The sequence below is a fragment of the Trichomycterus rosablanca genome, chromosome 14 (genome assembly GCF_030014385.1).
Source record: "Trichomycterus rosablanca isolate fTriRos1 chromosome 14, fTriRos1.hap1, whole genome shotgun sequence".
NCBI lineage: Eukaryota > Metazoa > Chordata > Actinopteri > Siluriformes > Trichomycteridae > Trichomycterus > Trichomycterus rosablanca.
Genome location: NC_086001.1, coordinates 26,971,142 through 27,043,230, shown reverse-complemented (window position 1 = coordinate 27,043,230; position 72,089 = coordinate 26,971,142). Strand labels below are relative to the sequence as shown.

At 38.8% G+C, this 72,089-nt stretch overlaps 2 protein-coding genes, 1 long non-coding RNA gene and 1 other non-coding gene across 4 annotated transcripts in view; 2 read left to right on the top strand and 2 right to left on the bottom strand.

Annotated features, from left to right (window-relative positions):
* Positions 1-8,032, bottom strand: part of LOC134326407 (tripartite motif-containing protein 16-like) — an 11,746-nt gene extending 3,714 nt beyond the window's left edge. The window contains exons 1-2 of the mRNA XM_063008561.1: positions 7,454-8,032; positions 7,242-7,337 (exon numbers count right to left, since the gene is read on the bottom strand). Coding sequence (XP_062864631.1) covers positions 7,242-7,337; positions 7,454-8,032 — 675 coding nt within the window. The remainder of the gene's footprint in view (positions 1-7,241; positions 7,338-7,453) is intronic.
* An 8,498-nt stretch (positions 8,033-16,530) lies between these two features.
* LOC134326261 (zinc finger protein 850-like) lies at positions 16,531-41,419 on the top strand (the record flags this gene model as incomplete). Its single annotated transcript, XM_063008430.1, has 3 exons — positions 16,531-17,524; positions 19,672-19,676; positions 40,243-41,419. Coding segments are annotated over 3 exons (2,004 nt in total), but the record flags the coding sequence as incomplete, so codon positions are not given.
* Positions 41,420-48,233: 6,814 nt separating this feature from the next.
* LOC134326843 (uncharacterized) lies at positions 48,234-48,700 on the bottom strand. The gene is made up of 2 exons (XR_010014605.1): positions 48,655-48,700; positions 48,234-48,539 (listed from the first exon to the last, which is right to left on the bottom strand). It is a non-coding gene; the product is annotated as an uncharacterized LOC134326843 (long non-coding RNA).
* Positions 48,701-65,387: 16,687 nt separating this feature from the next.
* Positions 65,388-65,461, top strand: trnan-guu (transfer RNA asparagine (anticodon GUU)). Its single transcript has one exon. It is a non-coding gene; the product is annotated as a tRNA-Asn (tRNA).
* Positions 65,462-72,089: the final 6,628 nt, after the last annotated feature.

Sequence of the window (72,089 nt, the reverse complement as noted above, 5' to 3'; positions counted from 1 at the left end):
CTAATCCTATACGTCACTGTGTAACTATTACAACATTTAGTGCATTTTAATCAGTGTTCTGTTTCATGCAAATTATTATTATTTAACAGCTTTATTTGTTGTTTATTTGCTGTTTGCTCCTTGTTTACTGCAGAGTTAGTTCGTGCAATTTTGTTAATTTTTGGATGTTTATTGGCTGAGAACAAGAAATACTATAATACACGATAAATAAATAAATGACGTGTCGGACGTCGGGCGATCCAGTTTAAAACTAACATGACCACGTACAACATCCAGTACAGAAATCCCTTCCCCATAATGTTTGTTTTTGCAGATTGAGCAAATGTATGTACGTCAAATATACAAACACAAAAGTCAGAATAACAGGGGACGCGTATTTGCGTTATTATTACTGTTTCAACACTTGTGCTTGATTTACACTCTACGTATATATGAAGTAAATACGTGCATGTCAGCGCGTGCACGTGCTTGTATGTTTATTTCCATTTTCCGCTTTTCAATATTGGTTTTTGAAATGAAGACGACCCGTTTTCTTGTTTTTCAAACGCAACATAGTCTATATCAATATAAACTATATTGTCTTATCTTATATCTCGTATGAAAATATATCAATATTTCTTTAAATCTCGATATATCGCCCAGCCCTAATCATCATCATGTCCACTGTCACGATTTGAGCCTCTGTGTGTGCTCCTGAGGTGCCACGCCCCCCTCTCCATGAGCACACTCTGTCTCCAGCCAGCCTCCCTCTCCTGATTGGTTAGCTGGGGCTAATTAGCCCCAGCTGCTACTATTTAGGAGAGGCTCAGAGAAAGGCTGGTTGGAGACTATTTTCATTGTAACTCTGTTTGCTCTGGTGACTCCTTGCTCCTTGCTCCTTGCTCCTTGCTCCTTGCTCCTTGCTCCTTGCTGTTTCATCCGGTCTGTTTAGTCCTGTCCAGTCAGTTTAGCCCTGTTAGTCTGTTTAGTCTTTGTTTAGCCTGTCCGTTAGCCTGTCCGTTAGCCCTGTTAGTCTGTTTAGTCCTGTTTAGTCTTTGTTTAGCCTGTCCGTTAGCCTGTCCGTTAGCCCTGTTAGTCTGTTTAGTCTGTTTAGTCCTGTTTAGCCTGTCCGTTAGCCTGTCCGTTAGCCCTGTTTAGTCCTGTTTAGCCTGTCCGTTAGCCTGTTTAGTCTGTTTAGTCTGTTTAGTCCTGTTTAGTCTTTGTTTAGCCTGTCCGTTAGCCCTGTTAGTCTGTTTAGCCTGTTTAGTCTTGGTTTAGCCTGTCCGTTAGCCTGTTTAGTCTGTGTAGCCTGTTTAGTCTTGGTTTAGCCCGTCCATTAGCCTTTTGTTTGTTTAACCTCCATGTGTTAGCTCTGTGTTATCTTGTCTTGGTGTGCCTGTCTTTTGTTTATTAATAAATATAGTTTAGTTTATTACATCTCTGCGTGTGTGTCCGCCCCTCCTGTCCGTCTAGCCCACATAACCGTTACAGAATAGTCTCCCTAAGAGGACACAGCGAGATGTTTTTTGTCCATGTTTTTCCGGACTTCGGCTCCATGAGGTTTCCTCAAACCTTCCCGCTTAGTAGGCCAGCTCCATATGATGGAAGCGACTCAGGCGTCGAAGGCTTCCTTCTACAGAGCCAGCTCTACCTGCAGAACCTTCTGGACCCCCAGCCAGCTGAAATCGACAGGGTGCGATTTATGATGTCTCGGCTGAGGGGTGCTGCTCGTGAGTGGGCTAAGCAGCTTTGGTCTGACAGGGGAGTTGAGCTGAACTCGGTTAAGGTGTTTAAGGGCCTCATGAGAGCAAAATTTTCCTGCAGCAAAGCGCCCACTGCTAATGTGGTCCGGACTCCAGTGTTTTCGCAGCTGAGTCCAGTTTCTCCAGGGTCCAAACAGCTGACTTCTGACGCATATCCAGGGTCCAAGCAGCTGATTTTGGACGCCTCTCCAGTGTTTTCGCAGCTGAGTCCAGTTTCTCCAGGGTCCAAACAGCTGACTTTTGACGCATATCCAGGGTCCAAGCAGCTGATTTCGGACGCCTCTCCAGTGTTTTCGCAGCTGAGTGACTTTTCTCCAGTGTTTTCGCAGCTGAGTCCAGTTTCTCCAGGGTCCAAACAGCTGACTTTTGACGCCTCTCCAGGGTCCAAGCAGCTGATTTCGGATGCCTCTCCAGTGTTTTCACAGCTGAGTCCGGTCTTTCCAGGGTCCAAACAGCTGACTTTTGACGCATATCCAGGGTCCAAGCAGCTGATTTCGGACGCCTCTCCAGTGTTTTCGCAGCTGAGTGACTTTTCTCCAGTGTTTTCGCAGCTGACTTTGGACGCCTCTCCAGGGTCCACGCAGCTGAATGACGTTGCTCCAGTGTTTTCGCAGCTGAGTGATGTTTCTCCAGTGTTTTCGCAGCTGACTTCGGGTGCCTCTCCAGGGTCTTCGCAGCTGAATCAAGGAGTTTCTCAAGGATTTTCGCAGCTGACTTCGGACGCCTCTCCAGGGTCCTCGCAACTGAGTGACGTTTCTCTAGTGTTTTCGCAGTTAACTTTGGACGCCTCTCCAGGGTCCTCGCAGCTGAATGACGTTTCTCCAGTGTTTTCGCAGCTAACTTCGGACGCCTCTCCAGGGTCCACGCAGCTGAATGTTTCTCCAGTGTTTCCCCAAGTGACTTCGGACGCCTCTCCAGGGTCCTCGCAGCTGAATGATGTTTCTCCAGTGTTTTCGCAAGTGACTTTGGATACCTCCCCAGGGTTCTCACAGCTGAATCAAGGAGATTCTCAAGGATTTGTGCAGCTGATTAATGACGTTTCTCCAGTGTTTTCGCAAGTGACTTTGGACACCTCTCCAGGGTTCTCACAGCTGTTTCAAGAAGTTTCTCAAGGGTTTTTGCAGCTGATTCCGGACGCCTCTCCAGGGTCCTCACAGCTGAATCAAGTAGATTCTCAAGGATTTGTGCAGCTGATTAATGACGTTTCTCAAGTGTTTTTGCAGCTGACTCCGGACGCCTCTTCTCAAGGGTCCACGCAGCTGACTCCGGACGCCTCTTCTCAAGGGTCCACGCAGCTGACTCCGGATGCTTCTTCTCAAGGGTCCTCGCAGCTGGCTCCCGAAGCCTCTTGGCCAGGCTCACCGCAGCTGACTCCCGAAGCCTCTTCGCCAGGCTCACCGCAGCTGACTCCCGAAGCCTCTTCGCCAGGCTCACCGCAGCTGACTCCCGAAGCCTCTTCGCCAGGCTCATCGCAGCTGACTCCCGAAGCCTCTTCGCCAGGCTCACCGCAGTTGATTTCTGTTCCCGAATTGGCGTCCCTCGGCGACGCTTCTGTTCCCGAGTTGGCGCATCCCGATGGCGCTCCTGTTCCTGAGTTGGCGCATCCCGATGGCGCTCCTGTTCCTGAGTTGGCGCATCCCGACGGCACTTCTGTTCCTGAGTTGGTGTCCTCCGTCGGCACTTCTGTTCCTGAGTTGGTGTCCTCCGACGGCACTTCTGTTCCCGAGTTGGTGTCCTCCGACGGCACTTCTGTTCCCGAGTTGGTGTCCTCCGACGGCACTTCTGTTCCCGAGTTGGTGTCCTCCGACGGCACTTCTGTTCCCGAGTTGGTGTCCTCCGACGGCACTTCTGTTCCCGAGTTGGTGTCCTCCGACGGCACTTCTGTTCCCGAGTTGGTGTCTTCCGACGGCACTTCTGTTCCCGAGTTGGTGTCCTCCGACGGCACTTCTGTTCCTGAGTGGGTGTCCTCCGACGGCACTTCTGTTCCTGAGTGGGTGTCCTCCGACGGCACTTCTGTTCCGGAGATGGCGCCCCCTGATGGCGCTCCTGTTCCAGAGTTGGTGTCCTTCGAAGGTGCTTCTGTTTCCTCATCGGCACCCACCGACGGCGCTCCTGTTTCCTCGTCGGCACTCCCAGATGGCGCTCCTGTTTCCGAGATGACGCCCCCAGATGGCGCTTCTGTTTCCGTGTTGGCGCCCCCCGATGGTGCTTCTGTTCCCACATTGGCGCCCCCCGACGGCGCTTTTGAACTCTCGTCGGCGCTCCCCGACTGCGCCTCTGGATTTCTGTCGGCAGCCTGCGTCCCACCATTTTTATCACGCCTGCCTGAGGACATTTTTAATGATTTCAAATTTACCCCGCAGGGCCCTGGACCTCCTTGTTTTTGTTTTTTAAGGCACTCCGGGAGTAGTGCCTTTGGGGGGGGCATCTGTCACGATTTGAGCCTCTGTGTGTGCTCCTGAGGTGCCACGCCCCCCTCTCCATGAGCACACTCTGTCTCCAGCCAGCCTCCCTCTCCTGATTGGTTAGCTGGGGCTAATTAGCCCCAGCTGCTACTATTTAGGAGAGGCTCAGAGAAAGGCTGGTTGGAGACTATTTTCATTGTAACTCTGTTTGCTCTGGTGACTGTTTGCTCCTTGCTCCTTGCTCCTTGCTCCTTGCTCCTTGCTGTTTCATCCGGTCTGTTTAGTCCTGTCCAGTCAGTTTAGCCCTGTTAGTCTGTTTAGTCTTTGTTTAGCCTGTCCGTTAGCCTGTCCGTTAGCCCTGTTAGTCTGTTTAGTCCTGTTTAGTCTTTGTTTAGCCTGTCCGTTAGCCCTGTTAGTCTGTTAGTCTGTTTAGTCCTGTTTAGTCTTTGTTTAGCCTGTCCGTTAGCCTGTCCGTTAGCCCTGTTAGTCTGTTTAGTCCTGTTTAGCCTGTCCGTTAGCCTGTCCGTTAGCCCTGTTAGTCTGTTTAGTCCTGTTTAGCCTGTCCGTTAGCCTGTTTAGTCTGTTTAGTCTGTTTAGTCCTGTTTAGTCTTTGTTTAGCCTGTCCGTTAGCCCTGTTAGTCTGTTTAGCCTGTTTAGTCTTGTTTAGCCTGTTTAGTCTTGGTTTAGCCTGTCCGTTAGCCTGTTTAGTCTGTGTAGCCTGTTTAGTCTTGGTTTAGCCCGTCCATTAGCCTTTTGTTTGTTTAACCTCCATGTGTTAGCTCTGTGTTATCTTGTCTTGGTGTGCCTGTCTTTTGTTTATTAATAAATATAGTTTAGTTTATTACATCTCTGCGTGTGTGTCCGCCCCTCCTGTCCGTCTAGCCCACATAACCGTTACATCCACTTACTTCAGTTCACTTTTGTTGTTACTGCATTTATCAGCATGTTATATTTCCTCACAGGGTAAAAATAAGCTGTATTTAAAGAATGTTTCTGTATCTACTCCCTGATTGGCATGTGTTAAACTAAAAAAAATATTGGTATTCTTATTTAAGAAAACATCATTTCTAACTTATATGTCAACTTGAAGTCAGCAGCTGAATGGATAAGTTGAGTTCTTTTTGAGAGCATTAAAGGGTTAAAGACATGCTGCATTTTCCTCAGCACCATGAATCTCTCCTCTACTGGTCTAATACAGAAGCTATCTGAGGACATATTTGTCTGTAGGTGAGTTTTTAAGTTTTCATGTCTGCACTGAATTAATTCCAAACAAATTTAGTGAAGTGTTATATTTGTGGTTCGAATGTAATCGAAAATGTTAGCTAGATATCTGATCAATGTATATGACATAAAGCAATGATTCTGCAGTTAGTACTTTGTTAATCATTCTTAACTTACATCAGTGTGTTGGACGGGGAGGTTCTAAAATGCCGATATTTCCATATCTTTGAGTCAACGATGCGCTTCCCTCCGATCGCTTTTAAAAAACATGTTTGCACCTGCGCTTTAATGTGTTTAACCACCGATTACTTACAAGCGCAGATATGCCAAATTTACATCATTAAACTAAAAAAAAGATTCTTGTTGTTTTATTTTGTAGTAACGAATTTACATATGGTAAATATATCAGAGTAAAAGTACACAGTTTCTTTAGGAAATGTAGTGAAGTAAAATTGAAAAAAAATTTATACTCCAGTAAAGTACATATACTCCAAAAAACTACTGTACTTAAGTACTGTAACGAAGTATTATTACTTTGTTACTATACACCACTGATTACTTGCAAAGTTACCTGAGATATAAAATTTTTAATGCAGATTGGTTTAATGCAGTGGTTCTCAAACTTTTTCTGTCACGCCCCCCTTTGGTAGATGAAAAATTTTCATGCCCCCCGCAACAAAATGCTGACAAAAATAGGTCAAGTTTAACTTTGTTAAAATAACTTCAAAGATCATGAATGTTTCTTTCACCTTTATTCCAGTCATTTCTGTTGTACTTTATCAAACCACTTTTTGACATATCACTAAACTGCTCCTTCAATCAGTCTGCTATTTCAAATATAAAAAAATTAAATAAATTTTTTAAAAATAGTCGCTGTTTTTCTTTTCATCCCTGTCTAACACCTCTGTATCCACATTCACATTTACCTTCTGTAAATCTAGACCAGGGGTTTACACACTTTCATGGCTTGAGATCTACTGTTTCAGTCTACAGGTCATCTACTTTTTCTACTTTTCTATCTACTTTTCATAATTTTTCAAAAAAGCTTTAAAGCTTTTTAAATGCGCTTCAGTTCCTGTATTGATGTTCAGCTTTACAGGGCAAGTGACTGAATAATCACACTGACCTTATTCTGATAATTTACTCTAACTGCTATCAGTCAGGTTTATGTGGTTTGGACAGGAGCTGCTGATACTGATTCTCAAGCAGTTTTTCAGGTGTTCATCAGTAAGGGTGGACCAATATTTACACTTCATCATTTTTATGTGGGAAAAGGTCGATTTACACAAGTAGGTTGATCCAAAAAAGCTGTCAAATATTTGGCAGTCAAATATGTGGAAGTTCCAAAATTGATGCTTACTAATTATTTTATGGTTACAGCACCTTTTCATGTAGATTTGTAGAAACTTAGTTTTTACAGGTCCAGTAAAAATTTTTTATATTTGTAATTTAAGTGGCTTGTTTCACCTAAGTGCAGCGTTTCATATGAATGTCGGATAACAAACCTCAGATTAAACAAACAGTGGCCACATTTCATGTCAGTCATGTTGACCTGTTTGAATGAGGCGCGATGTACCAGCGTGCACAGTGCAATCGACTGGTTGATCGTGATCGACATATTGGGCACCCCTGATCTAGACTCTGTCAGAATGAATACTTCTAACCTGAAAGCACGGTTTGTTTATTGTACACCGTGAAAAGATTCAGACGTTAAAACTTTGGTTCTGCGCTTCATCTCTCCGCCCGTCAGACGTGCCCCTCCTGTTATGCCTTTGCGCCCCCCAGGGGGGGGTGCACCCCACACTTTGAGAAGCGCTGGTTTAATGGAAGAGAGTTGGACTGATCCTGAGAGCTTTTTGTTTATAAAACTTACCTTGTGAGACTCCACAGCGTTTATCAGCTCACAAAGTTCCTTCTCTCTGTTCTGGATTTTCTCCTGGAATTTTCTCTGGATCTCCAGCAGTTGCTTCTACACAAAATAACAATTCAGAATTTACTTGTATTGTGTACGAGCACCACAAAAACAATGTCAGTGTAAATGCTAATGAGTAGTTACTTGTTAAAGAGAGCTGTATAATATTTTACCTGTTTCTCAGTTCTTTCTGCTGCAGCTGATATTGTATCATGTCCTTTATGATTGTCTAGCATACACAACGTGCAGATACACTGCTGATCAGTACGACAGTAAACCTCCAACAGTTTATCATGCTGAGAGCAGATCTGATCCTGGAGTCGTCTGGAAGCTTCAACCAGCTTGTGATTCTTATAAGCAGGAATTCGATAATGAGGCTGAAGGTGAGTTTCACAAAAAGAGGCAAAACACACCAGACAGGATTTTACTGCTTTGGATTTTCTCTCTGTACAGTAATCACACTCCACATCTTCAGGTCCAGAAGAAAGTGGAACTTGGGCTTCTTTCTTGTTCAGGTTCTCTACAACATTTGCCAGAATAATGTTTTTACTCACAACAGGTCTTGGAGTGAAGGTTTTTCTACACTGTGGACAGCTGTATGTTCCCTTATTATCCTCCTGATCCCAGCAGTTATTAATACACACCATACAGAAACTGTGTCCACAAAGAATAGTTACTGGATCCTTCAGTGTTTCCAGACAGACTGAACAGCTGAACTCGTCCTGAGTTACTGAAATTTTAGACTCAGCCATTTTTCTACAAATAAACAGAAACACCAGTAAACACAGCAAGTTATTTACAGCAGCTCAGACTTCCTGGTTTAATTCATGAGTGTTATGTTCATGTTTACATTTCTCGGTTTTTGTTCATTTTCAGTTTTTGAAGAACTACTGTACCCATACTGTAGGACTTTTAATTTGAAATGGGCCTGTGGTATTTAGTACAAGTCAGTAGTTAACTATTACAACCTTTGTCTTATGAAAATTTGCGTTTCTTAATTGTTGTTAATCTTTTATATTTTATTATTGCTGTACCTTTACTGTAGTACATTTTATGATTCGTTACTGTACCCATGCTGTATGACTTTTATAATGTGGTTGTAGTAACTACTACAAGGGACTAGTTAACTACTACATCCTTTGTTATATGAAATAATTATGTTATTTATTTTACTTTTAATTCTTTATTACTGTACCCATACTGTACGGTTTGTTTCTGTAATTTAAGTGTAGTGGGTGGTACATGTCACTAGGTAACTACTGCATCGTTTATTATATTAAAATGATTGATTTTAGAATTGTTGACACTATATATTTTGACTGTACCCATACTGTGGTACTTTATACAGTTGTATTGAATGGTACATGCCACTGGGTAATAACTACACCTCGGCTTCATGCACTTTGTAGACGCTCCCTTAGCACTTCCTTAGCATTTCAACACAGATGAATCTCACATTTACAAAATAACAGAAAATAAAAATGTACAGAAATAACGTTTTAAACATATTTGATTGTAGTTTGTTCCTTGTTTACTGCAGAATCAGTTAATGCAGTTTCACTCATTTTTGGATGATTATTAGCCGAGAACGAGCCGAAAGAAACTCGAATGTCAGGCGAATGTCCAAGACTTCCTGGTTTAGTTCGTGAGTGTTCTGTTCAAAACAAGTGTGTTTAAATCAAATCAACAATCTGAACTACATAAAGTAACAATACACAGTAATGTACAGAAGTGTGGAAATGTATCAACTCACCTGCGTTCATCAACTTCAATTATCAACAAAACTACAAACACAGACACGGAACAGATCCGCACTCGAACAGAACAGGAAGAGAGAGAGAGAGAGAGAGAGAGAGAGAGAGAGAGTGTGTGTTACAATTACCGGGGCATCTGTGTGAACAGTAATCTGGGGAAGTTATTCTGTAGTATAATTAACTCAAGGTTTTCAAGCTTCCTTATTGAGCACAATGTCCTGAGTAAAAGTCAAATTGGATTTTTACCAAATTACCGCACAACTGATCATATTTACACCCTACACACCCTCATTGAAAAATATGTAGTTCAAAACCATGTAAAAATATTTGCCTGCTTTATTGACTTTAAAAAGGCTTTTGACTCAATTTGGCATCAAGGATTGTTTTACAAACTATTAGAAAGTGGTGTAGGGGGTAAAACATATGATCTTATCAAATCTATGTACACAGAAAACCAGTGCGGAATAAGAATTGGCAATAAACAAACAAATTTTATCTCTCAGGAGCGTGGAGTGAGACAGGGCTGCTGTCTGAGCCCAACTCTATTTAACATCTATATTAATGAATTGGCCTTCACGTTAGAGCACTCAGCCACGCCCGGTCTCACTCTACACGACTCAGAGATTAAACTCCTGCTGTATGCAGATGATCTGGTCCTGCTGTCCCCCAGCGCTCAGGGTCTCCAGCACAAACTGGACCTGCTGCAGCAATACTGTCAGACCTGGGCCCTGACAGTCAACCTCAAAAAGACTAAAATTATGACCTTCCAGAAAACATCCAGATCTCAGGGAACCAAACACACATTTAAATTAGGACATCATGAAATTGAACACTCTAAAAACTATACCTACCTTGGACTAAACATTAGTTCATTAGGAAACTACAACCTGGCAGTGAATGAACTGAGAGAAAAAGCACGCAGAGCTTTCTATGCCATAAAAAAACAAACTTCTGTAGAAATCCCAATCAAAATTTGGCTCAAAATATTTGGCGCAATAATTGAACCAATTGCCCTGTATGGCAGTGAAGTGTGGGGCCCACTTACACACCAACAATTTAACAAATGGGAACAACATCCAATTGAGACCCTGCACACAGAATTTTGTAAAACAATATTAAAGTTGCACAGACACACCACCAACAATGTGTGCAGGGCAGAATTAGGCCGATACCCACTTATTATTAATATACAAAAAAGGGCAATAAAATTCTGGAATCATCTAAAAGAGAGCGACCCACACTCGTATCATTACAAAGCTCTGCAATACCAAGAGCTGAGCAAAGATACCAGCCCCCTCATCCAACTGGTCCTGAGTCACTGCACCAACACACCATTAACACATATTAACACACCACTAACACAGACTAACACTATTAAGACTCAAGACCAGAACCTAATCAGAACTGATCAAATTACACATGAATTAAAGATAAACTATTTGGCCTATTGGGAAACACAAACTAAACTCCAAAGTAAACTACAATGTTATTTGGCTCTAAATAGACAGTATAGTGTGGCAGATTATCTCAGCACTATAACTGATCCAAAACTCAGAAACACCTTGACAAGGTACAGACTCAGCGAACACAGCCTGGCCATCGAGACGGGACGACACAGACAGTCCTGGATGCCCAGAGAGGAGAGAGTGTGTCAACACTGCTCTTCAAACCAGATAGAGACAGAGCTGCACTTCCTCACTGAATGTACAAAATACACACACATTCGAAAACAATTTTTTACCAAAATCAACAAAATTATCCCCAATTTTAATTCTCTCTCAAACCCTGACAAGCTGCCCTACCTATTGGGGGAGCACAGAGCGAGCTGCACACTCGCAGCTCTCTACCTACACACCTGCCACCAGGTGAGGGACAGTAAGTGACCTTATACTGTATCCCATACACACTCACACATACTCGCACACACACACCATCATACACACACACCATCATACACACACACACAAACACACACACACTTACAAATACTTTTTCCACACATACATATACACACTTTATATACTTGTTGTTCTAATTTGTTTCTGTTATTTTTTAAGGCTAATTACTAATGTTATTGAACATTCTTTAAATTAATATAAATGTTTATGTATGCAATTTTTTTTTTTTTTCCATTTATTATCTAGTTTGTAAATGCGCTTTGGCAATACAAATGTGAATATTTGTCATGCTAATAAAGCACTTTTGAATTGAATTGAATTGAATTGAGAGAGAGAGAGAGAGAGAGAGAGAGAGAGAGAGAGAGAGAGAGAGATGGAACCACAGTGTAAGGTTTTTTTATTTTTAGCACCTGGTCAGGGTCACGGTGGGTCCTTCTTTACTTGTTAACACTGAATGTAAATCAGGAACACATGCTGCACAATTATTTGAAGGTAACCAATTATTTGTTGATGCATGCTCAATAATCCAGGTACACAAATCCACAAAGTTGAATCAGTTCATCTGGACACAAGTGGTCATGTGAATTTCATATGGTCCTGATCACCAGTTCCATTGTTATGCAATGGGTGGTGATCGGTCGTTATGCAAATCAACTGCATATAAGGTTGGGGTATTCAACACCAGCTCAGACTGAAGAAGTCATTCGGATTGAGTGACGAAACGTATCTTTACAACAAACTTGTGTCCAGATGAACTGATTCAACTTTGTGGTAACCAATTATTATTCACATGTCTTTTCATTTAAAGAATTTTTTTTATAGGAGAGATGCTACACTTACCCGTCCCATTCGTACTACAGGACATTATAATGTAAATATTACAAAAAAAATAAAAATAAATAACTTTGTTTAACTGCTTTATTTGGACATTAGCTTTGATGAGGAAAAAGCCGCTGGGTCAGTGTGTAACAGGAGGTTTGGAGTGAAGGTGGGTGTGTGTGGATAAAAGCTTCCAGCACCTGGTATTCCCAGGCGGTCTCCCATCCCTCTCTCTTACTTTTATTTTTCTTGCCAGCTTCGTGTTGTATTGAAACTAAAATAAATAAATAAGTAATTAAAAGCTTAAAATTGTTTAGGTTAGGTTTTTGTATGTATGATTTGTGTACATTTTATTCATTTAAATTCTCCTCTAGGCCACTCAAGGAGGATGCTGGGTCCTCTCAAGGTTTTTTCCTGTAATTTTAAGGGAGTTTTTTTTTCTCACTGTTGCCCTCGGTTTGCTCTACAGGGGTTTTTGGTCTGTTGGTCCTGGATACTGTAAAGATGCTTTGTTCAGTGTAGAAAGCGCTATATAAATAAATGTGACTTGACTTGTATTATTGTTTGGCGCCTCTTGTGGCACTATTGGATAATTGTTAAAAAATATGATATGGAGATCTTGTGACCATTGTTCACACCGGCACTAACTTAATTAAAGTGTAAAAGCATAAACAGCACCGTCTATAAATAAATGAATCGCCTTGTGCTTATAGACTAGTTGGTTTGTAGTGTTAGTTTTAAGCTTCTACTGGTGTGAATGTGTGAGTTGGAAAACAAAACATGACATTAGAGAAACTGCTTGGAAGAACGTCTAGGACTGACTGTAGTCCTCTCTAAAGCTACCTGAGCAGTGTTGGGGTAGTTACTCAAAAAAGTAATCCATTACTGATTACTCATTACTTAACTAAAATTGTAATGGGATTACTTTACTCATTACATCCTGGAACATGTAATCTCGTTCCTCATTACTTTACTTTCACGTTACATTCTAAACCCAAACAAATACTGTATACTGGAATCACATCTACAAACAAATTCCATTTATTTACTTTATTTATTTAGTTTCAGAAAAATCCTCTCTTGTGCAGAGATGTGCCTGTGTTTGTTTCTGCTTTAAAACATAAACGCCATGAACCAATCAGATTTAACATCATTAAACAAGTTTATTCCTTAATTATTTGTCCTTATACTAGAGGAGCGACTCGGTTCCTTTAGTTCATTTCAAAAAGTCGTTCAATAGAATCGGTTCGTTCGGGAAAGACTCATCCCTCATCACAGTAACTGTAATGTTATTACAAATATGTAACTGTAACGCGTTACATGACTTCGTTACAGATAAAAAGTAATCACGTGACTGTACCGCGTTCCCCCCAACACTGTAGCTGAGAGATCCAGGGCTAATGGAGATGTTTTACTGCTAAGCTGCTGTTCAACTCCAGTCCAGTTGGTGGCGCTGGTGCGTCTTAAGTTGTTCTGCCAACCGCCATTAAACATCATAAGAAGAACAAGAAGCTGCTGTGTTTGTACTGTAGAGCCTCATCTGTAAGTTAAATATGTATTTAATTATAACCCTTATATTTAATTATAACCACATTCTAATTAATAATAAAACTAGAGTTCATAATAAAACATCACTGTGAGGATTTGAGGAGCTTTAACTCCAGTTTCATTTAAACAAACAAACTATTAGCTGCTCCGCTAACTGTTAGCATCACACATGATTCAGTACTGATGAACCGATTCATTGAACCGATGAATCAGTCGATTGTAACGGATTCAGAGTTTATTCATTATTAAATGTAACATTTTGATATAAACGCGTCACATTTTCAGCTTTGTTTACAGTTTGTAATGTTTGATAGAAACAGCGAGTTCTTGTAGCTTTGTTTACAGGTTGTTTTACAGGTTTATAGTAAAAGTTAAAAGTATTAGTACAGCACTGTTATTGGGAGTGGATGAGAAACTAGATGTAAAGAACATCAGACTTAATCATTTCACTTTGGGCCACAAAACCACTTCCACCAAACTCAAAGGGTTGTTTCCCAGACAGGGATTAAGGCTTATAGTCCAGGACTACATTTAGCTTTAAATAGAGAATCTCCATTCAAAATGCTGTGTAGTCTAGGACTAGGCTTAATCCCTGTCTGTGAAACCAACCCAAAAAGTTCTATTAGAAGTCTTTTCTGTCTGATGCTGCTCAGTCCCACAATAGTTTCAACATTTTCACCCTGTTTACAGCCTCACAGCATTAAAAATAAACAGTTAAAACAGTCTGAAAGAGTATTCCTGGATTTCTCTTTAATAGGGAATGAAGTACATTTGTCTATCTGTCCGTCTGCCTGTCAGATCTTTTAATAATGCAGTCAGCAGAAGAGGGAGACGTCACCCCCATAGATCTACAAAATGAAGGATTCCAAGAGAAACTAATAAAAAAGGAGGAGGAAGAAGATGGAAGTTACTTCTGTAAGTAAATGTGGAGCAATTTGCCATGTTAGTACAGTACAGTGTGGTTAGTATAGTAGAAATAATAAGAGAATGTGGATAGTGGGATTAGAACCTGTACTGTACCGTACTGTCCTGTGTAGAAGTGCTGATACTTCCAGTCTGGATTAAATCTAAGTAGTATTTATTTGTGGTAACTAAACCCACAACCTTCAGTTTCCTCCAGTTGTTGAGTTTCTTCTTCACATATTGATGAATTTCAGGTGAAGGATCTTTAATCCCTGTGGAACACGTCACCTCTGAGGAACACCTCACCCCAGAGGACCAACAGTGTGGAGGTTTCCAGATGAAGCCTGTGAAGAAGGAAGAACCTGAAGATAAAGATGAACTCAGTAAGATATTTTTTATCTTGAGTAAAATAAGATTTGGATTGAATAGAATCAGAGGAACCTGGGATGAAGCATCATACAGTGAAAGCTTGTATTGTGCTCATGCAGATCAGTGTGAGCAGGAAATGATGAATGCAGGATGAATCACGTTACAGGACTTTAGCATCAGATCTCAGTTTAACAATTACTAACAGTATTTATTATTTGTAATGTTATGAATGTATTTGATTATTTATAATGTTATAAATGTATTTTATTATTTATAATGTTATAAATGTATTTGATTATTTATAATGTTATAAATGTATTTGATTATTTATAATGTTATAAATGTATTTGATTATTTATAATGTTATAAATGTATTTGATTATTTATAATGTTATAAATGTATTTGATTATTTATAATGTTATAAATGTATTTGATTATTTATAATGTTATAAATGTATTTGATTATTTATAATGTTATAAATGTATTTGATTATTTATAATGTTATAAATGTATTTGATTATTTATAATGTTATGAATGTATTTGATTATTTATAATGTTATAAATGTATGTGATTATTTATAATGTTATAAATGTATTTGATTATTTATAATGTTATAAATGTATTTGATTATTTATAATGTTATAAATGTATGTGATTATTTATAATGTTATAAATGTATTTGATTATTTATAATGTTATAAATGTATTTGATTATTTATAATGTTATAAATGTATTAGATTATTTATAATGTTATAAATGTATTTATTATTTATAATGTTATGAATGTATTTGATTATTTATAATGTTATAAATGTATTTATTATTTATATTGTTATAAATGTATTTGATTATTTATAATGTTATAAATGTATTTGTTTATAATGTTATAAATGTATTTGATTATTTATAATGTTATAAATGTATTTGATTATTTATAATGTTATAAATGTATTTGATTATTTATAATGTTATAAATGTATTTGATTATTTATAATGTTATAAATGTATTTATTATTTATAATGTTATGAATGTATTTGATTATTTATAATGTTATAAATGTATTTATTATTTATATTGTTATAAATGTATTTGATTATTTATAATGTTATAAATGTATTTGTTTATAATGTTATAAATGTATTTGATTATTTATAATGTTATAAATGTATTTGATTATTTATAATGTTATAAATGTGTTTGATTATTTATAATTTTATAAATGTATTTGATTATTTATAATGTTATAAATGGATTTATTATTTATAATGTTATAAATGTATTTATTATTTATAATGTTATAAATGTATTTATTTTTTATAATGTTATAAATGTATTTATTATTTATAATGTTATAAATGTATGTGATTATTTATAATGTTATAAATGTATTTGATTATTTATAATGTTATAAATATATGTGATTATTTATAATGTTATAAATGTATTTGATTATTTATAATGTTATAAATGTATTTATTATTTATAATGTTATAAATGTATTTATTATTTATAATGTTATAAATGTATGTGATTATTTATAATGTTATAAATGTATGTGATTATTTATAATGTTATAAATGTATGTGATTATTTATAATGTTATAAATGTATTTTATTATTTATAATGTTATAAATGTATTTTATTATTTATAATGTTATAAATGTATTTATTATTTATAATGTTATAAATGTATTTGATTATTTTCTGCTTCAGAACTGAACAAGGATTTCTGCTGCTCCTCGTGTCCACGTTCCTCTACAACCCAAAATCAGCTCCACAATCACATCAAGAGCTGCAACCATGATAAATATGAGACTCTGGTGAAGATTAAGACTGAACATGAGGATCTGACGCCCACCAGAAGCTCCAGTAATCAGCAAACGTCCTCTGGTACTGTCAGCATTCACACCTCTCTCAGTCCCACACAGGAAGAAGGAAACGTCTGCTCACAGTGTGGGAAGAGCTTCAAGTTCCAGAGTGTGCTCAAAAGACACCAGCGCATTCACACAGTAGAGAAACCGTATCAGTGCGCACAGTGTGTGAAGAGTTTTAATACACAGAGTAATCTTGAAGTACACCAGCACATGCACACTGGAGAGAAACCGTATCAGTGCTCACAGTGTGGAAAGCATTTTAATAGACAGAGTCATCTCAAAAGACACCAGCGCATTCACACTGGGGAGAAACCATATCAGTGTTCACAGTGTGGAAAGAGTTTTAATATACAGAGTAATCTCAAAACACACCAGCACATTCACACTGGAGAGAAACCGTATCAGTGCTCACAGTGTGGAAAGCATTTTAATAGACAGAGTCATCTCAAAAGACACCAGCGCATTCACACAGGAGAGAAACCATATCAGTGCTCACAGTGTGGAAAGAGTTTTAATGGACAGAGTTGTCTCAAAAGACACCAGCGCATTCACACTGGAGAGAAACCGTATCAGTGCTCACAGTGTGGAAAGAGTTTTAATGGACAGAGTCATCTCAAAAGACACCAGCGCATTCACACTGGAGAAAAACTGTATCAGTGCTCACAGTGTGGAAAGAGTTTTAATGGACAGAGTGCTCTGAAGAGACACCAGCACATTCACACTGGAGAGAATCCATATCAGTGCTCACAGTGTGGAAAGAGTTTTAATAGACAGACTAATCTCAAAATACACCAGCGCATTCACACTGGAGTAAAACCATATCAGTGCTCACAGTGTGGAAAGAGTTTTAATCGAAAGAGTGCTCTCAATACACACAAGCGCATTCACACTGGAGAGAAACCGTATCAGTGCTCACAGTGTGGAAAGAGTTTTAATGGACAGAGTGATCTAAAAAGACACCAGAACACTCACACGGGAGAGAAACCGTATCAGTGCTCACAGTGTGGAAAGAGTTTTAATATACCGAGTCATCTCAAAATACATCAGCGCATTCACACTGGAGAGAAACCGTGTCAGTGCTCACAGTGTGGAAAGAGTTTTATTACACAGAGTAATCTCAAAAAACACCAGCGCATTCACATTTTACAGAAATGATGCTCACAGTGTTGGGGAGAAATGTTTAGCAGTGAATGAATTATACTGTGTAATTAATAGGTCATTAATTACACAGTAAACATTAATAAGTAAATAGTAATAATAAAAGTATACATCTTTAGGTTAAACTATTACTGGGAAATAATGTGATTATCTATAGTGGAGTGAATGGTGGGTAGAACCAGGAGGTTTAGAGCCTGATGTAAGTGAATGCTATCAGTTAATAGTGAAAGTTAATTTAAAATAAAAGGTATTGGATCGGCTAGCATATATTGGTCTTAGTGATACTGTGCTTGATTGGTTTTCTTCATACATTTCTAGACGTGTACAGTAGACGTATTCACAGTAACTCTTGTTATTAGTGGTGTCCCTCAGGGCTCTGTCTTGAGGCCTATACTATTTATAATTTACCTGCTTCCCATTGGATGTATCTTTAGGAAATACAACATTCAATTTTGTTGTTATGCAGACGACACAGAGCTATACCTGTCCACTGTGCTCACGGCTACTCTTCCTCCTCCATCTCTCTCTCTGATTGTCTAATAGAATTAAGAACATGGTTCTCTTACAATTTTCTCACATTAAATGCTGATAAAACTGAAATTCTTCTTATAGGTAGAAAATCTCCTCTCTCTAAATCTAACAAATTCTCAGTGATGATGAAGAACTCAGTCGTCTCTCCTTCCACTCACAATCTTTCATTTCATGCACATATTAACAATATCACACGAGGTATGTGAATGAAGGGTGTAAGTGTATGTGTGTAGAGGTGGGCGGATCGATCCAAATATCGATAATATCGATACCAACGCTGGTATTGATATTGAGCAATACTCGTGTAAAAAGATCGATACTCAAGCTTTTTTTCTCTCCCGCACGCACTGACTGCTGCGCACACGGATTCATCACAGTCTCCCTGTCTGTCTGTAAGAGTAGCGCTGCGCTGTGTCACAGGCGCACCCCCCGTCTTTTGTTGTTGCACCGTCACGTGGTTCAGCGGCGCCAGCCAAACAGCCATGCAGGTAGGCTCAGCCTGGCCCGCCCACTCAGCGCTCTCCTCAGAAAAAACAGAATAAGTTTGAAACTGTTTACAGTATTTGTTGTGGTGTGTTAATTTTGTTGTATTGTGGTTTGTCAGCCCTCTACCTCAGGAGATTTTGTTTTAAGTTGTGTTGAGTGATATTTTTTTTAAAAACAGAATTGCACTGAAAGGAAGAAAATTCCTTATTTTTTATTGTTTTTGCTAAGAACAATTCTATTTGAAAAAAGAAACAAAGAAAGAAAGAACTAGAAAAGATGTCTAGTGAGGGGAGAATTTTTATTTTATTTTTGTATTGTGGTTTCTCCTTTTCTACCTCAAAAAAGATTTATTTTCCTAATGTTAAGGGAAACTTTGTTTTGTTACTGTTCCATTGTTTCTAAACAAAAATGTTGATTGTGATAACAAAGTATTTTGTTGTCACGTACAATGTTTGGCGAAATTGTATCCTAGGTCTTTTGGATCCTTTGGATCTATGAAGCTTAAATAATAAAAAGTATCGGTATCGGTATTGGCGATACCGGCCCTGCATTTACTTGGTATCGGATCGATACCAAAATTCCCGGTATCGCCCACCTCTAATGTGTGGGGGAGTAAGTTAATTACATGACATGAAAAACATGTCAAAAAGACATTGTTTACATCTAAAAAAAATTAGATGATTAACAATACTCCAGTAAAAAAAGAATACAGCACAGATTTACATATTTATAATATTACAAAAATACAAATAACCTCATGCAGACAGGACAAATATTACATTACATCAATATTACATCAGACAGATGACTTTATAGCGCCTTTTATTACGCCTATTTTGCACAAAGCTCTCTTCTGCAGACATCATGTCAGTCTGGACATCTGGGCATGCGCACATGCGCACTTGATTTGAGACCGTTATCTCAACCAAGTGTCTCGAGTTTCGCGTCAGGTGAACCGCGCGAAATACAAATTTAGTGTCAGTTTTAGTGATTTAATTTTCAGAAACGAGTCTGTTAAAGTACGTGCTGTGTATCTGCTTAAAGATAAAGTTCCTGCCACATGTGTTATTGAGTCAGAACATATTCCAGTTTTTAACAAATAATTACACACATTTTCAAAATTCTGTGTCTATTTTTCAAAACTCTACACACAAAACCCACAATTGCTCACGCAAAATGCAAAATGCCTCAAATCTCAAGCAAAATGACACACAACATTCAAAATGTCATAAACACATCTCAAAAGCAAGCATTGACCTCACATTGCAAACACTTTTGTCATAATATGACATTTTGGATACATTATGTACACACTGATGTTTAAAACCTAAAGCTCTTCTGTCTTTCATGGGATTCTACGTTTATTTCCATACAAACGTGCAGAGAGAAGGTGGAATATACACACAGAAGCAGTATTGAAACCAAAAACATTTATTTTTTCCAAATCATTTGCTGCTCTAAATACAATGTTTGTACTACGGTGGCCGAGAAGTGCAAAACAAATTTACATTTCAGAAAACAAAATTACAAAAAAACTAAAACAAATTTACAACAAAAGCAAAAACAAATTTACAAGTGCTCGGGTACCCAGTGTTTGTAAATTTGTTTTGGCATATGTAAAAGTGTTTCAGCACTTGTAAATTTATTTTCGGCATATGTAATTTTGTTTTCTAAAATGTATATTTGTTTTGCACTTCCCGGCCGCACATTTCTGACGGAAAAGGCAGGGACAATAAACCGGAAGTGCGTGTTGCTTACCTGCTGTCAATCAAACTGTTTCTCAGCGATAAAGTGAACGGAGTTTGTGATGGTGACGATAAACAAGGTTTTGTCTAGTTTGTGGAAATCATTTTATCCAGTTGACCCGCTATTGTTTTTCTTGTGGAAAGTTTTGTGCAGATGTTTAGACGTGGCGTGTGCATCTCTATTTACCGTCCGCTCTTCTAAACATCTAAGGAATTCCCACAAGAACAACAAAAGCGAAATAATGAAAATAATTAACACAAAATGGACAAAACATTGTTTATTAGGGACGGAACATTTGATACCGAGGCTTGTTGAAGCTTGTTTCACTTTTGTAACACTGGACTCAGCATGTGCGGGACTGATGAAGCTTTGTGCTGAGTTTTATCTCACTCACTATATAAGAGACAATCAAACCAGGGTTACCCACCGTCCTGTAACATACACAATCCTGCTTTATCTGGAGACTAAACGCCGCGTTCAGTATTGAACTGATACAGGACGCTTTGTTCCGTATTTTTATCAATGGGAGACTGAGGGAATTATATTAAGTAGTGTTCACTTTTATTCTTAGTAACGGTGTGTGTGCGCTGGTTATAGCAGCAGGGGGGGACCTTACACAGTCATGAGAACAAAGGTTTTATTTATGGTGTTTAACATTTATTATTTTCATTCTTTATAATAAGTCAGAACCATATTTTAGGCAAAACAACGCACTCCGCCCACTGTGCTACACATACAGCGGTTTATTAAACAGGTTATGTCACGTTACTAAGAATAAAAGTGAACACTACTTAATATAATGAATTAAGCAGCAGTTTCCTTCTGTTTTATACACCACACCGTCTCCCATTGATAAAAATACGGAACAAAGCGTCCTGTATCAGTTCAATACAGAACGCGGCGTTTAGTCTCCAGATAAAGAAGGATTGTGTATGTTACAGGACGGTGGGTAACCCTGGTTTGATTGTCTCTTATATAATCAGTGAGATAAAACACAGCACAAAGCTTCATCAGTCCCGCACATGCTGCTTTAATATAAGTTCCGATACACTGAGTCCAGTGTTACAAAAGTGAAACAAGCTTTAAAGCCTCGGTATCAAATGTTCCGTCCCTAATAAACAATGTTTTGTCCATTTTGTGTTAATTATTTTCATTATTTCGCTTTTGTTGTTCTTGTGGGAATTCCTTAGATGTTTAGAAGAGCGGACGGTAAATAGAGATGCACACGCCACGTCTAAACATCTGCACAAAACTTTCCACAAGAAAAACAATAGCGGGTCAACTGGATAAAATGATTTCCACAAACTAGACAAAACCTTGTTTATCGTCACCATCACAAACTCCGTTCACTTTATCGCTGAGAAACAGTTTGATTGACAGCAGGTAAGCAACACGCACTTCCGGTTTATTGTCCCTGCCTTTTCCGTCAGAAATGTGCGGCCGGGAAGTGCAAAACAAATATACATTTTAGAAAACAAAATTACATATGCCGAAAATAAATTTACAAGTGCTGAAACACTTTTACATATGCCAAAACAAATTTACAAACACTGGGTACCCGAGCACTTGTAAATTTGTTTTAGTTTTTTTGTAATTTTGTTTTCTGAAATGTAAATTTGTTTTGCACTTCTCGGCCACCGTATTGTACAGCACATAAGAAGAAAAAAATCCAACCACCATATGTAGTTGGACAGAAACCAAACACATCTATGAAAAAGCTAATTTCAAACAAATAATTTTATTTTTTACCAAAAAATTAATTGTGTGTGTGTGTTGGTTGGGGGGAGGGTAGGGGTTGGGTCTGTGTCTAGGCTTCATCTCTCCTCCGGGCTGGGTCTGGCCACAGTACTTCATCCACGTCGCATGCTATGTCCTCTCTTGCTAAACACAGAGGAAAGAACCTTCTTGCATGGCGCATCCATCCTTGAATAGAGGCAGCGTCAATGTCGCCACATGCTTCCTCTATTGCTTGGAGAAGTGGAATGCGGGCACAGGGACGACGATCATATCACCAGCGCCATGTGGAGAAAAATTCCTCAATCGCTCTCTTTGCTTCCCTTCTTTGCCCTCGTCCTCTTCCCTGTCACTCTTGTCCTCTTCCTCCCCTTCCTCTCCTTCCAACTCCTTCTCCTCAAACCCGAACTCCTTGTGATCTGCCTCTACCTCCAACTCTCCTGGCTCTCTCTGCGTTGTCATTCATAGTTCAAAACAGACATCTTGACCTATGTCAATATGTGACCTATGCTAATGATTCTTTGGTGTTCAATAAAGTAATGAGTGTTAGCACATGTGAGGAGTGAGAGTGAAACACTGGTGATTTAGTGTGGCATTTTGATAGGTTGTGTTTGAAAAAAGAAATCAAGTTACTTCCTGTTTGATTTTTGTGTATTAGGTAGAAAATTGTGTGTGGAGTTTTGCAAAATGTGTTTTAAAAAATTGAAAACTGAGTCAGACACTGAGAATTAGTGTGTGGTTTTGCAGATTTGGTGTGGGGTTATGGTGTTTGAAGGACATGTTTAGAAAGTTGTGTGACAAGCAAATATTTAGTGTGTAAGCAGCAGTGTTGTGCGTGAACGAGTTCAAAAGAACGCGTTCATTGAACACGCTCATTTTTTCGTGAACGTTGAACTGAACGCAACACATTTTTAATAAAGAACTTGAACGTGAATTAGTTCACATTATGTGTCATGAACGGCAGACATCACTGTAAATGAACGTTGGAATTTGTTTTCCATTGAAAACTGAGTGACATCTGTTTTCTCTTTTGAAACGCAACGAGAGAAAGTTCCTCCCTCCTGTATTCTCGCTGGTGCCGCTTAAATCATGTATCACCAGACAGAAATGGTTTTGACATTGTGTGCGCAATGCATCGCAGTTTCCTTAAAAATAAAGTTTTTTGTGCCTTTGAGTTTTGCCTTCATTACCTTCATTCAATAGTTTCATTTCATACACACACATATGTATATATAATATCATATATATAAAATAATATATACATATTTCATATTATATATTCTTTTTTTAATTAAATGCTGGTAGATTTCATTGCACTAAGTATAGAACTGGTCTACCTTGTCTGTACTGCTGCAAGTTTCATCACCTGGTAAGAAACCCACAATTGCAGTGTCATGAGCAAATGTCTACAATGAGCAGTTTCAAAGAACGTATAGTGATTTCTAGCTTGTAGTGTGAAAAAAAGTATTTATTTGAATATCTCACGAAAAAAGTAAAATGAACTGAACTTTGAACTAGTTCAGAATTAAAATTGTGAACTTTGAACGTGAACTGTTCACTTTGAGCATGTATGAACTGAACTTGAACTAGTTCAGAAAAGCTGTGAACTGGCACAACACTGGTAAGCAGTTGAAAAAAACTGTAATAATAAGTCAGGAAAAAAACTCTGAAAAATATTTACAATAATTACAAATAATTGCACCTGGGACAAATATTGCACATTGTAATAATTTCACATGGGGAAAAAAGTCAAACATTGTTATGAATAATTTAAAGTGTGTGTGTGTGTGATCTGCTTGGAGCAGTGCTGGTTTTACAGTCTAACAGCAGCTGGAAGGAAGGACCTGCGGTACCGCTCCTTCCCACATTTGGGGTGAAGCAACCGGTCACTGAAGGAGCTGCCCAGTGCTGCCAGAGTCTCATGCATGGGGTGGGAGTCGTTGGAGCTTGGCTAGCATCCTCCTGTCTCCCACCACCTGCACTGGGTCTAAGGGGCTCCCCAGGACAGAGCCGGCCCTCTTAATGAGTTTGTCTAGTCTCTTCCTGTCCGCTGTAGAGATGCTGCTGCCCCAGCATACCACTCCATAAAAGATGGCTGATGCCACCACTGTGTCAAAGAAAGTCCTCAGGAGTGCCCCCCGCACTCCAAATGAACTCAGTCGCCTGAGTAGGTACAGTCTGCTCTGACCTTTTTTATAAAGTGCAGTAGTGTTAGCTGACCAGTCCAGTTTGTTATTTAGATGAACACCCAGGTACTTATAAGAGTCCACTCTCTCAATGTCCATTCTCTGGATGTTCACTGATGGTAAAGTGGGTCTGCACCTGCGGAAATCCACCACCAGCTCTTTGGTCTTCCCCACGTTTAACTGGAGGTGGTTCTGCAGACACCAGTCCATGAAGTCCTGAATCAGTCCTCTGTACGTGGATCCTCTTGTGGATCCTCTTGTGCTTATAGACTAGTTGGTTTGTAGTGTTATTTTTAAACTTCTACTGGTGTGAATGTGCGAGCTGGAAAACAAAACATGACATTAGAGAAACTACTTAGAAGAACGTCTAGGACTGACTGTAGTCCTCTCTAAAGCTACCTGAGTGGTGTTGGGGTAGTTACTCAAAAAAGTAATCCATTACTTATTACCCAGCTAGCCTTGTAATTGTGGCCCACTTCCGGCGCAGCTCCTGCCAGCCGAGCCTGCCGCATCTGGTTCAGTGCCGGCAGCCCGTGTCGGCTCTGACTCTTTTTGAATGACTGCCCAGAATCGGGCCAAATACACTGGCCCAAATCCGGATGCCAGATCTCCGCTTAATCTCCCATAACTGGGCCGGAATTGCCCCAAAACACTGCGATACCATTTATTTACCGTTTTCTTCTCCTTTCACATCCTCATAAATAAAATAGTACATTTATGCTACAGATTAACTACAGATTGTGCAGCAGAAAGTATTTTATTAAGATAATTGCAGCAAGTAGTATAATAATAATAATAATCAGAATATTAAAAAATAATCATCAGAATATTATAAAAGTGAACCAAAATGACAACTATATGAATATTATAAAGAAAATAACATATACACTGCCTGGCCAAAAAAAAGATCACACACTCCAATTGGTTGGACCGCCTTTAGCTTTGATTACGGCACACATTTGCTGTGGCATCGTTTCCACAAGCTTCTGCAATGTCACAACATTTATTTCTGTCCAGAGTTGCATTAATTTTTCCCCAAGATCTTGTATTGATGATGGGAGATTTGGACCACTGCGCAAAGTCTTCTCCAGCACATCCAAAAGATTCTCAATGGGGTTCAGGTCTGGACTCTGTGGTGGCCAATCCATGTGTGAAAATGATGTCTCATGCTCCCTGAACCACTCTTTCACAGTTTGAGCCCCGATGAATCCTGGCATTGTCATCTTGGAATATGCCCGTGCCATCAGGGAAAAAAAATCCATTGATGGAATAACCTGGTGGTTCAGTATATTCAGGTAGTCAGCTGACCTCATTCTTTGGGCACATAACGTTGCTGAACCTAGACCTGACTGACTGCAGCAACCCCAGATCATAGCACTGCCCCCACATGCTTGTACGGTAGGCACTAGGCATGATGGGTGCATCACTTCAGCCGCCTCTCTTCTTACCCTGATGCGCCCATCACTCTGAAACAGGGTAAATCTGGACTCATCAGACCACATGACCTTCTTCTATTGCTCCAGAGTCCAATCTTTATGCTCCCTAGCAAATTGAAGCCATTTTTGCTGGTTAGCCTCACTGACAAGTGGTTTTCTTAAGGCTACACAGCTGTTTAGTCCCAATCCCTTGAGTTCTCTTTGCATTGTGCGTGTGGAAATGCTCTTACTTTCACTATTAAACATCTCCCTACAAAACAGTTCTACTGGAGTTTTTCTACCATTTGATTTCACCAAATGTTTAAGTGATCGATCATTCAAGATTTTCCTTGAAGATGATGTTTCCCCACTGTCCTTCCACTTTTTAATAATGCGTTGGACAGTCCTTAACCCGATTTTAGTAGTTTCAGCAATCTCCTTAGATGTTTTCTCTGCTTGATGCATGCCAATAATTTGACCCCTCTGAAACAGATTAACATCTTTTCCACGACCACAGGATGTCTTTCCACATGGTTAACAAATGAGAAATGGGGTAAATAACGTGTTGCCAGCTGAAACATAATCACCCATGAAGTAATTATCCAATGGGAGGCTCATACCTATTTGCTTAGTTAAATCCAGGTGGTTGTCACGAAGCACTCACAGGCAGTATTAGGAATCAAGTGCAGGTTTTATTAAAGGCAATAAACAAGGTCAGAATCCAAAAACAGTCCAAGGTCATACACGGGTGATCAAAAATGTCCAAGCAAACAAATCCAAAGGGCAAAAGAGAATACTCACAATCCAGATACAGAAACAATCAAGGTCATACACTAATAAACAGATATACTCTAGAAAACGCTCAGAATTGCAAAACAAGACTTCGCAACAGGTGTTTCATTCTGTGGGGTATTTATACCCTCATAGAATGGCCGTCAAACAGGAAGTGGTTGCACGTTAGAAATCTGGAGACAGGGACCTCTGGTGGTGTGGAGGAGCAGCCACAGCCGGTGTGACATAACCCCCCTCCTGACGGGCGGCTCCCGACGCCGAGAACCCCTTCCTTTTGGGGCGTCCTCTGGGTTTAGGGGCTGGATGATCTGGAAAGTCCCTGTGAAAGTCCTCTATGAGTGAGGGATCTAAAATATCCCTTGCAGGGACCCAAGACCGCTCCTCTAGTCCATAGCCCTCCCAGTCGACCAGGTAGAACAATCTACCAGCACGGCGTGTTGAATCTAACAGCCGGCTTACACTGTAGGCGGGGGAACCATCCACGTCCAGCGGAGGAGGGGGTTCTGTCACAGCCAACTGCCTCTGGGAGGAAGAAGAAAACACTGGCTTCAGCAATGACACATGGAACGTAGGAGCGATACGATAAGAGGCAGGTAATTCCAATCTATATGATACCGGAGTAATTTGTTTCAATACCTTGAAAGGCCCCACAAATTTGGGGTTCAGCTTTTTACAAGGTAGTTTTAACTTTAGATCCCTTGTGGATAACCATACCCTCTGTCCTGGTCTGAAACCTGGTACTTCCCGTCTATGAAGGTCTGCTTTTACCTTTTGTCTACGAATCGCTCTCTGCAGCCTTACATGTGCCTCCTCCCATGTCTGCCTGCTCCTCCTCATCCAGTCGTCCACAGCTGGAACTATCGAAGGTTCTCCTGACCAGGGGAAGAGTGGTGGTTGATAGCCTAAAATACACTGAAAAGGAGTTATACCTGTCGACGAACTTCGCAGTGAATTTTGGGCATATTCCACCCAAGGCAAAAATCGGGCCCAATCCTGCTGGGAGCGGGAACAGTATGACCTAAGAAACCTGCCTATTTCTCCATTTAAACGCTCAGTTTGTCCGTTAGCTTGTGGATGGTACCCTGAGGTAAGGCTGATATTAATGTCAAGCAATCTACAGAACTCTTTCCAGACCTTGATGTAAACTGAGGTCCCCGATCTCATACAATGTCCTCTGGAATCCCATAAAACCGAAAAACATTGCTAAACAACTCTTCTGCCGTCTCTAGTGCGGAAGGTAGTTTTCTCATAGGGATAAGCCTACACGCCTTTGAAAACCGATCTATCATCACTAAGATAACCGTATTTCCTTGGGAAATAGGTAAATCTGTTATAAAATCCACTCCTAAATGCGACCACGGACGCTTAGGGATAAGGAGTGGTTCCAACAAACCTGCAGGTAACTGTCTAGAGGTCTTAGACTGAGTACACACTGGACATGCTTTTACAAATGTCTGAACGTCCTTCTCCAGTTCGTTCCACCAGAACTTGTTTTTCACTAAGTCCAGGGTTCTACTGATCCCTGGATGGCCTGAACTCGGGTTACTATGAATTCTCTCGATCAAATTTTGGCGTAATGTACTAGGAACAAACTCACGGTCTGGTGGACACGTCTCTGGAGAAGGTTCGTTCTCCTGTTCCCGGTGTATCTCGTCCATAAAATCCCATCTTATGGGTCCAATAATACATTCTGGTTTGATGATAGGATATGGCTGAATCTCCTCTCGTTCTCCGTCCCACAGGCGAGATAATGCATCCGCTTTGCTGTTCTTGGATGCTGGGCGATAAGACACGGTAAAATCAAATCTCGTAAAGAAGAGCGCCCATCTAGCCTGTCTGGTATTAAGCCTTTTAGCGGTCTTTAAATACTCCAGATTCTTATGATCTGTCAAAACCAAAAATGGATACCTAGCCCCCTCTAACCAGTGCCGCCATTCTTCCAATGCCAGTTTCATAGCCAGAAGCTCTCGATTGCCCACATCATAATTTCTTTCTGCATTACTCAACTTTCTTGAAAAGAAGGCGCATGGATGAAGTTTAGAAGGAGAACCACTTCTCTGAGACAATATGGCACCCACTCCTGAATCAGAAGCATCCACTTCAACAACGAAAGGATATTCTGGGTTAGGATGCTTTAAAATGGGAGCAACCACGAACCGATTCTTAATAGATTGGAAAGCTATTTCGGCTTTCTCGGTCCATTCTAGTTTTTTCTTTTTTCCCTTTAACAGGGAAGTGAGGGGAGCTGCTTCAATACTAAAGCCTCGAATGAATCGCCTATAAAAATTGCCAAACCCCAGAAATCTCTGCAGCTCCTTTATTGTGTTCGGTTGGGGCCATTGCACCACAGCATTCACCTTACCTTCATCCATGCGCACTCCTTCTTGGTCCACTACATAACCTAAAAACGAGACAGAGGATAAATGAAATTCGCACTTTTCCACCTTGACGAATAGCTTGTTTTCGAACAAACGAGCTAACACCCTCTTAACATGATCAATGTGTTTCTCCAGAGTTTTGGAATAAATTAAAATGTCATCGATGTACACTATGACCCACTGGTCAATCATGTCCCGCAAAACCTCATTTATGAAGGCCTGGAAAACAGAGGGCGCTATAGCCAAACCATAGGGCATCACCCTATACTCATAGTGCCCCCTGGTGGTTATAAATGCCGTTTTCCATTCATCACCTTTACGAATTCTAATGAGGTTATATGCACTCCTTAAGTCCAACTTAGTGAAAACCTTAGCACCACGAAGTTGTTCCAATGCTGCAGGGACTAAAGGCAGAGGATACTTGTATTTTACTGAAATGTCATTTAATCCTCTGTAGTCTATACAAGGACGCAGCCCCCCATCCTTCTTTTCCACAAAAAAGAAGCTGGCTGCAGCTGGAGAGGTGGATGGGCGAATATACCCCAGTTTTAGAGCCTCCTCCACATATTTCTCAAGTGCCTCAGTCTCTATCCGGGATAAGGGATAAATCCTGTTTCTAGGTGGTGTGCTGCCCTGCAACAGTTCTATAGCACAATCCCAAGGCCTATGTGGAGGTAGTTCACTAGCACCTTTTTTAGAAAACACCTCCCCCAGGGGTTTATAACAATCTGGAACATTGTCTGTTTCAACAGTATTGGGGCTTTCAACTGAAGTAGCCCTAATAGGCAAAGTCATACATGTTGTCCAACACTGCTTTCCCCATTTCTCTATTTCATTCCTTCCCCATGAAATGTGAGGCTGATGCCTAACTAGCCAAGGAAACCCCAGAATAATGTCATGTTGGGGAGCAGTAATGACAAAGAAGGAAATACTTTCCTCGTGAAGTGATCCAATTTTCATGGTAAGTTCCGTGGTGCGCTCTGTCACCGAGTTATTTCCCAGGATTCTACCATCCACAGCCTTTAGAACCATTGGAGAGGTGGTACTGGTTTGCGGGATCTGCAGCCTTTCAGCGATGGTGCGGTTTATGAAGTTCCCTGCGGCTCCCGAGTCAATGAGCGCTGAAACAAACGCAGACTCTGAACCCCAGAGCAACTGAACCTCTATGCTCATACACTTAACATTGATTTCAGGTTGAAGCATAAAACCTACCTCCAACACTTTTGCGGTCCTGGGGCGAGTTGGGCAGGATCTGCACAAATGATCATCTTTCCCACAGTAAAGACACCGTCTCTCTCGGAACCTCCTCTGTTTCTCCTCCTCGGAGAGGTGGGCTCTTCCCAACTCCATAGGTTCAGGATCCCGGTCCATTCTTTCTGTTGACTCGGTGGAGTTCATTACTCGCCTGATCATCCTACCGTCATACAGCAGATTGTCCAATGTAATGGTATGCCGAATATAATCATCCATGTTCATGGACGCACCTCGAACGGCCATTTCTGCCTGCAGTTCCGGTCTGAGACCTCGTTTAAACATTGTCAATAACGCTGGTTCATTCCAACCGCTCCCAGCCGCAATAGTTCGGAACTCCAGCGCATATTCTGATGCCTTCCTTCTTCCCTGCTTTAGTTCACAGAGTTTGGTGCCGCTATTACGCCCTGCTTGTGGATGATCAAACACTTCTTTAAAAACAGAATAAAACAGAACTTCCGACTTTAACACATCGCTACCTTGGGTCCATAATGCAGTAGCCCACTCCTTAGCTTTTCCGGTGAGTAATGACATGACAAAATGGATCTTGTCAGCTTCACCACGGAATTGTTCAGGATGGTGTTCTATAAAAATACTACACTGCATCAAAAAACTTTTGCACAAGTCCATTGACCCATCATACCTCTCCGGTAGGGCGATATGTACTCGAGAACTCACCATAGTGGATGGTACTGTACTCACATGCCCTTGGGCTATGGTTGAGTGTTCCGGTTCAACATGGTCTGGTAGTGGAGGTGCCGTCCTCAGCAACATTTCTTGCAAGAGACATGCAATCTCTTCCATTCGTTGTTCTTGCCGAGCCAATCGGTTATCAAAACCTGCTGATTCCATCTTAGGCGAAGTCTTCTGTCACGAAGCACTCACAGGCAGTATTAGGAATCAAGTGCAGGTTTTATTAAAGGCAATAAACAAGGTCAGAATCCAAAAACAGTCCAAGGTCATACACGGGTGATCAAAAATGTCCAAGCAAACAAATCCAAAGGGCAAAAGAGAATACTCACAATCCAGATACAGAAACAATCAAGGTCATACACTAATAAACAGATATACTCTAGAAAACGCTCAGAATTGCAAAACAAGACTTCGCAACAGGTGTTTCATTCTGTGGGGTATTTATACCCTCACAGAATGGCCGTCAAACAGGAAGTGGTTGCACGTTAGAAATCTGGAGACAGGGACCTCTGGTGGTGTGGAGGAGCAGCCACAGCCGGTGTGACAGTGGTGACCTTTTTTTTGGCCAGGCAGTGTAATTGCATATAAGAATAATAATTATAAAAGTGAACAATATTGTAAATATAAATACTATACTACGCATACACAATACTACTAAACATACTACTACTACTACATCTACTAATACATACCATAAATATTTATCACACACATATGTCACATATATATATACAGTGTATCACAAAAGTGAGTACACCCCTCACATTTCTGCAAATATTTCATTATATCTTTTCATGGGACAACACTATAGACATGAAACTTGGATATAACTTAGAGTAGTCAGTGTACAACTTGTATAGCAGTGTAGATTTACTGTCTTCTGAAAATAACTCAACACACAGCCATTAATGTCTAAATAGCTGGCAACATAAGTGAGTACACCCCACAGTGAACATGTCCAAATTGTGCCCAAATGTGTCGTTGTCCCTCCCTGGTGTCATGTGTCAAGGTCCCAGGTGTAAATGGGGAGCAGGGCTGTTAAATTTGGTGTTTTGGGTACAATTCTCTCATACTGGCCACTGGATATTCAACATGGCACCTCATGGCAAAGAACTCTCTGAGGATGTGAGAAATAGAATTGTTGCTCTCCACAAAGATGGCCTGGGCTATAAGAAGATTGCTAACACCCTGAAACTGAGCTACAGCATGGTGGCCAAGGTCATACAGCGGTTTTCCAGGACAGGTTCCACTCGGAACAGGCTTCGCCAGGGTCGACCGAAGAAGTTGAGTCCACGTGTTCGGCGTCATATCCAGAGGTTGGCTTTAAAAAATAGACACATGAGTGCTGCCAGCATTGCTGCAGAGGTTGAAGACGTGGGAGGTCAGCCTGTCAGTGCTCAGACCATACGCCGCACACTGCATCAACTCGGTCTGCATGGTCGTCATCCCAGAAGGAAGCTGACGCACAAGAAAGCCCGCAAACAGTTTGCTGAAAACAAGCAGTCCAAGAACATGGATTACTGGAATGCCCTGTGGTCTGACGAGACCAAGATAAACTTGTTTGGCTCAGATGGTGTCCAGCATGTGTGGCGGCGCCCTGGTGAGAAGTACCAAGACAACTGTATCTTGCCTACAGTCAAGCATGGTGGTGGTAGCATCATGGTCTTGGGCTGCATGAGTGTTGCTGGCACTGGGGAGCTGCAGTTCATTGAGGGAAACATGAATTCCAACATGTACTGTGACATTCTGAAACAAAGCATGATCCCCTCCCTTCGAAAACTGGGCCTCATGGCAGTTTTCCAACAGGATAACGACCCCAAACACAACCTCCAAGATGACAACTGCCTTGCTGAGGAAGCTGAAGGTAAAGGTGATGGACTAAACCCAATTGAGCACCTGTGGCGCATCCTCAAGTGGAAGGTGGAGGAGTTCAAGGTGTCTAACATCCACCAGCTCCGTGATGTCATCATGGAGGAGTGGAAGAGGATTCCAGTAGCAACCTGTGCAGCTCTGGTGAATTCCATGCCCAGGAGGGTTAAGGCAGTGCTGGATAATAATGGTGGTAACACAAAATATTGACACTTTGGGCACAATGTGGACATGTTCACTGTGGGGTGTACTCACTTATGTTGCCAGCCATTTAGACATTAATGGCTGTGTGTTGAGTTATTTTCAGAAGACAGTAAATCTACACTGCTATACAAGCTGTACACTGACTACTCTAAGTTATATCCAAGTTTCATGTCTATAGTGTTGTCCCATGAAAAGATATAATAAAATATTTGCAGAAATGTGAGGGGTATACTCACTTTTGTGATACACTGTATATATACAGTATATATATATAAATATAGCAAATATCAATACTATCCTATACATACATAATAGTACTATACATACTATGTACTACGATATATATAGGTAAAGTTCTTCACATTTCTTTTGGTCTTGCTTTTTCCAGTCTTTTTTTCTGCCGCCATCTTTTATATATTTTTCAATTTCCTCATCGACTGCTTTGCTGCATGAATTCTGTCTCACAGCACCTGCAGAAGTATAGGGGTTCGGATAGGGATTAACAGACTGAAAGCCTATTATTAAGTTTTAGTAAATCTGCTAGTTTATTGCAGTAAATAACCTGAAATAGAAAATCTGTGCAATTTAGATTCTGTACTTTTTGTTTAATAATTTAGCTATTTAGAGACAGGACTGTTTTCTGTTTATGTTGTACATCTAATAACCCCATCTACCATATGGAAGTCTACCATTTATTTCAGCTCAGAGTCTGTCTAATTTACATTCATGTCTGAGTTTATTAACATGTTGCATGGTGCTGATCTTTTACAGGCCAAGGAATGAGCAAAGTTCTACTTGCTGTCCATGTTTACTGCAATGTCAGAGAGAAAACTCAAGTATAACAAGTATAATAACAAGTATTTTAGTAAAAAGTAGTGAGAAAGAAAAAGTTTCTTATAACAGAAATAATATAAAGAAGTACAGACACTTCAGTTAAGTTAACTGTCATCTACAATTAACTTTTAAAATAACTTTCTATAAAAATAAGTTTTTGTTCGTTATTCAGTCACACAAAGAGAACAGTTGCAAAAGTCACTGAAAAGACTGCAACGGTCTTTTACAAATGTAACTATGTACAATACCAAATAATACACCAATCAGCCACAACATTAAAACCACCTCATTGTATGTATACTCTTTTTCTATCAGCTTCACTAACCATATAGGTGCACTTTGTAGCTCTACAGTTCCACTGTCGTCCATCAGTTCCTCTGCATACTTTGTTAGCCCCCTTTTACCTTATTCTTCAATGGTCAGGACCTCCACAGGACCACCTCAGAGCAAGTATTATGGGTGGCGGATCATTCTCAGCACTGCAGTGACACGGACATGGTGGTGGTGTGTTAGTGTGTATTGTGCTGGTTTAAAAGGATCACAAGCAGCAGTGTTGCTGGACTTTTTAAACAATGAGTCCACTTACTGTCCACACTATTATTGTACACACCTGCTTTGTTGGTCCACCTTGTGGATGTAGTCAGAGATGGTAGTTCGTCTGTTGTTTAATACTGTATTACTATTATTATTATTATTATTATTATAATTATCATTATTATTATTATTGTTGTTGTCTTGTTGTTATTATTATTATTGTCATTATTATTGTTGTTTTGTTGTTATTATTATTATTATTGTTATTATTATTATTGTTGTTTTGTTGTTATTATTATTATTGTTGTTTTGTTTTGAACGATTCCTCTTTTTCAACGGCTCGCATCGCACTGTTGCTATGGTGACGCTCGTCTGCCGGCGCTGAATCAGAGACTGGACGCTGGGCCACAGCTGGACAACCAGCGTCGGCGCGCACGCGTTTCTACGAGCACCAGCCAAACCCAGCTGTGGTAACAACTGGACCGGATCTGGCTACATTCATTCTGTCCGATTCTGACACTCGGCCGACGGTGCCGATAGAAAAGTGGGAACTGGGCCAGATGATTGTGCTAGCTGGGTACTTAACTAAAATTGTAATGGGATTACTTTACTCATTACATCCTGGAAAATATAATCTCGTTCCTCATTACTTTACTTTCACGTTACATTCTAAACCCAAACAAATTCTATTTATTTACTTTATTTATTTAGTTTCAGAAAAATCCTCTCTTGTGCAGAGATGTGCCTGTGTTTGTTTCTGCTTTAAAACATACACGCCATGAACCAATCAGATTTAACATCATTAAACGAGTTTATTCCTTAATTATTTGTCCTTATACTAGAGGAGCGACTCGGTTCTTTTAGTTCATTTCAAAAGAGTCATTCAATAGAATCGGTTCGTTCGCGAACGACTCATCCCTCATCACAGTAACTGTAACGTCATTACAAATATGTAACTGTAACGCGTTACATGACTTCGTTACAGATAAAAAGTCATCACGTGACTGTACCGCGTTCCCCCCAACACTGTAGCTGAGAGATCCAGGGCTAATGGAGATGTTTTACTGCTAAGCTGCTGTTCAACTCCAGTCCAGTTGGTGGCGCTGGTGCGTCTTAAGTTGTTCTGCCAACCGCCATTAAACATCATAAGAAGAACAAGAAGCTGCTGTGTTTGTACTGTAGAGCCTCATCTGTAAGTAAAATATGTATTTAATTATAACCACATTCTAATTAATAATAAAACTAGAGTTCATAATAAAACATCACTGTGAGGATTTGAGGAGCTTTAACTTCAGTTTTATTTAAACACACAAACTATTAGCTGCTCCGCTAACTGTTAGCATCACACATGATTCAGTACTGATGAACCGATTCATTGAACCGATGAATCAGTGGATTGTAACGGATTCAGAGTTTATTCATTATTAAATGTAACATTTTGATATAAACGCGTCACATTTTCAGCTTTGTTTACAGTTTGTAATGTTTGATAGAAACAGCGAGTTCTTGTAGCTTTGTTTACAGGTTGTTTTACAGGTTTATAGTAAAAGTTAACAGTATTAGTACAGCACTGTTATTGGGAGTGGATGAGAAACTAGATGTAAAGAACATCAGACTTAATCATTTCACTTTGGGCCACAAAACCACTTCCACCAAACTCAAAGGCTTGTTTCCCAGACAGGGATTAAGGCTTATAGTCCAGGACTACATTTAGCTTTAAATAGAGAATCTCCATTCAAAATGCTGTGTAGTCTAGGACTAGGCTTAATCCCTGTCTGTGAAACCAACCCAAAAAGTTCTATTAGAAGTCTTTTTTGTCTGATGCTGCTCAGTCCCACAATAGTTTCAACATTTTCACTCTGTTTACAGCCTCACAGCATTAAAAATAAACAGTTAAAGAGTCTGAAAGAATATTCCTGGATTTCTCTTTAATAAGGAATAAAGTGCATTTGTCTATCTGTCCGTCTGCCTGTCAGATCTTTTAATAATGCAGTCAGCAGAAGAGGGACACGTCACCCCCATAGATCTACAAAATGAAGGATTCCAAGAGAAACTAATAAAAAAGGAGGAGGAAGAAGATGGAAGTTACTTCTGTAAGTAAATGTGGAGCAATTTGCCATGTTAGTACAGTACAGTGTGGTTAGTATAGTAGAAATAATAAGAGAATGTGGATAGTGGGATTAGAACCTGTACTGTACCGTACTGTCCTGTGTAGAAGTGCTGATACTTCCAGTCTGGATTAAATCTAAGTAGTATTTATTTGTGGTAACTAAACCCACAACCTTCAGTTTCCTCCAGTTGTTGAGTTTCTTCTTCACATATTGATGAATTTCAGATGAAGGATCTTTAATCCCTGTGGAACACGTCACCTCTGAGGAACACCTCACCCCAGAGGAGCAACAGTGTGGAGGTTTCCAGATGAAGCCTGTGAAGAAGGAAGAACCTGAAGATAAAGATGAACTCAGTAAGATATTTTTTATCTTGAGTAAAATAAGATTTGGATGGAATAGAATCAGAGGAACCTGGGATGAAGCATCATACAGTGAAAGCTTGTATTGTGCTCATGCAGATCAGTGTGAGCAGGAAGTGATGAATGCAGGATGAATCACGTTACAGGACTTTAGCATCAGATCTCAGTTTAACAATTACTAACAGTATTTATTATTTATAATGTTATAAATGTATTTGATTATTTATAATGTTATAAATGTATTTGATTATTTATAATGTTATAAATGTAATTGATTATTTATAATGTTATAAATGTATTTATTATTTATAATGTTATAAATGTATTTGATGATTTATAATGTTATAAATGTATTTGATTATTTATAATATTATAAATGTATTTGATTATTTATAATATTATAAATGTATTTGATTATTTATAATGTTATAAATGTATTTAATTATTTATAATGTTATAAATGTATTTGATTATTTATAATGTTATAAATGTATATTATTATTTATAATGTTATAAATATATTTGATTATTTATAATGTTTTAAATGTATTTGATTATTTATAATGTTATAAATGTATTTGATTATTTATAATATTATAAATGTATTTGATTATTTATAATGTTTTAAATGTATTTGATTATTTATAATGTTATAAATGTATTTGATTATTTATAATGTTATAAATGTATTTGATTATTTATAATGTTATAAATGTATTTGATTATTTATAATATTATAAATGTATTTGATTATTTATAATGTTATAAACGTATTTGATTATTTATAATATTATAAATGTATTTGATTATTTATAATGTTATAAACGTATTTGATTATTTATAATATTATAAATGTATTTGATTATTTATAATATTATAAATGTATTTGATTATTTATAATATTATAAATGTATTTGATTATTTATAATGTTATAAACGTATTTGATTATTTATAATATTATAAATGTATTTGATTATTTATAATATTATAAATGTATTTGATTATTTATAATGTTATAAATGTATTTGATTATTTATAATGTTATAAACGTATTTGATTATTTATAATATTATAAATGTATTTGATTATTTATAATATTATAAATGTATTTGATTATTTATAATATTATAAATGTATTTGATTATTTATAATATTATAAATGTATTTGATTATTTATAATGTTATAAACGTATTTGATTATTTATAATATTATAAATGTATTTGATTATTTATAATATTATAAATGTATTTGATTATTTATAATATTATAAATGTATTTGATTATTTATAATATTATAAATGTATTTGATTATTTATAATGTTATAAATGTATTTGATTATTTATAATGTTATAAACGTATTTGATTATTTATAATATTATAAACGTATTTGATTATTTATAATATTATAAATGTATTTGATTATTTATAATATTATAAATGTATTTGATTATTTATAATGTAATAAATGTATTTGATTATTTATAATGTTATAAACGTATTTGATTATTTATAATATTATAAATGTATTTGATTATTTATAATGTTATAAACGTATTTGATTATTTATAATATTATAAATGTATTTGATTATTTATAATATTATAAATGTATTTGATTATTTATAATATTATAAATGTATTTGATTATTTATAATGTTATAAACGTATTTGATTATTTATAATATTATAAATGTATTTGATTATTTATAATATTATAAATGTATTTGATTATTTATAATGTTATAAATGTATTTGATTATTTATAATGTTATAAACGTATTTGATTATTTATAATATTATAAATGTATTTATTATTTATAATGTTATAAATGTATTTATTATTTATAATGTTATAAATGTATTTGATTATTTATAATGTTATAAATGTATTTGATTATTTATAATATTATAAATGTATTTGATTATTTATAATGTTATAAACGTATTTGATTATTTATAATATTATAAATGTATTTGATTATTTATAATATTATAAATGTATTTGATTATTTATAATGTTATAAATGTATTTGATTATTTATAATATTATAAATGTATTTGATTATTTATAATGTTATAAACGTATTTGATTATTTATAATATTATAAATGTATTTGATTATTTATAATGTTATAAACGTATTTGATTATTTATAATATTATAAATGTATTTGATTATTTATAATATTATAAATGTATTTGATTGTTTATAATGTTATAAATGTATTTGATTATTTATAATATTATAAATGTATTTGATTATTTATAATGTTATAAATGTATTTGATTATTTATAATGTTATAAATGTATTTGATTATTTATAATGTTATAAATGTATTGATTATTTATAGGGCTGTCGAAGTTAACGCGATAATAACGCATTAACGCAATCTCAATTTAACGCGATTAAGATAAATAGTGCCATTAACGCAAATTCTAGTTCATGTTGAGACTTGACTGGTAGAACAAACGTTTTAATGTCGGACATGTCACCGTTTTTCATTTGCGGTTTGTTAACAAAATGTAAAAGAGCGTCGTAGCATCTGCACTTGCATAATAAAGAAATAAATACACGCTATATTCACAAGTTGTCGGGAGCAGAACACTTTATTAACTTATTCTGTTACGGTAAAGAATACCGGACAGCTGAGTCAAGCACGTTGTCCATGAACTATGGAAGCCCCAAAGGGTCAAAACACACTCACTTCGTGTAGAAACGTCCATCAAACCATTGGATAGTATTACTGCCTAGTATGTGAGTGAATAAAACTCCCTTACAGTTTTCTCTTGTCCCAGCAGTTTTTAACATAAGTACATTTAGCATAAAATGTGTTCACCATTTTAATTGTAACATTTCACTTAAAAATCCTTGTTTTCTATAACATTTACACAGATTTTTTTTAATGCGATTAATCACGATTAACTATATGAAATTCTGAGATTAATCGCGATTAAAAATTTTAATCGTTTGACAGCCCTAATTATTTATAATGTTATAAATGTATTTAATTATTTTGTGCTTCAGAACTGAACAAGGATTTCTGCTGCTCCTCGTGTCCACGTTCCTCTACAACCCAAAATCAGCTCCACAATCACATCAAGAGCTGCAACCATGATAAATATGAGACTCTGGTGAAGATTAAGACTGAACATGAGGATCTGACGCCCACCAGAAGCTCCAGTAATCAGCAAACGTCCGCTGGTACTGTCAGCATTAACACCTCTCTCAGTCCCACACAGGAAGAAGGAAACGTCTGCTCACAGTGTGGGAAGAGCTTCAAGTTCCAGTGTCATCTCAAAATACACCAGCGCATTCACACTGGAGAGAAACTGTATCAGTGCTCACAGTGTGGAAAGAGGTTCAGGTTCCAGTGTCATCTCAAAATACACCAGCGCATTCACACAGGAGAGAAACCATATCAGTGCTCACAGTGTGAAAAGAGTTTTATTACACAGGGTGATCTTAAAAAACACCAGCGCATTCACACTGCAGAGCAACCGTATCAGTGCTCACAATGTGGGAAGAGTTTTCTTAGACAGAGTGAGCTCAAAATACACCAGCGCATTCACACTGGAGAGAAACCATATCAGTGCTCACAGTGTGGGAAACGTTTTAATAGACAGAGTGATCTAAAAAAACACCAGCGCATTCACACTGGCGAAAAACCATATCAGTGCTCACAGTGTGGGAAGCGTTTTAATACACAGAGTAAGCTCAAAACACACCAGCGCATTCACACTGGAGAGAAACCATATCAGTGCTCACAATGTGGAAAGAGTTTTAATACAAAGTGTGAGCTCAAAATACACCAGCGCATTCACACTGGAGAGAAACCGTATCAGTGCTCACTCTGTGGGAAAAGTTTTAATCAACAGACTCATTTCAAAACACACCAGCACATTCACAGTGGAGAGAAACCATATCAGTGCTCACAGTGTGGAAGGGGTTTTAATACAAAGAGTGATTTGAAAAAACACCAGCACATTCACTCTGGAGAGAAACCATATCAGTGTTCACAGTGTGGAAAGAGTTTTAATCAACAGAGTAATCTCAAAAGACACCAGCACATTCACACTGGAGAGAAAACGTTTCAGTGCTCACAGTGTGGTAAGGGTTTTATTACAAAGAGTGATCTCATAACCCACCAGCGCATTCACACTGGAGAGAAACCGTATCAGTGTTCACAGTGTGGAAAGAGTTTTAATACAAAGAGTGTGGTTAAAATACACCAGCGCATTCACACTGGAGAGAAACCATATCAGTGCTCACAGTGTGGGAAGAGTTTTAATCAAAAGAGTCATATCAAAATCCACCAGCGCATTCACACTGGAGAGAAACCGTATCAGTGCTCACAATGTGAAAAGAGTTTTACTAGACAGAGTGAGCTCAAAATCCACCAGCGCATTCACAGTGGAGAGAAACCGTATCAGTGCTCACAATGTGGGAAGAGCTTTAATACAAAGAGTGCTCTTAAAAGACACCAGGGCATTCACACTGGAGAGAAACATTAGCTGCATCCAGAGTTGCATACTAACAGAGTCTGTACTAGATTGGAGGAAGTACGCAGCGCTTTCAGTACAGAAGTGTGCAGTATGCACACAACACTAGGGGTGGGCAATATGGCCTTTAAAAAATATCACTCGCGATACAAAAGAACACTTTTGTTTTGCAGACACTCAGGAAATTTAAGGTACAAATGTTATTAAATGTCCATTAAATTAAGCATCACTTCCAGTAGGGCTGGGCGATATGGCTAAAAAACTCATATTCCCATATAAACAGTGTATCACGAAAGTGAGTACACCCCTCACATTTCTGCAAATATTTTATTATATCTTTTCATGGGACAACACTATAGACATGAAACTTGGATATAACTTAGAGTAGTCAGTGTACAACTTGTATAGCAGTGTAGATTTACTGTCTTCTGAAAATAACTCAACACACAGCCATTAATGTCTAAATAGCTGCAACATAAGTGAGTACACCCCACAGTGAACATGTCCAAATTGTGCCCAAAGTGTCAATATTTTGTGTGACCACCATTATTATCCAGCACTGCCTTAACCCTCCTGGGCATGGAATTCACCAGAGCTGCACAGGTTGCTACTGGAATCCTCTTCCACTCCTCCATGATGACATCACGGAGCTGGTGGATGTTAGACACCTTGAACTCCTCCACCTTCCACTTGAGGATGCGCCACAGGTGCTCAATTGGGTTTAGTCCATCACCTTTACCTTCAGCTTCCTCAGCAAGGCAGTTGTCATCTTGGAGGTTGTGTTTGGGGTCATTATCCTGTTGGAAAACTGCCATAAGGCCCAGTTTTCGAAGGGAGGGGATCATGCTCTGTTTCTGAATGTCACAGTACATGTTGGAATTCATGTTTCCCTCAATGAACTGCAGCTCCCCAGTCCCAGCAACACTCATGCAGCCCAAGACCATGATGCTACCACCACCATGCTTGACTGTAGGCAAGATACAGTTGTCTTGGTACTTCTCACCAGGGCGCCGCCACACATGCTGGACACCATCTGAGCCAAACAAGTTTATCTTGGTCTCGTCAGACCACAGGGCATTCCAGTAATCCATGTTCTTGGACTGCTTGTCTTCAGCAAACTGTTTGCGGGCTTTCTTGTGCGTCAGCTTCCTTCTGGGATGACGACCATGCAGACCGAGTTGATGCAGTGTGCGGCGTATGGTCTGAGCACTGACAGGCTGACCTCCCACGTCTTCAACCTCTGCAGCAATGCTGGCAGCACTCATGTGTCTATTTTTTAAAGCCAACCTCTGGATATGACGCCGAACACGTGGACTCAACTTCTTTGGTCGACCCTGGCGAAGCCTGTTCCGAGTGGAACCTGTCCTGGAAAACCGCTGTATGACCTTGGCCACCATGCTGTAGCTCAGTTTCAGGGTGTTAGCAATCTTCTTATAGCCCAGGCCATCTTTGTGGAGAGCAACAATTCTATTTCTCACATCCTCAGAGAGTTCTTTGCCATGAGGTGCCATGTTGAATATCCAGTGGCCAGTATGAGAGAATTGTACCCAAAACACCAAATTTAACAGCCCTGCTCCCCATTTACACCTGGGACCTTGACACATGACACCAGGGAGGGACAACGACACATTTGGGCACAATTTGGACATGTTCACTGTAGGGTGTACTCACTTATGTTGCCAGCTATTTAGACATTAATGGCTGTGTGTTGAGTTATTTTCAGAAGACAGTAAATCTACACTGCTATACAAGCTGTACACTGACTACTCGAAGTTATATCCAAGTTTCATGTCTATAGTGTTGTCCCATGAAAAGCTATAATGAAATATTTGCAGAAATGTGAGGGGTGTACTCACTTTTGTGATACACTGTATATATATATACAATATAAAGAAGTACTGTTTGTTTGTTTATTAGGATTTTAACCTCATGTTTTACACTTTGATTACATTCATGACAGGAACGGTAGTTACTCATAACACAAGATTCATCAGTTCTCAAGGTTATATCAAACACAGTCATGAACAATTTAGTGTCTCCAATTCACCTCACTTGCATATCTTTGGACTGTGGGATGGAGCCGGAGCACCCGGATGAAACCTATGCGGACATGGGGAGAACATGCAAACAACACAGAAATGACCCAGACCGCCCCACCTGGGGATCGAACCCAGAACCTTCTTGCTGGATCTTGTGACCTTGGCTGATGATCTACACTGGATGTTAGATGCTGCAGAGTAGTGTTCATAGTTTTTACTCATGTATGAGAGGTGAATAAGCAAATGTGGCTCAGTGATGGTAGTGGACACTTGAATATCTACAAAAAATACAAGGGACAATCTTTGGGTTATAAAATTATATACGATCAGCCATAACATTAAAACCACCTCCTTGTATGTATACTCTTTTTCTATCAGCTCCACTAACCATATAGTTTACTAACCATTTACTGACTTTCTCTATGGGATTAATAAAGTTATCTATCTATAGAAGCACTTTGTAGCTCTACAGTTCCACTGTCGTCCATCAGTTACTCTGCATACTTTGTTAGCCCCCTTTTACCTTATTCTTCAATAGTCAGGACCTCCACATGACCACCTCAGAGCAGGTACTATTTAGGTGGTGGATCATTCTCAGCACTGCAGTGACACTGATGTGGTTGGTGGTGTGTTACTGTGTGTTGTGCTCATATGACTGGATCAGACACAGCATCGCTGCTGGAGTTTTCAAATACCGTGTCCACTCACTGTCCACTCTTAAATTATACACACCTGCTTTGTTGGTCCACCTTGTGGATGTAGTCAGAGATGGTAGGTCGTCTGTTGCTTATTATTGTATTACTATTATTGTTGTTGTTGTTCTTGTTGCTTATTGTAGCTTTTAAGTTTACGTTATCCACAGTATTCAATGAACTTTAATTATTTAGCAGCTGTTGTCTAATGCTAGAAACTGTTAGCCTTTTAGCTAACGTTACCTGAAAAGTTTTAGTTCAGACTACCAGTTAACCTGAAACTCACTAGATAACATTACCTAACAGTTTCCATTTCCAAATTGTTCTCTATCTTAATCCAAAACTCATTAATATACTTTCTGCTTACATTTTACTAAGTAAAAAGTTGTTAAGATTAAATGTTTATTTACCTCACACGAACGAACGATTCCTCTTCTTCAACGGCTCGCGTCGCACTGTTGCTATGGTGACGCTCGTTCTGCCGCCGCTGAATCAGAGACTGGACGCTGGGCCACAGCCGGACAACCAGCGTCGGCGCGCACGCGTTTCTACGAGCACCAGCCAAACCCAGCTGTGGTAACAACTGGGCCGGATCTGGCTACATTGATTCTGGCCGATTCTGACACTCGGCCGACTGTGCCGATAGAAAAGTGGGAACTGGGCCAGATGATTGTGCTAGCTGGGTTAACTTAGAAACCTTCCGTGAACGTTACTGGAACGATACTTTATACACATAAGAAATAAAACCTTATACAAGCTTTACCTAACGTTCTCTGTTAGTTCTCATAAAACCATGAGAGAACGTTAGGTTTCATAGTTTTATAGTTGGTACTTGTAAGTAAAGGTTGATCTACATGGACCGTCCCAAGCAAAAGGCTGTTTTTTTGGTAAGTTCCTACCAAAAAACTTTAAAGATCATAAGAAAACCTTCCGGGAACGTTACTTTAAACACATAAGAAAGAAAACCTTAAGGCAACTTTTAGATAACGTTCTCTGTTAGTTTTCATAAAAACATGAGAGAACGTTAGGTTTCATAGTTCCCGGAACGTTCCGGGAACAGCGCTAATTTTTTAAACGAAAATAGAACGTTCCCATAACGTTATGGGATGGTTCCCTAAAAATAACCATAGGGGAACCAAAATCTAACGTTACGGGAACGTTCTGTGTTAGCTGGGTAAACTTAACTCGGTGCAGTTTAACAGTGGAATAGTTATTTTGATACCTGGGTGGCAATGTTTAACTAAAATTACTTTTATTTACTGACTGAAAACTTCTAAATTAGCTCAGAATTATATAAATCACGTAAGTTTAAAAAATCTGAGATGTAAAAGTAAAGTCTGAAGTTTTGTGTGTGTGTATTTTCCTTTTTGGCTTTATTTACTCAGCAAATGGTGAATCAATGACAATGATTTGCCTTTTGGTGTTACAATTTGGCATAGAACAGTCACATGTGGAACACTATTCTCTACTCATCATTGATAAGAGTGTTTTTACCTAAATAAAGCCACCAATAGAGCGGCACTTGACACTGACAGCCCTTCAGTTATGGAGCTGCCACACAGAAACGATGGAGAGCTTTACTGTTGTTGAGCAGAACAGATCTTCGTGTGAGATGACTGAGGTTCATGTATTTTTCTTTTAAGAATAAATAAAAGCTGATGCTTTTAACCTCATACTTTCCTAATACTTTTATTCTACACGGTCTAAATTTCTTTTAGTTTTCTGCCATGTGCAGTGCAAGAATTCACTAAATTACACAGCAGTTCCCTTTTTATTTATTTATTTATTTTTGCCATTGACAAAATTGATTGTAATCATTTATAAAGGTCATGCCATGTTCATTAGGTGAAATGAAGCCAGAATTAAAGATGGTAGAAGAACAGGGTGGTATTCTTACTTTCAGTGATTAAATTACTCAGGTTAGAAAGTCCTGATACACAGCACATGCTTACCTGACTCTCAGCCATGCTACCTTTAATCGTTAACCACAACCTTGGTGTTATTAGCACCATGCTCTAACCAACTGAGCTAACCGGCCAGTTCATCTGTTCTCTTTAGATCTTTGTACATAATTCTACACTAACTCCATTCAACCAGCTGCATGGCAGAAACAAAAACCTTTTGTAACCCGTAATTAGTTTCATGTTATTTTAATGATCTGAGATCTCAGTCCTACTTCAGACATCTCTGTCTAGTCATTTCTTATGTTCAGACTTTCTTAATACACATCTAAGAGGTTTTGTAGGTTCTTAAATGTTTGTCCTATGAAAACTACACTATATTGCCAAAAATATTCGCTCGTCTGCCTTCACACGCATATGAACTTGAGTGAGGTCCCATTTAATTTAATATAATGTCGGCCCATCCTTTGCAGCTATAACAGCTTCAACACTTCTGGGAAGGTTTAGGAGTGTGTTTATGGGAATTTTTGACCATTCTTCCAGAAGAGCATTTGTGAGGTCAGACACTGATGTTGGACGAGAAGGCATGGCTCGCAGTCTCCACTCTAATTCATCCAAAAGGTCTTTTATTCATCTTTATGGATCTCGCTTTGTGCACTGGTGCGCAGTCATGTTGGAACAGGAAGGGGCCATCCCCAAACTGTTCCCACAAAGTTGAGAGCATGAAATTGTCCAAAATCTCTTGGTATGCTGGAGCATTAAGAGTTTCTTTCACTGGAACTAAGGGGCCGAGCCCGACTCCTGAAACGTGACTTACTTTTAATGGGAAACCTGAGCCTGGGATGATGCACACAATCGCCCTATTCTGGCAGGGATGGATGAGAGGCAGACATGGAGCTCCTGGTCCAGAGCCCTCAGTCGCTCCCTGTACTTGTTCTTGATGTAAGTTAGGCTTGAAAAGCTCAGTTCACGCCATGAACGAATCAGATTTAACATAATTAAACAAGTTTATAGTTTATTTGTCATTATACTAAGAGCACTGCTTCTTTTCTGCATGTTCTCTCTGTAGCTCGGTTATGGCTCTCTCAACTCAAAAGAAGCTTTATTGGCATGACAAATAAGGAGAAATAATAAAAATAACAATAAAAAAGAACAAATATATACAAAACAGTTACACATGCAAAAAAATATAAAATAGAATAAAATATTTAAAAAACAGTGCAAAATAATAACAATAAAAATTATAATATTTACAGTAATGAGGTAGTAATAACGATCAGTTTGTGTGTGTGTCTCTCTCTCTCTCTCTGTGTGTGTCTCGCTCGCTCGCTGCTCTCTGTTTTCGAATTTGAATTTGGACAATAAACAGCTCTTATTATGACTGATTAATTCCCTGTACTGATGCGAAGCAGACTGGGTGGATTACAGCCGCTAAGAACTGCGCAGAAATAAAAATATATATAGCGGCTCCCAGAGGCGCGACTCGGTTCCTTTTGTTCATTTTAAAGAGCCGTTCAATAGAATCGGATCGTTCGAGAACGACCCATCACTATCAGAATATTTTTGACGGCACCCCTGACAAAGCCAGACGGCACCCCATGGTTTAGACCATGTACTTGGTGATGTAAGGCTTGGATGCAGCTGCTCGGCCATGGAAACCCATTACATGAAGCTGTTCTTGAGGTAATCTGAAGGCCACATGAAGTTTGGAGGTCTGTAGCGATCGACTAAAGAAAGTTGGCGACCTCTGTGCACTATGTGCCTCAGCATCCGCTGACCCCGCTCTGTCATTTTACATGGTACCACTTGTTTCCAATCGCTTCCACTTTGTTATAATACCACTGACAGTCGACTGTGGAATATTTAGTAGTGAGGAAATTTCACGACTGGACTTGTTGCACAGGTGGCATCATGGTACCACGCTGGAATTCACTGAGCTCCTGAGAGCGACCCATTCTTTCACATATGTTTGTAGAAGCAGTCTACATGCCGAGGTGCTTGGTTTTATACACATGTGGCCATGGAAGTAATTAGAACACCTGAATTCAATGATTTGGATGAATGAGTGAATACTTTTGGTAATATAGTGTATTTTGCATTTTGTTCCTGGACCTCATGTATTTTAAAAAGGTTATTAATAGTGTACTCTCTCTTTTAGGAGACATGAGTTCATTAAGTTTTAGGGTAACGATCTCAGGCTGCTATGAGTAACTGACAGAAGGTCTGTATCTTCACTGCTGAGTTCAATGTTCTGGAACATGTCGGGAAACGTTGTGCCGCCTTTGACGTCATATTACTGACATCATACACAAAACAATGAAGAAATAATCAGCTATTGTGAACATGAACATTCATGCACCTTCATATATTCAGTGAGTTTATTTATTTTACATTTAATTGTATAAGATTTTAAGTCTTGTTGATCCTGGTCATCCATGTTCTACACTTCTCATACAGCTGTGTGGATCAACAAGGGCGGCACCTCAGTGGAGTTCCTCTAACCAGTCACACACAGATACCCAAAATGCACCGTTCTGGTAAAAGAAGAGAGAGAGAGAGGATGGGTTAGAGAGAAACAGCTGCAATAATCATTGAAATGTGAAATTGAGATGTAACGTGTCCTGATTGGATGGCGCCACCATCGTCCCTCCTTGATGCGACAACAACGTCTCCTGTTAAATAAAACAAGAAGAGGTGTAAGAACATTCCAGAAGCTGTAGTGTTTGGACAGATGAGCATGTAGAGCAGCGTTTATCAGGTAAAATACACTGATTGTGGAAATGTTACCTGGATTTCTTACACATCCGCTCAGCTATCTCTTTTAGATGGAGCACAAGAACCTCAATATTAATAAATATGTGTCTACATTTTGGCATCTGTGTTGATGCAGATACAAGTACTGAAATGTATCTCAGACACCAGCTGCTTGGTGCTTTGGTTGGACTGTCTGAACATCACAGCCATCTCGGTGATGGTCTCCTCATCTAGATGATCCAGCTGAGACACAAACACACACACAGACACAAATATATGAGTATGTAAGATAATAAAGATACAATCTTATGTACAGTGGATCTCCATCATGTCACTGTACTACGTCGAGGGTGGATGTTGTACCTGGCATGTGCTGTGCCATTCCACAGGGCTGCTGTACTGCTTCATTACCCACTCATGATCCAGCAGATGCTCCACCTTTATGCGCCGCTCTGGAACCACCTACAGGACAAGATACAAGAACTTCAGGTGATGAAGCCCACAGAGAAACACACACCCACTTTGCTCACATTAAACACACCATAAACACACACCTGCAGCATTTCCTTAATCAGCAGTACAGAACCAGGAGACAGCCAGTCAGGAGTGTCAAAATGTCCTTTCTGAGGAAACACAGAGCAAAACAATCACATCTGATCAAAGAACATCACCACAAGCCGTTACTGTTACGTTTACTGTATGTTTAACATGCTGCTGAGCATTACTTCTCCAGATGACTTCGCCAGAACTGATCCCACCTACAAACCCCAAGAGTCACTAGAGTTTAATAGTGTCGGGCTCGAACGTGGTGGTGTTAAGGTTACCTGGAGCTTCAGAAGACACTTGTGGTCCCTGGGAGTCTGTCTGCTCGCTCGAGGAATCTGATTCTAAATCATTCTCATACCCGTCTGATTCCTGCTGATTTAGACGGATTAAACTGGTGTTACAGAGACGAGAACTGAACCCCTCCCCTCCCGGAGTATAGTGGTAATGATAATTCACCTCGCTCTCGACTGTTCCTTCTTCTCTCTCAGTCAGGTTCTGAATGGCGCTGATCCACGCCCGTCTACTTGCCTCAAAGTCCCACGCTGGGGGAATAGAACATAAAACCTTCTTATTTATACAGTCGATGATATAAACACCGGTGAAATCGTCCCAGACTTAAACACAACGGGGGGCGGTTTGGGATGCAGCCCGGCACAGAAGTCCGCTGTGATGCACCCAAATGATGAGGGGCATACGGCCGCATTATGGGTGCATTATGGGTATTTCACAGAGTCCAGGAGAGAGCTGATTTAGATCATGTAAAGTCATGTGACCTACCTTAAACCTCTTCTTGTAGAGAAGCTGATTGTTCTGTATGATGAACCACCGCCTGCAGAGATCAAACACATCGTATATACATATATATAAAATTGAGTGTATAAATATAATAGAGTGTAAATATACTGTATAATATTAAGTGTATATATACTGTATATATATATATATATATATATATATATATATATATATATATACAGTATATACAGTGTATCACAAAAGTGAGTACACCCCTCACATTTCTGCAAATATTTCATTATATCTTTTCATGGGACAACACTATAGACATGAAACTTGGATATAACTTAGAGTAGTCAGTGTACAGCTTGTATAGCAGTGTAGATTTACTGTCTTCTGAAAATAACTCAACACACAGCCATTAATGTCTAAATAGCTGGCAACATAAGTGAGTACACCCCACAGTGAACATGTCCAAATTGTGTCCAAATTGTGCCCAAATGTGTCATTGTCCCTCCCTGGTGTCATGTGTCAAGGTCCCAGGTGTAAATGGGGAGCAGGGCTGTTAAATTTGGTGTTTTGGGTACAATTCTCTCATACTGGCCACTGGATATTCAACATGGCACCTCATGGCAAAGAACTCTCTGAGGATGTGAGAAATAGAATTGTTGCTCTCCACAAAGATGGCCTGGGCTATAAGAAGATTGCTAACACCCTGAAACTGAGCTACAGCATGGTGGCCAAGGTCATACAGCGGTTTTCCAGGACAGGTTCCACTCGGAACAGGCTTCGCCAGGGTCGACCAAAGAAGTTGAGTCCACGTGTTCGGCATCATATCCAGAGGTTGGCTTTAAAAAATAGACACATGAGTGCTGCCAGCATTGCTGCAGAGGTTGAAGACGTGGGAGGTCAGCCTGTCAGTGCTCAGACCATACACCGCACACTGCATCAACTCGGTCTGCATGGTCGTCATCCCAGAGGGAAGCTGACGCACAAGAAAGCCAGCAAACAGTTTGCTGAAAACAAGCAGTCCAAGAACATGGATTACTGGAATGCCCTGTGGTCTGACGAGACCAAGATGACTTGTTTGGCTCAGATGGTGTCCAGCATGTGTGGCGGCGCCCTGGTGAGAAGTACCAAGACAACTGTATCTTGCCTACAGTCAAGCATGGTGGTGGTAGCATCATGGTCTTGGGCTGCATGAGTGCTGCTGGCACTGGGGAGCTGCAGTTCATTGAGGGAAACATGAATTCCAACATGTACTGTGACATTCTGAAACAGAGCATGATCCCCTCCCTTCGAAAACTGGGCCTCATGGCAGTTTTCCAACAGGATAACGACCCCAAACACAACCTTCAAGATGACAACTGCCTTGCTGAGGAAGCTGAAGGTAAAGGTGATGGACTAAACCCAATTGAGCACCTGTGGCGCATCCTCAAGTGGAAGGTGGAGGAGTTCAAGGTGTCTAACATCCACCAGCTCCGTGATGTCATCATGGAGGAGTGGAAGAGGATTCCAGTAGCAACCTGTGCAGCTCTGGTGAATTCCATGCCCAGGAGGGTTAAGGCAGTGCTGGATAATAATGGTGGTCACACAAAATATTGACACTTTGGGCACAATTTGGACATGTTCACTGTGGGGTGTACTCACTTATGTTGCCAGCCATTTAGACATTAATGGCTGTGTGTTGAGTTATTTTCAGAAGACAGTAAATCTACACTGCTATACAAGCTGTACACTGACTACTCTAAGTTATATCCAAGTTTCATGTCTATAGTGTTGTCCCATGAAAAGATATAATGAAATATTTGCAGAAATGTGAGGGGTGTACTCACTTTTGTGATACACTGTATACAGTGTATCACAAAAGTGAGTACACCCCTCACATTTCTGCAGATATTGAAGTATATCTTTTCATGGGACAACACTGACAAAATGACACTTTGACACAATGAAAAGTAGTCTGTGTGCAGCTTATATAACAGTGTAAATTTATTCTTCCCTCAAAATAACTCAATATACAGCCATTAATGTCTAAACCACCGGCAACAAAAGTGAGTACACCCCTTAGTGAAAGTTCCTGAAGTGTCAATATTTTGTGTGGCCACCATTATTTCCCAGAACTGCTTTAACTCTCCTGGGCATGGAGTTTACCAGAGCTTCACAGGTTGCCACTGGAATGCTTTTCCACTCCTCCATGACGACATCACGGAGCTGGCCGATATTCGAGACTTTGCGCTCCTCCACCTTCCGCTTGAGGATGCCCCAAAGATGTTCTATTGGGTTTAGGTCTGGAGACATGCTTGGCCAGTCCATCACCTTTACCCTCAGCCTCTTCAATAAAGCAGTGGTCGTCTTAGAGGTGTGTTTGGGGTCATTATCATGCTGGAACACTGCCCTGCGACCCAGTTTCCGGAGGGAGGGGATCATGCTCTGCTTCAGTATTTCACAGTACATATTGGAGTTCATGTGTCCCTCAATGAAATGTAACTCCCCAACACCTGCTGCACTCATGCAGCCCCAGACCATGGCATTCCCACCACCATGCTTGACTGTAGGCATGACACACTTATCTTTGTACTCCTCACCTGATTGCCGCCACACATGCTTGAGACCATCTGAACCAAACAAATTAATCTTGGTCTCATCAGACCATAGGACATGGTTCCAGTAATCCATGTCCTTTGTTGACATGTCTTCAGCAAACTGTTTGCGGGCTTTCTTGTGTAGAGACTTCAGAAGAGGCTTCCTTCTGGGGTGACAGCCATGCAGACCAATTTGATGTAGTGTGCGGCGTATGGTCTGAGCACTGACAGGCTGACTCCCCGCCTTTTCAATCTCTGCAGCAATGCTGACAGCACTCCTGCGCCTATCTTTCAAAGACAGCAGTTGGATGTGACGCTGAGCACGTGCACTCAGCTTCTTTGGACGACCAACGCGAGGTCTGTTCTGAGTGGACCCTGCTCTTTTAAAACGCTGGATGATCTTGGCCACTGTGCTGCAGCTCAGTTTCAGGGTGTTGGCAATCTTCTTGTAGCCTTGGCCATCTTCATGTAGCGCAACAATTCGTCTTTTAAGATCCTCAGAGAGTTCTTTGCCATGAGGTGCCATGTTGGAACTTTCAGTGACCAGTATGAGAGAGTGTGAGAGCTGTACTACTAAATTGAACACACCTGCTCCCTAGGCACACCTGAGACCTAGTAACACTAACAAATCACATGACATTTTGGAGGTAAAATGACAAGCAGTGCTCAATTTGGACATTTAGGGGTGTAGTCTGTTAGGGGTGTACTCACTTTTGTTGCCGGTGGTTTAGACATTAATGGCTGTATATTGAGTTATTTTAAGGGAAGAATAAATTTACACTGTTATATAAGCTGCACACAGACTACTTTTCATTGTGTCAAAGTGTCATTTTGTCAGTGTTGTCCCATGAAAAGATATACTTAAATATCTGCAGAAATGTGAGGGGTGTACTCACTTTTGTGATACACTGTATATACAGGGGTTGGACAAAATAACTGAAACACCTGGTTTTAGACCACAATAATTTATTAGTATGGTGTAGGGCCTCCTTTTGCGGCCAATACAGCGTCAATTCGTCTTGGAAATTACATATACAAGTCCTGCACAGTGGTCAGAGGGATTTTAAGCCATTCTTCTTGCAGGATAGTGGCCAGGTCACTACGTGATGCTGGTGGAGGAAAACGTTTCCTGACTCGCTTCTCCAAAACACCCCAAAGTGGCTCAATAATATTTAGATCTGGTGACTGTGCAGGCCATGGGAGATGTTCAACTTCACTTTCATGTTCATCAAACCAATCTTTCACCAGTCTTGCTGTGTGTATTGGTGCATTGTCATCCTGATACACGGCACCGCCATTGGATGCACATGGTCCTCCAGAATGGTTCGGTAGTCCTCGGCAGTGACGCGCCCATCTAGCACAAGTATTGGGCCAAGGGAATGCCATGATATGGCAGCCCAAACCATCACTGATCCACCCCCATGCTTCACTCTGGGCATGCAACAGCCTGGGTGGTACGCTTCTTTGGGGCTTCTCCACACCGTAACTCTCCCGGATGTGGGGAAAACAGTAAAGGTGGACTCATCAGAGAACAATACATGTTTCACATTGTCCACAGCCCAAGATTTGCGCTCCTTGCACCATTGAAACCGACGTTTGGCATTGGCACGAGTGACCAAAGGTTTGGCTATAGCAGCCCGGCCGTGTATATTGACCCTGTGGAGCTCCCGACGGACAGTTCTGGTGGAAACAGGAGAGTTGAGGTGCACATTTAATTCTGCCGTGATTTGGGCAGCCGTGGTTTTATGTTTTTTGGATACAATCCGGGTTAGCACCCGAACATCCCTTTCAGACAGCTTCCTCTTGCGTCCACAGTTAATCCTGTTGGATGTGGTTTGTCCTTCTTGGTGGTATGCTGACATTACCCTGGATACCGTGGCTCTTGATACATCACAAAGACTTGCTGTCTTGGTCACAGATGCGCCAGCAAGACGTGCACCAACAATTTGTCCTCTTTTGAACTCTGGTATGTCACCCATAATGTTGTGTGCATTGCAATATTTTGAGCAAAACTGTGCTCTTACCCTGCTAATTGAACCTTCACACTCTGCTCTTACTGGTGCAATGTGCAATTAATGAAGATTGGCCACCAGACTGGTCCAATTTAGCCATGAAACCTCCCACACTAAAATGACAGGTGTTTCAGTTATTTTGTCCAACCCCTGTATATATATATATATATATATATATATATATATATATATATATATATATATATACAGTGTATCACAAAAGTGAGTACACCCCTCACATTTCTGCAGATATTTAAGTATATCTTTTCATGGGACAACACTGACAAAATGACACTTTGACACAATGAAAAGTAGTCTGTGTGCAGCTTATATAACAGTGTAAATTTATTCTTCCCTCAAAATAACTCAATATACAGCCATTAATGTCTAAACCACCGGCAACAAAAGTGAGTACACCCCTAAGAGACTACACCCCTAAATGTCCAAATTGAGCACTGCTTGTCATTTTCCCTCCAAAATGTCATGTGATTTGTTAGTGTTACTAGGTCTCAGGTGTGCATAGGGAGCAGGTGTGTTCAATTTAGTAGTACAGCTCTCACACTCTCTCATACTGGTCACTGAAAGTTCCAACATGGCACCTCATGGCAAAGAACTCTCTGAGGATCCTAAAAGACGAATTGTTGCGCTACATGAAGATGGCCAAGGCTACAAGAAGATTGCCAACACCCTGAAACTGGGCTGCAGCACAGTGGCCAAGATCATCCAGCGTTTTAAAAGAGCAGGGTCCACTCAGAACAGACCTCGCGTTGGTCGTCCAAAGAAGCTGAGTGCACGTGCTCAGCGTCACATCCAACTGCTGTCTTTGAAAGATAGGCGCAGGAGTGCTGTCAGCATTGCTGCAGAGATTGAAAAGGTGGGGGGTCAGCCTGTCAGTGCTCAGACCATACGCCGCACACTACATCAAATTGGTCTGCATGGCTGTCACCTCAGAAGGAAGCCTCTTCTGAAGTCTCTACACAAGAAAGCCTGCAAACAGTTTGCTGAAGACATGTCAACAAAGGACATGGATTACTGGAACCATGTCCTATGGTCTGATGAGACCAATATTAATTTGTTTGGTTCAGATGGTCTCAAGCATGTGTGGCGGCAATCAGGTGAGGAGTACAAAGATAAGTGTGTCATGCCTACAGTCAAGCATGGTGGTGGGAATGCCATGGTCTGGGGCTGCATGAGTGCAGCAGGTGTTGGGGAGTTACATTTCATTGAGGGACACATGAACTCCAATATGTACTGTGAAATACTGAAGCAGAGCATGATCCCCTCCCTCTGGAAACTGGGTCTCAGGGCAGTGTTCCAGCATGATAATGACCCCAAACACACCTCTAACACGACCACTGCTTTATTGAAGAGGCTGAGGGTAAAGGTGATGGACTGGCCAAGCATGTCTCCAGACCTAAACCCAATAGAACATCTTTGGGGCATCCTCAAGCGGAAGGTGGAGGAGCGCAAAGTCTCGAATATCCGCCAGCTCTGTGATGTCGTCATGGAGGAGTGGAAAAGCATTCCAGTGGCAACCTGTGAAGCTCTGGTAAACTCCATGCCCAGGAGAGTTAAGGCAGTTCTGGGAAATAATGATGGCCACACAAAATATTGACACTTCAGGAACTTTCACTAAGGGGTGTACTCACTTTTGTTGCCGGTGGTTTAGACATTAATGGCTGTATATTGAGTTATTTTGAGGGAAGAATAAATTTACACTGTTATATAAGCTGCACACAGACTACTTTTCATTGTGTCAAAGTGTCATTTTGTCAGTGTTGTCCCATGAAAAGATATACTTAAATATCTGCAGAAATGTGAGGGGTGTACTCACTTTTGTGATACACTGTATATAAAATTAAGTGTATGTATATAGAAATCCTAATATATACACTAAGCATCAGTGTACAGACCTGTTCCAGGTTTTAAACACACTCCTGGTCCTCTTAAACAGAAACCCCTCCATCAGGAGCGCTTCCTGGGCCCCCGTGCCTCCCCCGTGACCTGGATCACCCCCGGAGGATGCCCAGGGAGGCGCCCCGCAACACAGCACACGCAGAAACCTCTGTCTCAGAGAAGCAGCCATCGTAAATGAGGAGAAAATCAAAATGCTGCTGCTGAAGAGCACAGGTCCACATTGTGATGTCACAGCGTTCGAAGAGAGCAGAGTGAATTTACCTTTACCATATATGGGTATGACTGGATTCATGTGACTGCACATATACTGACTTGATTTCCACTGTGGGACGGCTTCTGGAGGGTCCTGGGTTTGATTCCTGGGTGGAGTTTGCATGTTCTCCCCATGTCCTGGGGGTAACGGGTTACCCTAGGTATAAGTGTGTGTGTGACACACCCTGGTACTGACACACCCCATACCATGACACACCCTGGTACTGACACACCCCATACCATGACACACTCTGGTACTGACACACCCCATACCATGACACACCCTGGTACTGACACACCCCCATACCATGACACACCTTGGTACTGACACACCCCATACCATGACACACCCTGGTACTGGTAGTGACACCCCCCCATACCATGACACACCCTGGTAATGGTACTGACACACCCCATACCATGACACACCCTGGTACTGACACACCCCATACCATGACACACCCTGGTACTGACACACCCCATACCAAGACACACCCTGGTACTGACACACCCCCATACCATGACACACCCTGGTACTGACACACCCCATACCATGACACACCCTGGTACTGACACACCCCAGACCATGACACATCTTGGTACTGACACACCCCCATACCATGACTCATCCTGGTACTGACACACCCCCATACCATGACACACCCTGGTACTGACACACCCCATACCATGACACACCCTGGTACTGACACACCCCAGACCATGACACATCTTGGTACTGACACACCCCCATACCATGACTCATCCTGGTACTGACACACCTCATACCATGACACATCTTGGTACTGGTACTGGTATTGACACACCCCCATACCATGACACACCTTGGTACTGACACACCCCATACCATGACTCATCCTGGTACTGACACACCTCATACCATGACACATCTTGGTACTGGTACTGGTACTGACACACCCCCATACCATGACACACCCTGGTACTGACACACCCCAGACCATGACACATCTTGGTACTGGTACTGACACACCCCCATACCATGACACACCTTGGTACTGGTACTGGTACTGACACACCCCCATACCATGACACACCCTGGTACTGACACACCCCATACCATGACAAACCCTGTGTGTATAAGGTGTGTGTATTACGTGTGTGTATAATGTGTACTTGTTTATATATCCTGGTGGGGACTGCCACCTGATTGCACACCAAACCAGTGGGGACCTGTTGCACGGTGGGGACCTGAATCAAAGTTCCCACAGGCACAAGCATTTCAACCAATAGAAAGCCTTAATTTAAGTTATCTGACAAAGTTTCATTGAAATAGCCCCAGGTCCCCACCAGTGTTGGGGTAGTTACTCAAAAAAAAATCCATTACTCTTATTACTCATTACATCCTGGAAAATGTAATCTCGTTCCTCATTACTTTACTTTCACTTTACATTCTAAAACCCAAACAAATACTGTATACTGGAATCACATCTACAAACAAATTCCATTTATTTATTTTATTTATTTAGTATTTATTATTCAGTAATCACATTACTGTAAGGCATTACTTTATACCGTGTTACCCCCAACACTGGTCCCTACGGGGTAGGTCAACCGGAGAAAAGTGTGTGTGCGTATAAAGTGTGTGTGGAAGTGCGCCCCCTGTGGTCAAAAGTGGAAAAAGTGTGTATCGGGTTTTTAAATGCCACGCAACATATCATTGGGGTCAACACTATTATATTGTTGCCGTTTCTTGTGTAATTAGCTCCAGCTGCCCCTATATAAGAGGGGAGCTGGAGAACAGTAGTTGGGAACTATTCTTGCCTTGTTACTAGCTAGCTCCTTCTTTCTAGCTCTGTTATGCTAGTTCTTTGTTTGTAGCTCTGTGTTACTAGCTCTATGTTATTTAGTTCCATGTTTCTAGGTCTGTGTTGCTAGCTCCTTGTTACTAGCTCTGTTATGCTCAAAGGCAATCCCCAAAACCTGGCTTACAGAGATGTTTTCACACCAAAGAGTTCCAGTATTGTATACAGATCAAAACTTATTGAGAACTTAACAAGAATGCGAATTAAAAAGCTCCTAGAGGAAACAAATCTGGATATAAATGATATTACCAGTGGCTATAAAACTTCTCTTCCCCTGTGGGACATCATCAAACCTCAAATAATTATGGACTTAACAATAAATAAAAAACAAAACACCCATCCAAACATATACTTAAGCAACTACCCAAATATAAGAGGAAAACACCCATCACATGCAGAAATATACACGGACGACTCCAAATCCCCAAACCAGGTTTCAGCTGCAGTAACAACAAATAGAATTTCACAAAGTATGGGGCTACATAAAGAGAGCTCGATTTTCTCAGCAGAAGCTCAAGCAATATCAGTGGCACTTAAACTTACAGGGAAAATCAAATAAAAAAAGTCAATAATCTACACAGATTCAAAATCTTGTCTTGAAGCCCTGGAAACTATCTCTTAAGACCATGCAACAATAAATACAATTTTAGATCAAACACAGACACACACCCACCTTCACTCCAAATCTCTTGTTACACACTGACCCAGCGTCTTTTTCTTCATCAAAGCAACACAGTTCATACTTTCATTCTTACTACAGTAAAACACTCACCGTCCCGCTCGTACTACAGGAAATTACACTGTAAATATTACAACAACAAAAAATTATAATAAACAACTTAGAGAATTGTTAAAAGAAAAGTAATATGAGGAGATGTGACCATGTTTAAAAAATCCTTGTGATGTCGCCCTCCAAAAGTGACATCACAAGGATTTTTTTAAACATGGTCAGATCTCATATTACCACATCATACAGATTTTACTGATTCTACTGAATTTTAGATCAAACCAACATGAGCATTTAAATGAAATTGAAATGTTTGTCATTTATACATAGCATAACTAACATCAATGATCTGTTACTTGTTAAAGAGAGCTGTATAATATTTCTACCTGTTTCTCAGTTCTTTCTGCTGCAGCTGACATTGTCCCTAGTGAAAAAAGTGTACTTAAATGTCCTTAAAATATACTAAGATTCATCTAAGTATACTATAAATAAACTAGCAAATGTCTGTACTTTTATACTATAATTTAAGCAAGTAAACTTTTATCATACTTTTCAAAAATTATCAAAAAGTATAATTTTAATAAATTCATTAACCTGAAGTATATGTTTAGTTACAATCAAGTTTCATTTAATTGAATATAGTTCTCATATACTTGTTTTCAAATACGTTTACTATATTTTTGCAAAGTATGTTAAACAACTGCTGTAGTAATTCACTTAAAGCACACTTTTAATACATTATACAAAGGTTTACTTAAGTGTATTTTTTTCATAAAGTTACTTCCATAGTGAAAAGAAGTATACTTAAGTATACTAATCTTCAGTAGGCTAGAGTGCACTAAAGTGTATTATTGTCACACTAATGATCAATACACTTAAAATGTGCTAATTATACTGTAATTGTAAAAAAATAACAAAAGCTCGACTTTAATTGTATTAAGTGCACTAAACTGTACTAAACTGGAACTCTTTTAAGTAGTTAATTTACCTCAAGTATACTACTGCATGAGTATTTAACTCCATGTTTTACATACACTTTAAGTGAAATTAAAGCACACTTCACAACTGCACAACCAGTATTCCAAGTGCACTTGGAGTACATTAAAATATATATTATAAAAAAAACTTAAATATCTGTTTATAAATGTCTTTTTAGACCTGATTCTAGCAATATATTTATCAATATGTTTATTTATGATAGTATGTAGTAATACCAACCTTTTATATGTATACTTATAATAATACTTTTAATAAATACATTACCATGAAGTATACTTTTAGTTCAAATTAAGTTTCATTAAATGTAATATACTTCTCAAATACTTGTTTTCATAATATACGTTCGGTATATTTTTGCATAAATGTTAAACAATTTGTATTTTTTAAAATAAAGTTACTTATTGGTACAGTAGTAAAACGTTTTTACTGTTTTTGTTATTTTAAAATGTAATCATTTGAAATATATCTTAGCACTCTTTAATTCTTTTTAATACTCTGTTACTTTGCATGTAATTAATGGATTTCACATGATGCAGTGATTATATTTGCCAGGAATTCACTACATGAGTATTTATTCAGTGTGTTTGGATGAACGAGTTAAAATATAAATTTCAAGTGTATTTTAAAGTGACTAGAACTTACAATAAAGCTAAACAGTTTATTTAACAGTTTATTTATCAGTATTACAGATTGAGCTGTTATTACTTCCCGAGTGGCGCAGCGGTAAACTCACTAACATATAAAGAACTGACATGTCAAAGTCGCACGTTTGAACCTGGTCTGCTAAAGGTCTCAAAACCACCTCAGAACATAAAAAATAGCGACCCCTACTGGTTGATGGTTACAGGTCTCAGCATGGCTGATAAGTTTTGCTATGAACTACAGTACAAAGAATTCGGTCTAGAAAGACAGGAAGTGGAAGTATATTTTTACTCTAAAATACATATATTTAAAGTCTATTTTTAATATCCTTTTAATGTACTCCAAGTGCACTTGGAATACTGATTAAGTGTGTTTCAATTTCCCTTTAAGTGTATGTGAAACATGGAATTAAATACACATGCTGTAGTATACTTAAGTTGAATTAAATATACTTAAAATTGTCTCCAATTAGTACAGTTTAGTACACTTAATACAATTAAAGTTGAGCTTTTGCATTATTTTTGGACAACTAAAGTATATTAAGTACAAAAATAGTTCAATTTTAGCATTATTTAAGTGGTGGGAAAAAAAGTATACTTAAGTATACTAATCTGTAATAAGCTAAAGTGCACTAAAGTGTATTATTGTCACACTAATGATCAATAGATCAATAGGATATCATGTCCTTTATGATCATCCATGGTACACAACATGCAGATACACTGCTGATCACTACGACAGTAAACCTCCAGTTTGTAAGCATCTTGTTCAAAACGTGTGTTTAAATCAAATCAACAATTTGAACTACATAAAGTAACAATACACAGTAATGTCAAATCAGTTTCACTTCTGCTGAACTAAAGGTGAAAGAGAGTTTGAGTTTGATTTGATTTACAGGAATTGATTTACATTCATTTACACAACCATCACGTACATCAAAACTAATTCACTTCAACAAATATAGAATAGAATATATTGCCAGTTTTGCCTGTCCCAAAATAAAATTAAGCAGATGACATTTCTTTATCTTTTGACAATACTGAAATCCAAGAATAAAAACACGTATTGTAAAACATTCACCAAAGCAAGTAAAAAGAGAAGTTTACATTTACCAGACGCTTTTATTCAAAGCGACTTACAGTACAGTGACATAATATATTGTCTAAGCAATTGAGGGTTAAGGGCCTTGCTCAAGGGCCCAACAGTGGCAATCTGGCAATTGTGGGGCTTGAACCAGCAACCTTTGTATTACTAGTCCAGTACCTTAACCGCTGGGCCACAACTGTTGATAGTTAAAACCTTACACAACAAATTTCAGTCTTGTACACAGTGTAAAACAATGAAAAACAGTTTCCCTTTTCAAAACACCTTTTTCTACAGGTAAACAGAAACATTAGTAAACACAGCAAGTTATTTACAGCAGGTGGTTTAGTTTGGGAGCGTCATGTTCAAAACAAGTGTGTTTAAATCAAATCAACAATTTAAACTACATAAAGTAACAATACACAGTAATGTACAGAAGTGTGGAAATGTATAAACTCACCTGCGTTCATCAACTTCAATTATCAACAAAACTACAAACACAGACACGGAACAGATCCACACTCGAACAGAACATGATCAGAACAGTTTCACTTCTACTGAACTAAAGAAGAGAGAGAGAGTTTTACAGGAATTGATTTACATTTTCAGGTCATACAACCATTACACACAGTGCTGTGAAAAAGTATTTGCCCCCTTACAGATTTCTTTGGTTTTTGCTTTTTTGTCATACTTAAATTTTTCAGATTATCAAACAAATTTCAACATCAGACAAAGATAACCTGAGTGAATTATAATAATGATTTCATTTATTAAGGGAAAAAAGCTATCAAAACTTACCTGACCCTATGTGAAAAAGTAATTGCCCCTAAACCTAATAACTGGCTGTGCCACCCTTGGCAGCAACAACTGCAATCAAGCGTTTGGGATAGCTTTTTTCCCTTAATGAATGAAATCATCATTTAAAAACTGCTTTTTGTATTTACTCAGGTTATCTTTGTCTGATATTCTAATTTGTTTGATAATCTGAAACATTTAAGGGTGACAAATGTGCAAAAACAAAAGAAATCTGTAAGAGGGCAAATACTTTTTCACAGCACTGTAGTTATTAGATTAATTGATTAACTGGGGGGAAAAAATCGTTAGATTAATTGATAAAAAAATCGTTAGGTGCAGCCCTAGCCCATTGACTCTCTAAGTACCTTTTTATTGGTTTTAATTAAATGTTTACTTTAATCATAATCACCTAAAGAGTAATTTAAAGGCAATGACAAAGTTAAATGACATTACAGAATTTTGTACACCACCAAATCAATTGAATTTGAATTGCTTATTAGTGTTTCTGTTTAATTATTCAGTCAAAGAAAAAGAACTGTTGCAGAAATCATGGAAGTCCCAAGACACATTAATTGCAACTGTCTGTCAGCTGTACTTTTCCAGATCAGCATTTTTACATGGTTACATCAGTCAGTCTGTCTATATCCATATCTTGACCTGCTCCCAGGCTCTGCAGCTGACCAGTGTTTGGTGTCTAAAAACACAATGAAATTAGTTTAAGGAACGTTCTCGTATGTAACAAGAAATGTCTGTTTGTTTAATGTGTGTCACAATGATTTTGTACATTTAAAGTATTTAAATACTTATGCAAGTATTACTACACACAAAGGAAAACTGGACTGACTCAGGATAGAGAGAATAAAAACATTTATGGACATTGAGCTGCACCGATGGTGGTTCATTCACCTTTATTTTCTCATCCTCTTCCACCTCTATTCTTTCATCTGATTTTGGATTTTGGAGGAGAAACATCTGAATAAACTAAAAACACAGAAAAAACAACACTACACAGCAGATAATTTTTAAATTGTTATTGTATCAGATTTTACTTTATTTTTTAAATCTGAAATTATGTGTTGTTTGTTTTGAAGTGGGGGAAAAAGGTTCACACAGGCATACAGAAAGAAGAACATTATTTTGGGGCAACCACGCTAAAAGCCATATCTCCAAAAGTATGTAGCCTTGAATAAGGAACAGACAGCAAATATCTGTCATAGGATCAAATAGTGCGAGGGGGTAAATAGGGTTGAAGGAGACTGGAAATGTCTGTGGGGCCAAGACATGTAGAACCTAAAACAGAAGAAGTGTTTTATATTGAATTCAGACAGGAACAGGAAGTCAGTGTAGATGTTTGATTGTGGGATTGTAGGAATTCTAGCAGCTGAGTTCTGCAGTTCATTTCAGTTTAGGTTGTACCAATACAAAATGTGGAAAGTTTAAGGGATGAATATTGATGTATAGCACTGTACAGAGAAGAAAGCTTTCAGTTTTGGTTTCTGCGTTTCAAACAATGAGCTGATAGAAGGTTGTGTGTCCAGTAGTTTGCATTTTCAGTATTTGCATGTCCCTCTTCATCACTTGTGAGCTTCAGCTTGATCTGCTGCATTCTGCACTATGTTTCTCTGGATGCGTTTGGTGGATGATGTTTTTTCTGTTTATTGTTAGTTCAGTTTTGTGAGGACTGGGATTATGAAGAAGATGAGATGGTTTGTCTCTATATCTGTATCTGTATTGACCCGCGATTCATTTTTGAATGACAGCTAACGATAGTGATCCGACTCTTTTAAGTATTTTGTATAACATATAAAAAATTTTGACTTCATCAAAAAGAATCGACTCCCTCAGCTTCCAACTGCTCATTGCTGAGTACTATCAACTTAGTGAATCGACTCTTTCGAGTCTATTCCAGTCGTTCGACTTAAAGAACCGGATTAAAGAATCGACTCATTTGATTCATTTGAACGCGCAGACTCACTCGCTCTCCCGCTGTGAGCTTCTCAAACTGAACTGCGTCTTTCTGTACATGAGGAAGAAATCTATGTAGAGATCTCAAATAACATGAACCTGAAGGTCTGAACTTACATTGTAGAAAAGAAAAACAATCCAGTAGCAGCAGTGAGCACATTACACCATTTACAGAAGGGTCATTAAGTTTGGCTAATTAAAATAATCATGTTTCTGACCTGAATGAGAGGGGCAGTAAGAAGATCTCACACTTGTCAGAGACAACGTTTGAAGTCCAGGTCAATAATACCTGCTAGTTAGAGAAGGATCACTTGTTTGTTAATTTAAGTCAAAAAGTGGGTGTGGCCCGATAGAACAATCCAAGCCAAATCCACTCCGATTCATTTATTTTTCCTCTTTGTTTTTAAGCTGTACATCAGCTCACAAACTTTGATCGCTCGTTACTTGTTGACGTGCATATTTGGACGTGGTATCATTATAGAGTTTGCATGTGCTCCAGTTTCCTCCCACAGTCCAAAGACATGCAAGTGAGATGAACTGGAGACACTAAATTGTCCATGACTGTGTTCGATGTAACCTTGTGTAATTACACTGTTTATTAGCATGAAGTAAACATTAGCAAGTCATGTGACCCATGTGTACCGTCCAATAAAGCAACAGCGCCTGTGTCTCTGTGGCGCAACCGGTTAGCGCGTTCGGCTGTTAACCGAAAGGTTGGTGGTTCAAGCCCACCCAGGGACGAGTGCCTTTTACTGCAGTGTAGTTATTCTGTGTAGTCCCACCGAACAGTGGAAATAAGTAACTGAAAAACATCCAGTGAACAACAGTCCTACAAGCACAAATATCCACCTGATAAGTCACCGGAGACCGGCTGTCTGAAGTGGAAAAACGTTCTTTTGGTTTCTGTAGATGTTAAATGAAGATACTCGCCCAACGTGGGGCTCGGACCCACGACCCTGAGATTAAGAGTCTCATGCTCTACCGACTGAGCTAGCCGGGCTTAAGCAGCAGGTCAGAATTTCACTAACATCACGACCAGATTAAGAACTAATTCACAGTTTACAAACAAACACAATTCAGAATATAACAATAAGAACTAAATGTAAAAGTGTAAGTTAGTCGCGTCTTTCTGCTCATACTGAGTATTACTGTGGGTCACTGCATGTAGGAGACACATGGAGCGCAGTATGGTAGGTGAACTATAGGGCACTAGGACCCAGCAGCACTACAATGAACAGAGTGACAGTGGGATCTAGCGGTATTGGGACTCTTATTACAGGACGCTGTTTCTGCTGCTTGTTATTAAACTCACCTGAGGATCATTTAAATGGAGAAAACGTGCTGAGTTCTTGTTGTGTTCTTGTTTTTTATTGAGTTTTCTTGCTAGAAAAGAGATTTATGAAGCTTTTTGAGGTTGAAACTGGGAGCTGCATTTGTTTTAGACTTGCTCAGTCCCACTATTTCTACTTAATAAAGTTTTAGTGCGCATTTACACCCTGTTTTACGGTACTGATCACATTGTGTACACTAAAAGTTTTAGTGCGCATTTAAACCCTGTTTTACGGTACGATGCTCTGACTTTTAGTACATTAGATTAAACAGAAAGAAGTTTTACATTTTAATAAACTTATCGAGTCCTGATGCACACAGATGTAGCAGAAATAAAGTCTGTTCTAGTCTAAATGTAGAACAATCTACATGTTCCAAATTCAGACCTTCTTTGGTATTAAAAATAAAGAAACCTGCTTTCAGTTAAATCCACTATATTTAAATAATTGTCCTACTTACCCATAATACCATCTTCTGTTTTTACCTTGATGATTTAAAGAAATTAGATGGTAAAATTATGCAAATGGAAACATTTAAAACTCCATAAAATAAGCAAAACAAACTATAATATGAATTCCTCATATTTATGAAGTGTTTAAGTATTTTTACTGTAGGATTATGAAGTAATGGGATGGTAAACTTATATAAAGTGCCTATTCAATTATGTATAGACCAGTTTTTAAAGTCTAATAAAATAATCAAATCAAACAGATTAAATGAGGATGATAACTAAACATTGTAATCTCTATATAAATATAATAAATAATCAGGGTATAAAAGGGTTTCTTTGCTAAGAAGAAATTCTGCAATGTTTTCTAACACAACAACCACTACAAAGTACACTGTAAACACTGTCAGTACATGGTGACTACGAGTGGTTGATTTCATATTAAAGTTTATGTTAAATTTTGTTAGGATTGAGTTGCAGGAGAAGCTGCAGGAAGTAAAAGATGTTCAGGATGAGGATGATGTGAGTTATGAGAGTAACGAGGAATTCTTCACCCAGTGACTTCCAGCATCACCATCATTCTTTTTCATTCCACACTGGAGCAATCAACAAAAAAATCACTTAAAGGGTCTGCAGTGGATAATTGTTATTACAAAAAGTGTTTGACTTGTTCACCCATATTACAGTTTTACATTTCTAGAGTTACTACAAGGTTCAAGTCATTAGACTGAACATTTAGTGATTGACTGTCCAGTTGAAGTAGATGTTGTTGTGCACAGTGAGCTGAAAAGACGACCTCTGAGAGCAGAAGAATAAATCGATGCTTCCAAGAGTTCTTTATCTACAAAACCTGCAGAAATGAAAGAGTTCTGGAACTGAGTCTGGTTACAGAGATGAAGCTCCAACTCCTGCTGTTCTGAAGTGTCTTCTGGAGACCAAGAAACAAGGAGAGGAAACATGAGAATGAAATGTTTATGTTATAACAGTCTGGATCCAACATGGTTGAGTATTTGCAGCAGTAGGAACAGAGGAAGCTTTTCCTGTTGGTATTAGAGCTTGGACATGATCATTGTTTTCGGTTTATTACAGTCCTGTAGAGCAGCGTCTCTCATCCAAGCAGTAGATGTTTGTTTTAGAGCTTTTTATTGCTTTGATTTACACTTTCATAAACAGTGTCTCCAGCTTGAGAATCATTACAGCAGGTAGTGAACCAGCACAATGGTAAATCTTCAGCTATACGGGTTTCAGGGGCCGTGATTTATTCAACAGAGGAGTAATTTAACATGTAAAGAAGAGCAGTTTAAGATGTATGTTAGATGTATTTTATATTTTTGTTTAATCACAGTTATTAAATAATAATTAGTTAATATAATTCAGACATTAATCATTTGTATTATAGTGTTAAATTGTAGCCTATTTTAATGAGATTAAGCTTTAATGCTGTACTTTCTTAAATGTATTTATGCTTAATCTCATTACAAAGAAATGCAGGATTTTCAACAATGTAATTAATATATTAATTATTAACTGTCTGATTTTGTTAACATTTTCCTAATTAGTTTTTTTGTGTATCCAGATACATTTTTATATTCAGTCATTTATTTTTATTAATACTATATAATGAAAAAACATCTCAAAAACATCTTTGTGCTGTTTATTATTATTATTATTAATATTATTATTATTATTATTAGTAGTAGTATTCACATATCACAGTAAAATTCATGGTAAAATGAACCCAGCATTGGGTAAAAAAGAACCTCACAGTTGGGTTAAATGAATCGCGAGTCAATACAGAGACAAACCATCTCATCTAATAGAATCAAATAATGTATAACAGTTTAATGATGCACCATACATACAACCCTAGTCAAAATATCCTATATCCTATATATCCTATATCCTATATATCCTATATCCTATTCTCAAACTTTTAAGACCAAGTACCACCCATTATCAAACCAAAACTTCCAAGTACCACCTATATTTCTCATCACAGAACCACATATGGCACACATCAATTAGGTGTTTGGTGCAAGCCAAACAGGAAATATATAGCAAATGCTGATATATATGGAATGAAACTTGATATATATATAATGAAACTCGATATATATATAATGAAACTCGATATATATATAATGAAACTTGATATATATATAGCAAATGCTGATATATATGGAATGAAACTTGATATATATATAATGAAACTCGATATATATATAATGAAACTCGATATATATATAATGAAACTTGATATATATATAATGAAACTTGATATATATATATATAATGAAACTTGATATATATATAATGAAACTCGATATATATATAATGAAACTCGATATATATATAATGAAACCTGATATATATATAATGAAACTCGATATATATATAATAAAACTTGATATATATATATATATAATGAAACTCGATATATATATAATGAAACCTGATATATATATATAATGAAACTCGATATATATATATAATGAAACTCGATATATATATAATGAAACTTGATATATATATAATGAAACTTGATATATATGGAATGAAAACTACCCCCAAGCACAATGCAAAGGTGTTTGTGTACCTTTGGTCATTAGTTTTTCACTTTAAATCCCAAAATTAAAAAGGTTTCAGTTTTCAGTTTCGTTTCAAATAACAAACAAACACACATTGATAGTAATAACGACATGATCTGACCCCTGTTCTGACTTCTGTATAAAACTAACATGACAACGTTACAACGTCCAGTACGAAAATCGCTTCCTCACTTTAATTTTCTGCAGATAGAGCAAATATGTGCACGTCACTAATACAAACACAAAAGTCAGAACAACAGGACACGTCGTTATTATTACTTTTAACACTTGTGTTTGATTTACACTGTCTAAACAATAATATAAGCATGTAAGCGCATGCACGCGCGTGCGCGTTTATTTCCAATTGAACTGATATAAATGCTGATTTCGGAAAATTAAAATACGAGGCGTTTTCACTGTGTGTTTGTTTGTTATTTGAAAACAAACTGAAAACTGAAACCTGGAATGTGAAGTATAAAACTGATGATCAAAGCGCTTGCTTTGCGTTTGGAGGAGCAATGAGGAAATCGCGGGGTCCTAGCGCCTTCCCTGTTTCATTCAAGTTTCATTATACAGGTCCTTCTCAAAAAATTAGCATATTGTGATAAAGTTCATTCTTTTCCATAATGTAATGATAAAAATTAAACTTTCATATATTTTAGATTCATTGCACACCAACTGAAATATTTCAGGTCTTTTATTGTTTTAATACTGATGATTTTGGCATACAGCTCATGAAAACCCAAAATTCCTATCTCAAAAAATTAGCATATTTCATCCGACCAATAAAAGAAAAGTGTTTTTAATACAAAAAAAGTCAACCTTCATATAATTATGTTCAGTTATGCACTCAATACTTGGTCGGGAATCCTTTTGCAGAAATGACTGCTTCAATGCGGCGTGGCATGGAGGCAATCAGCCTGTGGCACTGCTGAGGTGTTATGGAGGCCCAGGATGCTTCGATAGCGGCCTTAAGCTCATCCAGAGTGTTTGGTCTTGTGTCTCTCAACTTTCTCTTCACAATATCCCACAGATTCTCTATGGGGTTCAGGTCAGGAGAGTTGGCAGGCCAATTGAGCACAGTAATACCATGGTCAGTAAACCATTCACCAGTGGTTTTGGCACTGTGAGCAGGTGCCAGGTCGTGCTGAAAAATGAAATATTCATCTCCATAAAGCTTTTCAGCAGATGGAAGCATGAAGTGCTCCAAAATCTCCTGATAGCTAGCTGCATTGACCCTGCCCTTGATAAAACACAGTGGACCAACACCAGCAGCTGACATGGCACCCCAGACCATCACTGACTGTGGGTACTTGACACTGGACTTCAGGCATTTTGGCATTTCCTTCTCCCCAGTCTTCCTCCAGACTCTGGCACCTTGATGCAAAATTTGCTTTCTTCCGAAAACAGTACTTCGGACCACTGAGCAACAGTCCAGTGCTGCTTCTCTGGGGAATGCGGCACCTGTAGCCCATTTCCTGCACACGCCTGTGCACGGTGGCTCTGGATGTTTCTACTCCAGACTCAGTCCACTGCTTCCGCAGGTCCCCCAAGGTCTGGAATCGGCCCTTCTCCACAATCTTCCTCAGGGTCCGGTCACCTCTTCTCGTTGTGCAGCGTTTTCTGCCACACTTTTTCCTTCCCACAGACTTCCCACTGAGGTGCCTTGATACAGCACTCTGGGAACAGCCTATTCGTTCAGAAATTTCTTTCTGTGTCTTACCCTCTTGCTTGAGGGTGTCAATGATGGCCTTCTGGACAGCAGTCAGGTCGGCAGTCTTACCCATGATTGCAGTTTTGAGTAATGAACCAGGCTGGGAGTTTTTAAAAGCCTCAGGAATCTTTTGCAGGTGTTTAGAGTTAATTCGTTGATTCAGATGATTAGGTTAATAGCTCGTTTAGAGAACCTTTTCATGATATGCTAATTTTTTGAGATAGGAATTTTGGGTTTTCATGAGCTGTATGCCAAAATCATCAGTATTAAAACAATAAAAGACCTGAAATATTTCAGTTGGTGTGCAATGAATCTAAAATATATGAAAGTTTAATTTTTATCATTACATTATGGAAAATAATGAACTTTATCACAATATGCTAATTTTTTGAGAAGGACCTGTATATATATCAGGTTTCATTCCATATACAGTATATCCAGTTTCATGAAACTCAATATATATATAATGAAACTCAATATATATATAATGAAACTCGATATATATATATAATGAAACTTGATATATATATAATGAAACTCGATATATATATAATGAAACTTGATATATATATAATAAACTTGATATATATATAATGAAACTCGATATATATATAATGAAACTCGATATATATATAATAAACTTGATATATATATATAATGAAACTTGATATATATAATGAAACGTGATATATATATAATAAACTTAATATATATATATAATGAAACTTGATATATATAAATTGAAACTTGATATATATATAATTAAACTCAATATATATATAATGAAACTTGATATATATATAATGAAACTAAATGAAACCAGGGCAGGCCCTAGGACCCCCGATTTTCTCACTGGAGATCGGAAATAAACATGCACGCGCATGCATGCGCTTACATGCTTATATTATTGTTTAGACAGTGTAAATCAAACACAAGTGTTAAAAGTAATAATAACGACGCGTCCTGTTGTTCTGACTTTTGTGTTTGTATTTGTGACGTGCACATATTTGCTCTATCTGCAAAAAATAAAATAAACAATGTGGGGAAGCGATTTTTGTACTGGACGTTGTAACGTTGTCATGTTAGTTATAGAGTTGCCAACCGTCCCCTAAAATACAGAATCGTTCCTTATTTGGAAACTAAACGTCGCGTTCCGTATTGAACTGACACAGGACGCGCTTTGTTCTGTATTTTTATCAATGGGAGAGAAATGCCGCAGATTAGACTGAGACGGGGCGATATGTATTAAACAGAAGGAAACTGCTGCTGTCGTGGGAATAAGAACGCATC